This window comes from Parasteatoda tepidariorum, chromosome 3, assembly GCF_982258835.1.
Source record: "Parasteatoda tepidariorum strain Cologne lab strain chromosome 3, Ptep-v5.0, whole genome shotgun sequence".
Classification (NCBI taxonomy): domain Eukaryota; kingdom Metazoa; phylum Arthropoda; class Arachnida; order Araneae; family Theridiidae; genus Parasteatoda; species Parasteatoda tepidariorum.
This window is the reverse complement of record NC_141757.1, coordinates 42,252,841-42,324,929: the sequence shown is the minus strand read 5'-3', so window position 1 is coordinate 42,324,929 and position 72,089 is coordinate 42,252,841. Positions and strand designations below refer to the sequence as shown.

At 26.6% G+C, this 72,089-nt stretch overlaps 2 protein-coding genes and 2 long non-coding RNA genes across 47 annotated transcripts in view; all 4 read right to left on the bottom strand.

Annotated features, from left to right (window-relative positions):
- LOC122273570 (uncharacterized) overlaps positions 1 to 6,828 on the bottom strand; it is a 109,834-nt gene extending 103,006 nt beyond the window's left edge. For 15 of the 42 annotated variants that reach the window (XM_087159155.1, XM_087159156.1, XM_087159163.1 and 12 more), the window contains exons 1-3: positions 6,700 to 6,825; positions 6,542 to 6,559; positions 2,018 to 2,035 (exon numbers count right to left, since the gene is read on the bottom strand). In XM_087159155.1, the coding sequence (XP_087015281.1) occupies positions 2,018 to 2,035; positions 6,542 to 6,559; positions 6,700 to 6,742 (79 nt within the window). In that variant the 5' untranslated portion in view covers positions 6,743 to 6,825. Of the gene's footprint in view, positions 1 to 2,017; positions 2,036 to 6,541; positions 6,560 to 6,699 lie in introns of all 42 variants that reach the window. The other 27 variants (XM_087159189.1, XM_087159165.1, XM_087159190.1 and 24 more) reach the window with 4 other exon arrangements.
- Positions 6,829 to 18,984: 12,156 nt separating this feature from the next.
- On the bottom strand, positions 18,985 to 57,122 carry LOC107448023 (uncharacterized). 3 transcript variants are annotated; one of them, XR_015432511.1, is made up of 15 exons: positions 55,982 to 57,122; positions 53,966 to 54,824; positions 52,138 to 52,354; positions 48,579 to 52,020; positions 40,128 to 44,619; positions 39,084 to 39,122; positions 38,488 to 38,502; positions 34,828 to 37,957; positions 33,588 to 33,602; positions 33,453 to 33,467; positions 32,263 to 32,286; positions 31,633 to 31,650; positions 29,942 to 29,968; positions 27,862 to 27,879; positions 26,303 to 26,831 (listed from the first exon to the last, which is right to left on the bottom strand). XR_015432511.1 is itself a non-coding variant. In XM_071178597.2 (11 exons), the coding sequence occupies exons 1-11, from the start codon at positions 40,237 to 40,239 to the stop codon at positions 19,258 to 19,260; spliced, it is 330 nt and encodes a 109-aa protein (XP_071034698.2). In that variant the 5' UTR covers positions 40,240 to 42,318; the 3' UTR covers positions 18,985 to 19,257. The 3 variants fall into 3 exon arrangements, 1 of the variants encoding a protein (XP_071034698.2); XR_015432510.1 differs by having other exon boundaries at positions 40,037 to 44,619; positions 55,982 to 57,055; XM_071178597.2 differs by lacking the exons at positions 26,303 to 26,831; positions 31,633 to 31,650; positions 32,263 to 32,286; ... (5 more) ...; positions 53,966 to 54,824; positions 55,982 to 57,122 and adding exons at positions 18,985 to 19,277; positions 21,023 to 21,040; positions 22,640 to 22,666; ... (1 more) ...; positions 24,424 to 24,438; positions 24,677 to 24,700 and having other exon boundaries at positions 40,128 to 42,318.
- Positions 57,123 to 57,733: 611 nt separating this feature from the next.
- Positions 57,734 to 65,738, bottom strand: LOC139425151 (uncharacterized). Its single transcript, XR_015432512.1, has 4 exons — positions 62,052 to 65,738; positions 61,298 to 61,309; positions 58,745 to 58,762; positions 57,734 to 58,298 (listed from the first exon to the last, which is right to left on the bottom strand). It is a non-coding gene; the product is annotated as an uncharacterized LOC139425151 (long non-coding RNA).
- Positions 65,739 to 67,055: 1,317 nt separating this feature from the next.
- On the bottom strand, positions 67,056 to 69,489 carry LOC139425149 (uncharacterized). The gene is made up of 3 exons (XR_011636403.2): positions 69,118 to 69,489; positions 68,738 to 68,755; positions 67,056 to 67,067 (listed from the first exon to the last, which is right to left on the bottom strand). It is a non-coding gene; the product is annotated as an uncharacterized LOC139425149 (long non-coding RNA).
- Positions 69,490 to 72,089: the final 2,600 nt, after the last annotated feature.

Genomic DNA, 72,089 nt, shown 5'->3' with positions numbered 1-72,089 from the left:
TGGTTGTTACTTCAATGAGTGGGTCAAGCTACTGCTTAATAAAAATTACTCTGGATCCATATGAATAACTTAATCGAAATATGTTCAAAATAATAATTTTAAATAATTTCTCAGAGCTAGGTTCTACTTTAAATTCTTTTAATTTAATGACATTTGTTTATTTTGCAAAAACATGCGATTTCTTAATTTTTATTATATGAAGGTACTAAAAGACCATATTTTTGTATTGTGTTGAGTTTCTTAGAATATATAAATTTTTGCACAATGATTTGGGACAGAATGGAGATAATTTATTTGATATAAAACCTTTTTAAGTGCCTTACTTTAATTCATTTTTTTTTAAAAATTACTTATTTTATTTTTTTTTTATTTCACAGCCGCTGTTGTAGAGCTGCGACCCGATTCTAAATGAATGACTGTCACTTTACAACTTTGGAGCCTACTAATTTTGAACCAAACCCGGAAGACGAATAAAGCATCCTAAATCAAGCATTGGAAAAACTAACCTTCGTGGAAGAGTATGTGATAGAACCAACCCACATTTGCCTTTATTGCAGAGAAAAATGACTATAACATTACTGTTGCAAAGGAATACCAACCCATATTCCGCCTAACACTGAGGTTGTTTTAAGTTAGCACTGTAGCAGTGCAAGCCGGAAGTAGGATTTACATCAACCATCCACCGCCGGAATTGGAACCTGGGTAACCACATTGGTTAGCGAACTCCATATCTCTTGGACCACCGTAACTCAATAATACTTATGTAAAATCCTTTATCATTTTTCTTAAAAGGAATTAAACTGCTATCTCATTTGAAGAATTATTACATAATTTATAATGGATGAACTGCCTTTCGTTTTTTCGTTTAACATTACCTAACATCATCCTGATTTTAACAGCAATAACAGCTGACAACATCTGAAGAAATAACTGAACTAGAATGAACTTACCATAAATTATTATTATTATTTGGATCACATAAAAATAAAATTAATATAAATGTCTCAATATTTAGTTTTACATCATGTTTCTTCTTATAATCACACTTTTTTTATGAAAGCATTTTACGACTCATTTCAGATCCAATTGTGTCTCTACTCAATACTTTTCATATTAAATAAAGTTTCTGATGCCAATATTTACATTATGTACATCTTATGCATACATTAAACTTAAGATGTTGTGCACCAGTTAATATCTCTTTTTTTGTTTTTATGAAATATTATAATTGATTTAGATTTATATCAAGACATGTATGGTCTCCAAGATAAATAATGTGCATTATGGAACCAATTGAGGCTACCAACTCTTAAGGCTACCAATTGAGTTATTGAATTATTAGCATTAAAAAAGTTTAAATAACGTCTTCTATTATCAAAAATTTATTAAATTATTTAATAAATTTTGTTGTACTGGTGCTAATTTTTGAAAATTTTGCTCAGACATTTCTTTTTTAAATTCAATATTTAACTTTGTTCTGAAAATAAAAAATGTTTGTTTTGTAAATATTTATTGAAAAAGCAATGTTGAATTTGCTAAAGTCTTTTAAATTCTGTTGCCACAAATTTTGAAATTATTTTTTTATCATTTCAAAGCAAATTTGAATTTTGCTATGATTTCCATAATGCACATTATAAGTTTTTATTTAACTAATATAGTTTCTTAGCAACTGAAACGCAAAAAAGTTGTTTTTAACACAATTTTTAATTTCGATTTTTTTTATTTTCCTCGTCAATTATATTGTTTGAAATTTAGGTTTTTACATGAAAAAATAAAAACAGAATTAAAAAAATTAAAAAAATAGAATAAAAAAAGTTTTAAAAAAGCAGAATTCACGTTATAGAAATCTTTTCAAAATTGTCTTAAAATAAATATCATACAATCCATGAATAAAAATATGATAACCATAATAATCAAACATTGACTCAAAAACTTATGAAAATGGTTTTAGTGTCAGTATATATTGTGCCTCACCATCGGATTGGAATGGAAATCAATAAAAAAAGATATCTCTTACCATAAAATTGAGGCATGGCTAAAATCATGTAAAATTAACTGTTATACAATGTTAGTAGGTTCTAGATAACAATAAAATACAGAATCAAATGATAAAATTTATAAAAAAAATTAATTAAGAGGCCAGGGATAGCCTGATTGGTAGGGCATTGGGCCCATATCCAAAAAGTCATGAGTTCCGTTGCCACTGGCCTAAAATTCTCCGTGTAGTAAATGGTGACTAGTGCACGTCAAATCCGTCTGGTCATAAAGTCCTCCCAAGAACAAATTATAGCTCTGGAAGTACTGAATTGAAGATTGAAAGTTCTCTAGTTCAGATCAAAATTTATATCTATACAGGGAGGATAATATATAAGGGTCAACCCTATAAAGTACTGTTACCCCTATATGACTTTGATTAGGCTGTGATCAATAAATTAACTTTGGAAAAAGTTAATTTATTGATTACAGCCTAATCAAAGTTTTATATGGGTAACAGTACAGAATTGGTGCCGTGACAAGGTTAGGCAAATTGGATAGAAATGGCACAAATTGGCGCCGTGACCTTTTACATTTCCAGATGATAGCAATTCACGTTTTATGTGTTTTATTTTATATTATATTGGGAATGCATAAATGCATTTATGCATTTCCAATTTTGAGGCAGAGATAAAAAATTTCATACACGTATATTTATGATATTTGGATTATAATCTAATATGTGTCCCAAATATAAACCTTCGCAACAGGGTGACCGAACGAGTGTGTTTATACAAGGCAATTTTTCCCTTTTTTCGCATGCTGAACAGGAAAATTATGCTAAGGATTTGCTAGACAAATTACATAATACTTATGCAACGGCATGGGATAACTGGGAAAAATCTGCAACAGCTAGAGAAAATAGCAGGGAAAAACAAGCAAAGGACTATAATTTTAATTTCAATGAGATAGTGTAGTGTTTTAATCCTGTTTTAAAGGAGAACAAGTGTAAGATATCCTGACCTCCTGTGGTCCGCTTGGGAATATCTTGTTAAAAATAGAGTTAATCAGTAATGTTCTTAAAATTAATAGTAGTTTGAACTTCTTGGGCTCAAATTTGACTCCTCTTTTCTGTTTCCTCGCAAGCTGCTCTTTGTGAGGAACAGATTTGATTTTAGGGATAAAAATCTAAAAGTAGGTTTAAAGCTGTGTGATGCTTTTAGAGATTTTGAACTTTAAGTGGGAATTTGTTTTGAACAGCTTAAAGAAAGAATTTTTTCCCCCTTTGATACCAGTAATTTAGCGTTCTTTGTTTCTTGATGGCGTTCCAGGTCATCTTAACAAATTGTGCTTTAGTATTTCAAAAAATTAAAAGTATCTTTTAATTTTTTTGGTGAGGCGATGGCATTGTAATAAATAGAAATTTATTGTAATTTTTTTTTAATATTTTTGAAGATGGGTTACTTTTTCAGCGGAAATAGTTCGCTTATTTCATCAATAGATGGCTGCACTGGTTAGCTCTGCTTATTTTCGAATTCTTGTGAGTTTTTATGGTGTAACTTGATTTGCCTCCAGATGGCAGCACCATTATAAAGTTTAAATGTCATCACTATATTGATATTTATTAGAAATTGTAATTATCCTTTTAAATTGGGATTTTTGGGTTAAATTATGTGGATTTAAGTTTATTTATATTTAATTAGTATTGTCTTATCAGTTTTATAATGTATTATTTAATTTGGGACTGTTTTTCTCATGGAACTTTTTTTTTGTTCTGACGTCCACTGGTTGCGTGACTGCTCGTGGGAGGAAAACAGGTTAGTCTGAGGTTCTTTCGCCTTGCTGACAAAAGAATAAAAAGGTTGTGAATAGTAACTGAGGGCGAAAACACAGTAATACAACAAAATCTTACATTCTTTGATAATGATATACCAATAGTCGATAAAGCGACTTATTTAGGACAAACTATCAACAAAAATCTCAACTGGAATGACCACATAAACCATATCATAGCAAAATCATATAGCATTTATAATAAACTCAAATGTCTTTTAAACCCACATTCTAAATTATCTCTTAAGAATAAAAAAATTCATTTATATTACATATATTAGACCCATATTAACATATGCATCACCAGCCTGGTGCAATTTAAATAAAGCACAGGCAAAAAAGCTCAATGTATTCCAAAATAAAATGTTGCGTAGACTCAGCGGAGTCCCATATTACATCAGAAACAATGCTATTCATAGAGACTTTAAATTAAAAACCTTAACCGAAACTATCTTAGATATTAATATTAACTTCTTCAATAAAGCAATAAATTGCGATGTTGCAAACTACAATAAAATTTTTCAAACTGAAATGTATATTGAGGATAGTAAAATTAGACCGATAGCGCACTTCCTCACGAGGGACGCAATTCTTTCAAATAATTTTAAAATTGCACAATTTAAACCCTGAAATCTAATTTTCTCCTTAATTTAATTGAATTAAAAAAGGCCTTTTTTTTAGGGCCTAAATTTATCTTCAAATTTTCCTAGTTCACTAATACACCACTATCAAAACTGGCGCTACAAAATTACTTGTAACCAGGAAATTCTAGCCCCGCCCAGATCCCAACTACTGGACCAATCAGATCTTAGCACCACCCCAATATGATCTTAATAGTTCTTTTGCTTAATCTTTTCCTTTCTAGATTCCACATCAAGACAGAAACATCTAAAGACCAACAAGTTGAAGATGAAGAGGTGAAAGGCCTCAGCCAAATCAAGGACGAAGACGAAGACTGAGGGAGAATGGACGGTACCGCTGAGAGGTTGATGAATTAAAGCTGGAGTCGCTGAGAAAGGGGATCTAAGACGGAAGCCGCTATGTTCGTATCTGTTTTCCTATCCCAAGCGTCTCAATGCTGAAAGTCAGTTGTCCCGCAAGTGCGAACTGCCTTACTAGAAGGAAGCCCAAAGAAGCTTGAAGTGCTGTCTATCAGAGAATGGAATGTTGACCTGATCCACGCGTCTAGCGGCAATACCGGTGGGCGTTACAGGGATTTGGTCCGTATTTTGGTGTGAATTTATAAATTTATTATATATATTTTATATAATAAATATTATAATTTATAAGTTCGATTTTAGTACAGTTTTAAAAGAATAATTTACCCTAACTTTTCATTGTTTCTACTGTATTTTAAGATATATATTTTGAGATAAGTTTTTTCGTGTTTACAGGACTCAAAGAGTATTATGATCTATATTTTTAATTGATTTTAGTAGATTTTATGATAAGTGTGCCTTTGATTCTTAATTGTTTTTTCGAGATTTGGAATAATAGAATGTTGAGCCTTAGATTTTTAATTGCATTTTATTGAAAAGATAATTTTGTGCTGATAAATATTAAACTTGAAGTAACGTATAATTTGGAAGTAGTTGATATCTTCTTGATAGCATTTGGAAATGTTTTGATTGCGTTTTTGTGTGAAAATTTGAGTATTAATAAAATTGATTGTCAATGTTAAATGTTTCAAGTAATTCCTTAAATGATTTTCTTTGTTGAACATGGGTAACTGTTACCAAAGTTAATTTATTGATCACAGCATAATCAAAGTATCAAGGGTGACAGTACAATAAACGGGCTGTGACGCGTGTATGGCCGAGTGTATGACGCATTCTAGCCGAGTGTATGACGCATTCAAAAACATGAAATGCTCTCTCTGTCTTAAATATGCTTGGATTCACCAAGCAGGCGTGATGATGTATGCTATAGTCGTAACAACAGCAATAATATTAAGAGGCTCCGCTCAAAAACCTCAGGAATTTTTCCCTAATTCGACACTTTAAAAAAAGATAATTTTGTATATAAAACATACAATTGATATAATTTTATGTAAGAACATCTTGTTATTATGCTAATTGTAAAAGATAAGCGATTACTTTTATTTGAAGTATGACGCAGGAAAAAGTAATATATGAGAAGTAATTTTACTCGTTACAATTTATAACAATAATATTATACTTCATAACAGTTCAAGATGCAAACGATATTTAACTCAATTGCGATATTTATATTCTTGAAAAAATTCGATAGATATGTTGTCACTTGTGCTTTTAATTTTATGTATCTATTTTTTGTTACTTTTGGCAACAACTCAAGTAGGAGCTTAGAACATAATTAATTCGACAGACATATGTTTCGACCACAATCGATAAATAATCGTTATTAAAAGCAAAAAAAAAAGTTAAAAAAAATTCACGAAAACAACTCTTAATATTAAAATAACTGTTGAACAAATTGGTATTTTTAAAAAGAACTCGCGTTTAGTTTAAAATTGAAAATGACCCTTTCTGCACTTTCATTTTATTAAATACATCAGATCAAAACTGCGATAACTAATTAATTTTTAAAATCCTTATAAAATTTTCATATGAATTCTAGAAATTTAATTATCTGAGTAAGGATTACGAAACACCTTGTATAAAATAAAAAAGAATCCTTAAATACTATTATTATTTTTATTTTATTTTTTTAAATGTCATATGTAAAGATTTTATAACAGTTGTTTTCAACTTACGTATTGGAAATACACCAACTATAAAATATAAAAATTAAGTTAGATTTTATTATTATTTTTAGAATTTTTTTTTTAATTATCACTTTTATTAGATGATGGCAATGATTACAATCCATGATATAAGCAGTCACTGTTTCATAGTTTTTAAAAAATAATACCTCCCAAGATGCTACATGCTAGAATAAGCTGATATAATGACATTGCTCCAAACGGAAAACACAGGAAACGCAGCTATCCAATGCAGCTTCCGCTTAAACACTAAAACAGGGAAATTATTTTCGAGATATCATTAAATACGTACCTAAGTTCAGAGGCTGTAATTGTGTCACTTCTTGTACGACCGCTGCATTTGCTTTAGTGATAGCATCTTTAATTTACTCCTTTTTTATGGCATAAGAATAATGGCAAAGGCAAAATGTGAATGATGTATATTTTCTATTTGTTTTTATTTCGTCTCAAGCTCCAAAATTGAAAATATATAAACATATATGTTAAGCAATATATTTACAGTTGTTTATGAGGTATATGTGATATACATTTTTAGGTAAACATTTCAGGGTTAAAACCTTTCAAAAAGTTTCCGCAGATAAAATTTTCATCAGGGTAATTTCTATTTTATTTAGTAAAAGCTTGTAAACTTCGTTTTTGGTCACTTAATTATTTTTATTTCTATATTAACTATAGTCTAACTTTATCAATCAGTATTTATGTTTCACTAGAGCTGCATTATAGGCTACTGAAGATGGTCTACGCCCTGAGGATGATTCCATGGCATGCTATCACAATTTTGATCCTCTGCAGAGATTATAGGAACTCTACTGTGGTAGCTGAATAGCCTGCACATGAAGTCGACCAATTTACAGTAGAACAGTTTGATGAGGACCGATACCGTGCACCCTCAGTCTTCACAAACTGATAAAAGTGGTTAGCCTTCCCCGCTTACTGACAGCAGCCACAGATGCTTTATTCCGGTGATGTACTGAGTACGGTGCTTTATGACCGTACAATTACATTGCTTCCCTTAAATCAATAAAAAGGCGTGTTTGTAAATATACAAATGCCTGAACAAGGAGAAAAATCAGTAACTTAATTGTTTCGTATTAATAATATTTCAATATTTTAAAATGAAAATGTGTATGTACCAAGTTCGAATATCTCCTCAAAATTGATCCACCTACTTTTATTTATTTATTTATTATTAGACATACATATGCAGGCATGTGCACTCATTACAAAGTTCAGTTTATAAGTACTTGATAACTCGAAGTACTGTCAGCACAATGTGGAAAAAGAAATAGCAAAAATTTAAAAAAAGAAAAAATGGGATTCGAGCCAGCTACTTCCTCCCAATAGTGGATGCATCTAATTTCTGCCATATGTTCTTCCACTAGACTCTTGATATTCAACTTGAAAGCTTATAAACAGTATTTTGTGTGATGTTGCTAGTCCTCAATTGTTAGTAAAGCTAAATCTAGTTCATGCCACCAGCAACTCTGAGTGTCCCGCAGTGATCTGATCGTTAAGACACGGTTCACAGCAGATCACCGAAGCCAAGCATCACTGACTACGGTCAGTGTGTGGGTGGCTGACGACTTGGATCAGCCTGTGTAGGGACCGAGGGTGTGCGGTATTGGTCCTCATTAAACTGTTTTACCGTAAAGTGCTCGACTTCGTGTGCGGGTCGTCGGGCTACTGAAGTGGGGTGCCATCCCCTCTGCAGAGGATCAAAATTGTGATGGCATGTCTTCGGATCATCCTCAGGGATATTTCCCAGATCTTCGCCAATAGCCCATTGTGCAGCTCTATTGCGACGTAAATGAACAAAAATAACAACAGCAACTCTGAGCATATCAAGCACGTAGGACAGATCTTCGCAGAGATTTCCACTGGAAGGACCAAGGCAGTCGAGGATATGTTCGGGTGTAGCCAATCAAGCAGTAGATTTAGAATATGTAGGAAAAACCTCTACTTTGTATAAATGTGTGTTAGTAATAACTATAATTTTTAAAACCAGATTTTCCGATACAGCATTTCCAAATGGAAAAACTACCAAACGAATGGTTTAAATGTCGTAAACTTTGGTTAAATTACCAGCATTATGTTGTTGTTGCTTTTTAAAAGAAATGTCTTTACGTTGCAAGAATGGCAATTGTGACAGAATTATTTTTCCTCGTGCAATACTAGTGATTATATCAATTTTTTAACTATGAACATTTGATATCCTATTCCCAATTATTTAACGATGAGCAGAAAAAAAAGAATTTATTATTACATTGTAAAAAATTTCGGACCAAATTGCGGAATTATGTACCGTCACTTGGGATACATCATCCATCAAATCCTTTTTACCGTACAATCCAATTTTATCGTGAAATATTATTTTGTAGTAATTTATCTCTAATGCTTATTTAATTAGAGTAATTCAATGATTTTATGGTAGTTATTACTGTAAAAACTTCAGTATGTCAGAATTTGTTTTCTTTCACATGTTCCTGTAAAGATTTATTTTACGATAAAAAGTACCATTTTACAGTAATTTAATCCGGAATTTTTTTACTGTGTACTTAAAATGTTTTAATAACATATAACATTTTTCTGTTATATTTTATTCTAGAATTTTGTAAGACCCGAAATATTAAGCATGACTTTATGCAGTGTCGATTCAATATAATTGTACTTGTACTGTTCTTATTTTATAATTATTAAGAAAATTCGTGCAAAGGATAATACAATATCATTATTTCCCATCGATACCTTTATTTTCCAAACAATAACTGTGATAAACCTAAACCAACATTATTCAATACAATATCGACATAGCTAAAAATTTTAACTAAATCTTAAATTGTATAAACACTATCATACAATTCTGTTATAAACTCTCTACTTTTGTATTGAAATTACATATATTGTCTAAACAAATGCACGAAGAAACCACTCTAAACGTATTATTTCTTCTGAAGTGTTGAAGGCAGAAAAAAAATCTAATTATTAAAGTATAACCATTATTGTATAATGAACACCAAAAAAAAAAAATCAACCTGAACAACTTTTGTTCTAATACTCAAATATCTACAAATCTGCGGTGGTTGGTTGTGTCCAGGAGATGAATTGATTGAGTTTACATTTTATTAGTATTTATTTAACATTTAAGTATTAAGTATAAAAAGGGAAAATATGAAAACAGAGCAGAGCGTCATTTTGCAATGGCGGTTAGGATTCTTCTGGTGAATGACAGAGACAGTTACTGATCGTAACTGTCGCGGTTACGATTAAGTTAAGTTCAGTCACCGCACACTCCCCCGGTCCCCACTGTGGTGGTTGGTTGTGTCCAGGAGATGAATAGATTGAGTGTACATTTTATTAGTATTTATTTAACATTTAGGTATTAAGTATAAAAAGGGAAAATATGAAAACAGAGCAACGTGTCATTCTACGATGGCGGTTAGGATTCTTCTGGTGAATGACAGAGACAGTTACTGATCGTAGCTGTCACGGTTACGATTAAGCTAAGTTCAGTCGCCGCAAATCTTTAAATTCTTTTGTACTAAATAACAATTTTAATTTATCGAAAGATGTAAAAAATTTTAATAATTTCTTATTGGTAAATTTTGGAAGGATTGAAATTTTGAATTGTACGGTTTTGCGTCACTTGAAACTGTAATTTTGAGAAAAGAAATACCAAACTTGGTTAAGAATTTAGAAAAATAGAACAACAAAAATACCTCATTATTGAAATTTTATAACTCAGAAACTATTCAACCAATTTTGCTGTATGTATTTTGTATATTGCTGTATATTATCGTTTTAAGAAATTAACGTTACGTAGTTTTAAGTAATGAAAATATTCACTTTTAAGATTTTAATATTTTTTTTAACTCTAATTTTCCTATTTGCTTTTAAATTTTAGAGTAGTAACTAAAAACTCAAAAAATGAAATTTAAGTTACGGGTACAAACATTGGGTAAACATTATTGGATCTCGGGCACTCCCATAATTTGATGGTAAAATATTGAAAACTGTTTATTTATTCAGAGAAGGTATACGTTATTGTTTTGTTTGTAATTTAATAAATAGTTAGAGCTAATCTATTAGCATATATGAGATTACGCTTTCAAATCCAATCATTAGCAGTTTAGTTATTTAAGTCAATATAGTTTTCAGATTAGGATTTATTTTCAATTATTTATTAAATTATACGTCCCTCTTCCAGTTTTATTCTGAAGTTAAATTTAATTACCCTTGTGTAATTTATTTACTTTATCTTATTTCTATTTACTGTAAATCTTAAAACACAGTCTGCTTTTTTTCTAAAAAAAATGCCGTAGTTTTTACAAAATCCTCAATATATTTATTAATTAGATGTAAAAGATTAAGAACTTTTTAATTAATTTTTCACTTTGCAAATCTAAACTAAAGTAAAATACCTTTAACTTATAAATAATTGGTAAAATCAGGGCTATAAATCTTTTTAACACACTATAAGATCAATATATAGATTTCTATTTTTTCCTAACTGCTTAATCTTCGCTCATTAAATAAAAACAATACTTTAAATAATGTTTCCCTACCTCTTAATAAATAATTATATTAAAATTTTCGAAATTAAATTAAAAGAAATTGTACGACATGGGACAAAGTAATTAAAAATGATTAAAAAAGAAAGAACAAGCTCACTGTTCTTTTGAGACGAATTAATTTCAGACTAAAACTTTGCAAAATTTATTTCGTTTTCAATTGTTACAAATGTTTTGCTATTCTGTTAATATTCTCATAAAAAATATAGCAAACACATTCCGTAATTTAATAGAGACAATTTGGATTAATAAAATAATAAACTAGAAAAAAATAAATATCGCACGTAAGTATAAGAAAAAGGCGTTTTTTTTATTAATATTAAGATTTGTGAACAGTAAACTTGTTATTGAAATAAATAAAAAGTGAAGCATCCTAAATCTAATAATTGTTTTTACTGACAAGTAAACTATTATATTTGTTTTTCTCTTAAATGTAGTGAAAGGCAAATTTGGATTAATTTTTTTCCTTTAGCACTTTTATCACTATTTTTTAATAAATTTAATATCCGTTAATTGATACTTTATGAGAAAAAAATATTTATTTTCGTGAATATTTTTTATAAAAATATTTATGAAAACCCTTAAAATTTGTATTATATTAGCGCATAGCACACACGAAGAATTAAATTTTCGTAAAATTGCCGTACTGCATGGAATATAATTTTAATATACGTTAATTGAGACTATATGAGAAAAAAATACTTTTTTGAATATTTTTTGTAAAAATATTAATAAAATCCATTAAATATTGAATAATAATAGCTCCAAACACACGCAGAGAATCAAATTTTTGTAAAATTATGGTACTGTGCGGTCAGGAAATTTCTGATTTAAAAAAAAACAAAATTCCAGTTAATAAAATAAATATATACGGTATTTAAATCATCCATCTAGTAAATTTAATATTTATAAACTACTGTTTTCTAGAAATTCAGATTTTTTTTAAATAATGAAAATCCTTATTATCACACAGTTAGTAAAAAATATTAAACTGAAAATTGAATATAATTGAATAAACAGCTTTTGTGCCGTATTTTAAAATGCCATTGTTACCATATTTCACCACATTTACTAAACTTTCATTAGACATTAATTATCCATATTTTATAGTTAATTTTAACAAAATCAATACCGAACCGCTTTGGGAAAAATTACAGCTCTTTTTAGTGTATTTAGATAAAGATAGAAACATGGAAAAGTAAACCATATTCTAGTAGTTTTGACCATACTTTTTTCTTAATGCAGTTTTACACTTCTCCTAAACACTGTCCCATGTCTCTTGACGTTCGAATTAAGCCACATTAAACATATTAAAATGTTTAGTAGCTGAAAGGAATTTTTAAAGCTTTTCGATAAAGGGAAAAAATAAATCTCACTTTGAGCAAGTTTTACCCGAATCAAATTTTGAAGCAATTTTGAGAACTTTTCAACAAAAATAAAAAATTTTGAAATAAATAAATAAATATTGAATTTCGTGTATTTTTTAAATAATAATCTTTGTAATGTTGATGTTAAATTTTATTTACTAATTTTTTTTTCTCATTTTTTTTATGAAATAAGTTTTATTCTCTGTCTTGTATTACTCAATCTCATTCTTTTTTCATATTAACAGCATACGTAATATTTATAATCGGTATCTTAATTCTCAATTTCATTCTTCTTTTTTTTTCCTTTTGAATTTATCAGTATACGTTATCTTCATGATCAATGTCTTTATTCTCAATCTCATTCGTATTTTTTTTACTGGCAGTACACGTTATTTTCATAATCATTAAAGAGGTTGCTTGTCAGATATGCTTTAAAAGTTAAGAATAACTGTAACGATCCCACAACAATTATAAAAATAGCAAATTCTCAAAAAAGCGTTATTTTATATGACTAGATACTCGTCTTGTGAAATCATAAAGAATAATGAAGATTATCTTAAGTATTAAGATATTGTGCATTTCTTACTGAACAAAACTTTTTCAAAATTACAATTCTCATTTTGTTATAAGATATGTGGTTATCATATATATTACAAAAAAAAGCAAAACTTTTTTCAATTTAAATATTTAAGTTTATTATATCTTCCTGAATTCAAGCAATTTTCTTCATATTTTAGTTAAAATACGAGTGGCACAAAAATGTCACCCTTGGCATATTTAAATGCATACATAAAACTTTAAAATGCGCAATTATAGAAAGATAAAATAAGAAGACATAATTTTAATTTAAGTAAAAACATATTAACCATAGTAAACCATATATCAAAATGAAAAAACATAATCTATAATGTTCAACAATGATTGAAAAATATAAAAATATAATGGGATTGCAATATGCTGTTAAAACAACTCTAAAACTCTAATGTATTGTATTTTTAAAAATGCTCACGAATTAAAAAATCTTTTATTTTGGAATAACATCAATTTCTCAAAGGGGTGAAATTAGTGACATTAGTCCCAAATGACGGTTTTAGATAAGTTCAAAATACGGCAGTTATACTATTGTTAATACATTCAAAAACATTTTTACTAAATAAAACAGTTTGATCAATTTGAATTAACTTATTCTAATATATTTACAGTTAATGAGAATACAAATGTTTGATAATAACGTTAAATTATAAAAAAACGAATGGAATTCAAATTTTTACCCCAGATCTTAAACGGAAATTTAATTTTAAAAACTATTAAAGTAACTGATGTTGTATATCTAGCTGATAACAAAACAGATTTTTTAATGTTTTCGTTTTAAATATGCAACTTATTCATGATATTATTTTTAGTTTTAGTCACTTTTTATTTTAAAATTCTCTATCAGCTTGTTTTCTTCCTGAGAATAGTTACTTTCTAATAGTTTTAATTATACAGAGTTATAAAAAAGAAATGTCTTATTCATTGTTTTTAATTTTATATCTTTTTTATCATCTTAGTCATTTTTTATTTGAATTTATATCTAAACTAGCTGTACCCTGCGTGCGTTGCAAAGCTTTCAGTTTGAATTTAAATTTTGTATTTAAGTGTGTAAATGAAATTTGTGATTATGATTTGAATAGAGAATTTTATTTAATACTGAAAAAACCAGTGATAGTCTCAACAGTTAATTCTCTAGGATATCGTTAGTGCATTTTCAAACAGACATGTATGGTGATGCACACCGACCATGAAACATATTTTGGATGATAATCTGAAATAATTCTGGATCAATGGCGTCATGAATATTTCTGCTGATATGAGCTGACCAATTTGTCCTGGTGTGAGTTTTTCAATAAGTCAAATCATGTGGCAATTCTCTTTTTCTGCCGTTCAATAGAATGCATCAAACACCGTGTCTCTCTAAAAACATGACTTTTCGCAATAAAACCAAGTTTAGAGATTAATATTTGTTTTAACTCACGTGTGATAATGCATAATGAAGATCCGATGATGTTTGCCTAAGTTACTAAAGCTCTTTAATTTTAGCTCAAGCAGGATTGCATGTGAATGTAATAAATAACTAAAGCTGTCCATATGCGCACCGATATTTGTAGCAGCACCGAATGAAGTCATTTGGAAACACGAATGTACTGACCTATATTCGCCAAGAAAAGTTTCTATCGATTTGCTTGACCCGATAACAACGTTGATAATGGCTCGGCTGGCGACGTTAAATCTGGTAGTTACACTTTGCCTCCAGAACAGCAAATTCCAGCTGTTTCATTCTTAAATTTGAGAGCACTACAAAACATACATAATTGATCCATTTTTCCGATGATGACGCTTGGGTGAAAGACTATAGTTGGTTGTCGGATCATAGTGAAATGCACTGAGATTCGAATCAGAGTATTGGCAGCGTCTGAATAGCGAAGTGCGTTCTTGATTGATTTTTATTCTTGCATCCCGTTGCTCTGATGTTTCCGACGAACGGGCTTGAGTAGTGCGTTGTTGATTTGTTAACAGTCTTCTTTCCTGTTTCTCAGACGTTTCTAAGGAACGGGCTAAAGCATTGTGTTCTCGATTAGTTTCAAGTCTTTCTTCCCGTTGCTCCGATTTTTCTGAAACACGGTTAGTTCTCTTCTTGCGTGCTTGAGATGTTGATCGACTAAGAGCGATTCGTTTAGGCGGCATATTTTTGCAAATATTCTCTTTCAAACAAAAAGAAATGTAGAAGTTGACAGTGGTCGCAAATTTGCTAATTCGAAAATTCACGTATTTATTTTAAATAATAAAAAAACAATAAAAATGAAGTAAATTAAATAAGAAATATAATAATGATAAAATTTAAAACAAAAATCTATTTTTGGTAAAAATATACTTGTGGGTGCCCCTTGACGAAATTGGTAACTTATGTTTATCACCATTCCTGTTTGCGCGGAACACCGCGGTAACAGGAATGGCTGCCAAAACATAATGATATTTTAATAATACATTGGAAAATTCCAGCAAGACATCGGCCAAAACTTTATAAAATTGCAATGAACCCAATGTAAGCAAAATTAATAAACCCAATAAAATGCATTTTGAATCGAAATAAAAATTAATGGAGTAAGCACAGAAAGAAAAGGAAAAAAAAAACATCTCACTTATTCATTAAGCTTGAATTTCCTCAGTTTTAGGTGCACAGAATTCTCTAATAGCAGTTAGATACTGTCTAAATTTATCATGAATAGAATCTGTGTTCCTCCATCGCCACATAAATTCGGCGAAATACGAATTGAAAATGGCGTCTGTGGTATCGGAATGGCGGTGACATTTTTTTCTAAAGTCCTTTTTTTATGACTTCCCACATACCTTCGATCCTATTGATCAGAAGCAAAAGTAACCTAACCAGCCGGTATCCAACATAGAACTAACGGACTTCTGAAATTACATATACCGTTGAACATTTAAAAATAACGCTGAAATTTAAACGAATCAGAATCACGATTGGGGTTCAACATCGGCCAGCTTGGAGATCAACCGCTATCACAACTTGGTGAGAATCAAGGGGCACCCTCAAATATAGTCTACTCCTATTTTTTAAATGAAATAATTAAAATGAATGTGAATTCGCAAACTTTGTAATAATAAACAATCTAATAGTTTTCAAATGACAACTGTCAGCAATGAAAAATTGCATACTAAATTGAGCTAAAATTGCATACTAAATATAAATAATTATTAAAAGCGTGCAAGATGAATAAAATTTGCTTTTGCCTTGATTTTTATTAAACAGTTTTCACAATACTAAATCCGTGATACGACCAATAATAACGAAACTTATTCTCGTTGATTTTACGTGCTTGTGCTCACCTGAAATAAAGAACCGAATTATGATTAAATATTAAAGTACATGTAATTTATTTTTCTAAAAGAATAGAGCTATAAGATAGAAATATCACTGTTGTTATCTTCAAGATATTTGAAAACTGATTCGTGTACAGCAAAATTTAAAACAATGCTAACTTTTAACCAATCAGAAAATTCCATTTCGATTTTCGTTGATACCGCTGGAACGGTTTGTGGCAGAATGTTCTATTGTGAATCTAAACCATTCTCGAATCCTTCTGAAGGTACACAGAAAATTTCATTTAAATCAGTCCAGCCGTTTAGGAGGAGTTCAGTGACATACACACGAACAGACGAAATATGTATATAAAGATAATAACTTATGAATATTTGAAATTGCATGATATGTCTGTTCTACGGAATATTTAACTCAACTTTTAAATTTGATATCGAAAATTAGTAAAAAATGTACAATTACGTATAGTACAATGCATTTATAAAATATACACGATGCCTTTTGCAAAGTTTAGTGTTCTCCTAAGCTTGTAAAACAATTGTCAGCACCATTATACGAAAATTGCTGACATATTTTTTAATTTGAAATATAATTAATTTTTCATTTTTAATGCAAATAAGAGAACCAAAAACTAATGCTGATTTGATATCTAATAACTTTTTAAGAAATATTATAGTCAATAAACAGCACTTTTGTCTCTTACTTATCATTCTAATCTGTATTTTCATGAAAAATCTTACACAATACAGCGAAAATAGAAGACCATTTAATATAAGGACAACGTAAGCGAACATTAATTAAACATATAGCTATTAGGGAGTAACAGTTTTGACGTTTTCGACAAATTTTCAAACTTGAGATGCTTCCCTCCTCAAAAGTATCTCTATTGATTCCTGAATAAGAAATAAAATATAATCTTTCATACATTAAATTTTTAACTATCCCAATCACGCTTTGAAATTTTTTTAAGCATGATTAGAAATTTTTTCAAGCGAAAATTCCCAATTTTCGGCATAAAAATTTTATATTAGTATAAGGTAGCATAAGGCATAAGGTAACATTAAGAATATTCCAAAGGTTTATATCAGATCACCATACTACACAAAAAAAATGGTAATTAGTAACGTGGCTTTACTTTAAACTCAAAACATTATGAGAAAGCAATATAGATTACAAAATAAAAAAGAAGAACATCTCATTAATAATGTCCTAGAGCCTCAAGGAACAATTGAGGAAATCAAAATGTGACAGATGGATATGCACGATGCACTGTAAGAAATTTCTCGGAAAAAATGGTTAAATAACAATTTATTTAAAAGTTATTTTACCATAATCAAACAAAACAGTCAAATAACCATAAACAAGATGATATTCAAACTGTTAACAGTGAGAAAAACAGTTTCTTGGTTTTTTTTCATTTAATACAGTTATATAACAAGAATTTTATCACACCTATTAAGCCCACCTAATAAAGCCACGAAGCCACTTAGCTCCGTGCGGATGGGTGCATATTATAGCCGAGAGGGCTAATCTGTTATTCTCATGACCAAAAGAACAAGGGATTCAAGGCACAGCGTTGACCACAATATTTTCTATGAAGAGTTTCTAGTGTCCTGCACTCCCTAATTTTGACCCTGGGATATTAGAATACGTTACTCTCATTCGCTCACAGATGGCAGCTCCATACAGCTGATAAACTATCTCAAATGTTTTGTTAAATATTTTTTTTACGGTTTTGAAACCAAACTAGTTGTAAATGGTTCAGAAACTGTATAGTTTTGCATTCATGGTTTTTTAACCATACTAGCTGTAAGTGGTTTCAAAACCGTACGGGTAAAACATGTTCTTTATTGTAAACTTTACAGTGAGTTGAATGGACGAACTGTTGCAAATAATTTTACCATAATTTTAAAATGAAAACTCAAACATTGTAAGAAATTATAAGTTCAAGGAAAAGTTACGAAAATGATATCATATTTCATATGCTAAAACAGCGAAACAAAAATTATTTAGCTCTCTAGTAGTATATTTCCTTCAAAAAATTTCTTTCAAAAGAACATTCAATCTACTGGTGATCTGCTGCTTTGATAGCAGCTGATGCTCTCATTCGCTGTGATATAAAATAGTAGACGATACAACAAAATTTATTGACCATTATAAAATCAATAGAGAAACTACATTGCTGTGTAAACTGTTTAAACAAACACCAAAAATATAACTCAAATAAAAATCTTTTATTTTGGGGAGAGAGAACATGCAAAACTAACGCTGGAGAAATGTGAGAAAAAGTGAAGTCGGAAAACTGTTATGAAACAGCATTGGTCTAGTAACACCAGTCATAGTAAATATAGTTTCGATTGCATTCAGTGTTACTAATCAATTAACTAACAAAAAGAAGTTACCACGAAGGATTTTATAGCAGTTGGGTGCAATGAAACGACATATAACACTGGATTTCACAGAGGCGTGGTTGGAAATCAAGAAAAATATGTCAATAACCGATTACACTAGTCCTTATCTCAAAATCATTGAAGCAAACTGCTAATCAGACCTCCTTTTCTCCATCTGAATAGCACTATAAGAGATAATAAAGCCTTCCAATTACATATAGAAAAGAAATTGATCGTTAAAAAATAAATTTTATTCACACAATACAAGATTTCAAAACAATCACACACTTTGAATCAAACAATTTACAACATAGTTCATTCACAATTATTTTATTTATACGTCTTCCAAAACAATGCCTAGTTATTATACATAGTTATTATTATTATTTATATAGAGAGTTTAAAAATATTTAGAAATGTCTTATGTCACAGAATTTCGTTCTGCGTTTATCTTCTTCTGTTTAAAACGCACCTATTAGATAACAATATCATTCAAATGAAGCTATAGAATCATCATATCATCTGAAAAAAAATGAATCAAGCATTGAAATTTGACCTAGAAACAATATACAATTAATGATACTTTAATTGAAAGAACGAAATAGAAAAGATATTTCATTTTATACTATTCAAAATCATAGTAAAATGTTAAAAAATATAATAGTTTAAATTATAGAGGGTAAAATAAAAATTATACAAATACTTCGATTTTTATTCTAATGAAATACACATTAATAAGAAAAGGCTGATGTTATTGATTGGACTACTTATTTGTACTACCTCCGTTATTTTGTAATTGTTGACTGCTGACGTTATGTATTAACTGTTAAGTGCACTTAATGAAATTTGAGCATCGCCATCTTTACAATGCAATAATTCATATTCAAATTAAGTTCCCCTGTAAAAGAATAAGATTTTTCTTCTTTTCCTCTGTTTTTTCAATGTAAAAATTCTTGTGACTTTGGAATATTCTTTTCTTTCTGTTGAGCGCGAAAAGCTACACAAAACAGCCTCACTTGTTTCAGTAGCAAAGTTAGATGCTTAAACAGGTGTAATAAGAATAATTGTCTTTGCGAATAATGAATACTGAAATATTTATTTCCAAACTCGCGTTATAATTTTAATTTTCTTTTCTCTTAGAAACTATTTTTACTTTTAAAAGAACATTTTTCTCTTCCTAAAAACCAAAAATAGCTTACTAGTACCAAATGTTAATAAATATTTAAAACAAACGATTTGTGAAAAAATCAATGAAAGCATCTGAATAGTTCTTTCAAATATTAAAATATTAAAAACAAAACTAAATGCCCTAAATTTTAGCGATAGTGTAGTGCAATTTATTTTTGAATTTAAAACTCATATGTAATTGTTAGTCAAATCAAAACTCGAGCAGCAAAATGAATTAGGTGGTACTATTTATACATTAAACAGTTTACTTTCTGAAAAATATCTCTGAAATCATAAAATAGACACGATTTAATTACATAAAGATCTGAACAAAAAAAGAGTCTCCTTGAACATTCGATTTTCTTTTCACTTAGAACTGCTTTGTCCTCTCAATGCGTAGCACATATCTCGAATTCTCAAAAATGCTTCATGCAAAATTCCCATTACCTTTATCATATTGACTGTAAATTTATGAATTGTTTTGATTGTAAGTGCAACTCTATTAATTTGTAAATGAAGTATGAAGAAAAATGAAGAAAGAAAAAATACAGAGTAATAAGTATGTAAGCCACTGGTGGTGTATGTAGAAAAGAATTGTATTACAACTATTTTGAAATGAGTGATTTAAAATCAGATAAAAGTTTTAAAAAATATATTTAGGGGATTACATACTACTCAAATAGTTTCACATATTTTTTTATTTTTTACCAACAAAATTATGTACTTTTCAAACTAAAATTAGAAAAATAATTTTCAATTGATTAAATTTCAAAAGAATATAAAATTCTTTAAATTAATAATAAAACATTAAAGAGTTGGTAAAACTAAAACTCTAGCGAATGGGATGCGAATCTTAACAGAACCCACCTCCAGGTGGGCAAAAACGTCTTGTAAGTCAATGGGAACCATGGTTAGTACAAATTGCCTTAAATTTCCAAATTATCATTCTTAATTAAAGGGAATCCATTGTATTCAAAAAAATATTTAAATGGCAAAATAGAAATACGTTTTATGAATCACATATAAGGATATTTTCAGTTGTGTGAGATTAATTTCAAATAATTAAGCAGGAATGAGAGTAAAAAAAGTGTATATTTCACCTGAATGGAAAAATGGACCTGTGATATAAGCAGAAATAACATCAATTATGTTATAATACCAAAATTAGGAAAAAAATTGAGCAAAATTGCATTCGAACATCTCTGTATGAACTCTGTACATGTAATGTTGCTGTTTAAGTCCCAAAATTTTGCACCTTGAAGATTTTTTGCTATTTTTTACAAATTTATTTCGATAATTAATTGTTGAAATAATTTTTCAAATTAATTAACTGAAAAATTTTGCTAATTGACTAATTTGTGTACCATTTATTATTATTAAGAAAAAATTATAGGCCTCCAAAATTTTAGTTATTTCTCCACCAATTTTTTTTCTACAGAATGACAAAAAAAACAAATTTTCATTCCTCTTTTTTTTAAGTTTTACGATAACCAAAACCAAAAGTTTGATATCATTTAGTGGAGTTAGAAAGACATATATCAAACAATGCCTTCCCAACTCTCCTTAATGATACAGATATATATAGATATATATAAAGCTAAAGTCCTTTCTGATTAACTTTTTCCGAGAAACTACTTATGATATCGCTTTGAAATTTCTGAAGTACATATTAGATAAAATCAGTTGTATGCGGTGATAATGCTTTAGTGTTAACAGGAATACTTTTTGAGTTATTAGATATTTTTGCTTAAAAATGATACAACTTGTTAAAAAATTTAAAGTTCTAAATTAATAATTTTTTAAAACAATTTCTGCCAAAGATATTTATTAATAGTTATCTCAGTTTGAACATGCATAAGTAAATATTCCGCGAAAACAAAACTGAAGCACTATCTTCTTTAGATGCTGAAATAAATTACACCGAAAAAAAGTCAATTTTAGCCTTCTGGTATACGGCCTACCCACTTTCCTTAAAAACTAAAAGCAATTTTTTTTTCTTTCTGACCACTCTAAAGAAGCTATCTTTCTTACTTAACGATTCAAAATGTTCAAAAACTTGATTTAAAATATCCATGTTAGCAATTTTTTGGCATTTGAGTAAAAGCATAATGGTTTAAAAATTACATTGAGATATTTAAAAACTTTCTCTCATTTCTTATAAAATGATAGCACATTTTAGGTGCAACTCATACTTTTCTTATATTCTCGTCCTATCAGTTACTAAATAAGAGCTACAAAAGCGCTACAAAAAGCAAAAGCCTGCAACAGTTCGTTGTGAGCTAGGGGAATCATGAAGGTTAAGGCTCCAGATTTACGTATATGGTTGTGGTAATGAGATCTCAATGGCGCCATTCTTTCACAAACAAGTTGATACTTATCGGTCTCGAGCTATGTGGGCTTCATATAGCCATTAGAGGCTGAACCCTACTTTCTGACAATGATAAGCTCAATGGGAAGACTAAAAGGCTGACTGCTTTTTCTGAAGCTCTTTGGTAACGATTTTAGTAAAATTAAGAATAAACTATGTTTCTTTAAATGCCTATGATTTCTGAGCCATGGTGGATCAAGTAAGCATTAAAAATTTTCTAAATAAATCGATAACACTATATTTAAATTATTTAAAAAAGTTACAATTAAATTACAAAAGTTACAAGTACACGTTCTCTCACATTGTAGCCAAAATCGAAAACATCAGAACTGCAAAATATGTTACTTACCATCATATATTTGAGAAAAGAATGATACTAAAAAAATATTATATTTGAATTATCATTTGTGATATAATTGGAAAAAAAAGAACAATTATAATATTCGGCACTTAAATTCTTTATTAAAGAGTTATTATTTAATTGCTTAAATAAAATTTAATCAATTGCAATGTGTATTAATGTATACATTTTGTGTTAGTTGTAAATATTTAAGGAGGGCATATATATCGTTAATAAACTCATTCAAATTATCTATAAAATGACTATTCTGTTTTATAGAATCTTTTGTACCAAATTAGTAAAACTGTTTGAAAAAATTACTATATGATAATCAATTTGAAACAAAATTAAAAAAAAGTGTTAGATAAAAACAAAAATGCATGAAGACTTAAAAGATCATTTTTAAAATAATTGACAGCAGAAAGTGATGGCAAGTCATAATGCAATTTGAATTTGAATTTTTAAGAAAGAAAATTAAATAATTTTGAACTGTAAAAACTATAAGAAATAATAATTAACATACATAAATACATTTCTCATTGTCAAAATTATCAAAATTATTTTCTTTATTTTCAAGTGGTTTTGCTGCTTTAAATATATAAAATAGATAGATTCTGTGACCTTAAGGTTATTTTATAATTTCTTTTAAGTTCCACTTTTATGTTTGCATCAGAGTATTTGATCAATAAAGTTGATTTGGGGATACATTGTCATATAATACTGTTATGTATACAAAACTATAAACTTTATCTCAATCTGAATTTTGTATTTGACCATAAATAATAATTAAATGATTTCGACTGAATTCTTAATCAAAACACTAAGCGATACACTAGAAATATGTTATATTTTACAATGGAAAATTAAAATAAGTGCAAATTGCTGATATTTATGAAATTCATTAGTCACATGCTGTTATTCCTTTATATGGGTATAGATCTAAGACTTAGCTTAAAATATTTTAAAAAGATACTGTGGTAGTGTTCAATATATGGTATGTATTCAAGATATTTAAATAAATATAAAATTGTTTTTAATGGTGTTATTTTAATTTTCCTTTTATATCAATTTTTGTAATAATTTTGTAAAGGGATATTCAAAACATTGAAATATACACTGAGAAAAAATTACTGTCAAAAGTACAAAAATATTGTAAAATTTACCATACTGCTGACTCAATGAGAGGATTAAAAGACTGAGTACTTTTTCTGAAGCACTTTGGTAAGGATTTTAGTAAATTTAACAATAATTTTTTTTTAAATCTGTGATAAAATGTAGTAATTTTAACAGAAACTCTTCGAGCATGGCATACAACTATGTATTTTCATTTATATTAACTTCTCAGTTTTGAATTTTTTTATTAAATGTATGTTAATAAGAGCCATGCTTTTGAAAATCAGAATTTCTGTAAACTCTTCGACAAGGAACAGAAAAATTACCAAATAAATATTTTAAATACCGTATATTTCAGTTTTAACTCAAGAATTATAGTTTTTTGTACCAGAAAAGTTATTACCATACGGATTGGTAAATTTACCATTTTTATTTCTCGTGTAGAAATGAATAAATCGATCAATTTATTTAGTCTTAGAAGTTCCTGTAATTTATAAGTATAAATATGTACTCACGTAAATTTCCATTCCCTAATAAAAAATACATTCATTCAATGAAAAACTAGATTGAGTAATATATAATTATGGAAATTCCAAACAGTATAGTATATGTTTTACGTTAACTAACTCATTCATTTAGGAAACAAATATAAAAATTAGTGAAAACCACATTTAACTTACCAAATTGGCCTGCATCTAAAACCAATAAGTAACATATTATGACATAGGTTTTGGGGAAATCAATATAAGTTATAAAGAAAAATTTGTTCCTTCGTTTTTATAAATGAATTACAATTTTAGTACTTTAATCAAATAATTATTTTACTGTAACTTTCATTTTTAATAGCATTAAGAATAATTAGTTGTGAAAGTATTATGGACTAAAATTTTAGTTGAACAATCAAAATAGTTTAATAGAAAGAGTGATGCTTACCCCCTCCTTTGTCAAAATTACCACCTACAATAATAAATACTTATATAAACAATTCAGTAAAAATAGTGTATCTACTATTTTTCAGAGGTTTTGTTTTGTAAGATACAATTTTTCAAAAGAACTATTACAGAAGCAGAACTGGGAAGCTTGCATTAGAAAGCAATTATCATAAAAAGTGAAGAAATATTAACTTAAAGTAAAAGAACTGAAGACTAAATATAACTTATTATTACAGTTAAGGAAATTAACTGTTAAAAAAATGTTTTATAAATCATGAATACTATATTGCTAAAAAGATTTTTTTTTCATTACTGCGTTTTATTATAATAAATTATAATTTTTAAAGTGAAATGAGAATTAAACAAATAGGATATTGATTAAAGTGTTAAAAAAGAAAGGAAAAGAAGGTTTTTCTTACCAAAATAATCAACTAACAACAAGTAAAGGAAAATCATATAATGCAATGTTAATATTAATAATACTCATATAAATATTTTTTTAAATCTCGTAGTTAATGGAAATTTTAAAAAAGTCTCTCCACACTTACACAAGTCTCTAGATTCTAAAAGGTAAATTAAGAAAAACTCATTTAATAACATTAACTTTAATAACATTAACTTTTATAATCCTTAATAATTATGCATAAAAGTTTGTTGAAATTTGTAGTAAAAATCCCTTTTTTAAAATAATCTAGAGCAAATAATGCTAATATTTCTGTGTTCTGATGTATGTGATTTCTTAAAAAAAATTTCAGTTTTCTAGAATAATTACATAGTTATGTTATTTTTCTAATAAAACTCTGCATACGTAAGTTTCTTTTATGAACATTGTGGTAATTTATAAATTACTTTACAATGTAAAAAAAAAAAAAAATCAATTGTCTTTATCAGTATTATTTATAAAATTGTTTAATGTAATGAAAATAAACATGATAAATAAACATATAGAGTAATATAATTTCATAAGAAATATTTAAAGCGATCCATCATTTACACTATTGCTTTTGTTTCATTATCATTAGGAGTCAAAATTAGTCAAACGTAATGGTAGGTATGATTTTATAAAACCTAATCTTATTCCTCATTAGATAACATGAATTCAAAAATTATAAGTTTTAAAAACTATGAATTACTCCAATTAAATTATTATTTTTGATAATAATTTTTAAATAGCATGAATGAAATTTTTTAATGCTATATTGTTAAATAAATGAGATAAAGTAATTTAAAAAATAAAGTTATACTACTAGATGAGTATAACTTGTATAATAAGCGTTTTTGAAGACAATGGTCATAATGCGAAATTGATTTGCCAAAATAATTTTAAAAATTTTAATAGAATATTTTTCTTGCATTTTTTATACGAAACTTTAAGCGCTGTTACTTACCATCTCCGAAATAGGAATCTGAAGAAAGAGAAATTATTTATAAAAACGAGAAAACTTTGTAAGAAATTTCTAGTTAGTTAAAAAAAATATAAAGAGTAATAAGATCCTCCCTTACTTGGGTTGGCAATTGCTTTGAGCAATTTTTTTACCAGATTAATGATATACAAGACTAAATTATTTAATGAAATTACGACAAAAATAATGCTGAAGGTATAATTGATATTTATATTTTTTCTGAAATTATTTAAAACCGCAATCGAGTTTTATTACTTGTAAGAATTATTTTTCTAATACAAATTTTTTTCTGAAAAATAACTCCAATTCTTCTCTTTTTTTATTAGGGTTGAACTTTTCAATGAAGTAAGCAAATAATTTAAATCTAACTTTCTTTGTTTCAAATAATACAGGAAACTCTAAATTAAAATATCTAGTAAATAATATTTATTTCATATTTAACCTATTTTTTGTAAACCTATTATGTGCAGGAAATAACGAAAATTTTGGCTGAAGTTAAAAATGTCATTAATTTAGCATTTTAGCATTTACAATACGTTTAACATTTACTATTCTGATCAATTAAAACTTAATAATTTTAATTTTTAGGTACATTCTAGTTTAAGAAATTGAAAAAGACGTTTTTACACATTGTTTAATAACTTCGATTTCATTTATGTATGCATAAAATATTTAACCGGCATTTCATATTCACCAGCATTTTCAAATGATAGACCTATGTAAAAAATTACTAATTACCAATATCTTCAAGACCTATTAGGAATAAATAAGCGTTTATTACTTACAAAATAGTAATTTAAAAGATTTTTGCAAATCACGCATAAACGACCCATCCAAAAATAAAATAGTAATGTGAAAGCTAAATTTATAGGTAAAAACATTTACAACTAAAATAAAGGTACAAATGGTTAAAAAAAATATTATTTACTCTTTTAAAATGAAGGGAAAAAATTATTTTGAGTATTGACCAGCAAACTATAAATGACATTCCCTAGAAAATAAAACTTTAGGCACTACATTACATTGTATTACATGCATAAACTATAATATGCTATAAGGATAGTGCTATATTATCATGTTGAATACATGAAGAAACATAAATTCCATAAAACATTTTAAATCTTTAGTCTCAAATTTTGGAAAATAACAAGGAATAAAGATTAAATATTCAGCAATAAGAGCAAATGGAATCCTTTTTTTTGATAGATACTAATTTTAAAATGTGCACTTTATTCCAAAAACTTATCATTACCTTACCTTTTTTACTTTATGAAGTGGTCGTGTGATTACAAAACTTTCAGTCAATCCTGTTTGTCACAGCTAATACAAATTGTAAAGTAAACTTGAAATTTACTTAACAATTTTTCTTTAACAATTAAATTTTTAAGATATTTAAGTTTTAATCGCTAAAAAAACTATCTCTTTTCAAATGTTTTTTATGTATTAGACATCAATATAAAAACTTGTAGTTTGCATGTAAATATGCAATTCTAATGTTTTTATATATAAATTTCATCTGCTTGCTATTTTAAAGAATAAGTACTACGTTTAGGAGGTTAATAATTAACCAAAATTATTAATTAAAAAAACAAATTAAGTAAAAAAAACAATAATTTATTTTAGAATAAAAGTATTGTGGAAGCTAGAAATTTGTTCATTCATTTAAAGAAAAGGCTTCTTTTTGGAACATTTATTTTTAGTGAGATAATATATAAATTTACTTGCAATGCCTTCTTTTTTAAATTTTAAAGCTTTTCATAGCATATAACTTAAAAAAACTTACTTTCAGCAAAATTCACAACTGAAAGAGGAAAAAATAAATACTTATAACTCTTTTTATTCTTCACAAACATTGGCGAAACTTAAATTAAAATATTTTGAAATAAAATGCAATGTAATCAAAAGAGCCTTAGAATAAAAATACTTTTTGAAAATATAAATATAATATTTGAGTTAATGGAATTCCTTTGAGTTGAATCATATTTTTTATATCATCACTACTACTTTTATAAGTAAGCTATTTAAAATTTATCATTTAAAACAGAATTAGGAAACAGTTTTTCAGCAAAAAATAATGTGCATTTTCCAATTAAATTGAATTTTTATCCCCATTCAAAATAAATTATAATTATAGAAATTTTGTTTTTTTCTATTTCAAATAGAGTTAAATGAAAAAAAGCAACTATTCCTGATAATGTATTCAATTTATGTCTTCTCGAAAAAATATTCAATTTATGTTTCGTTATTTCTTGAATTGCATATTTTACCATAATCTCATTCAAAAGAATTTTTTTTACAAACAAAATGAAGACATTTTAAATAAAAATGTTGAAAATTATTTTTGTTTTTGCTTTTTTAAGCTCTATATTAGTTTGTATACTAATCTTTCACATCTGTAAAATGTAAACCTAAATGCCTAAATGCTAAACCTAAATTTCTATGTTTTCCAAAATAACTGTTTTAAACATTTTTCTATCTGCTTCAAACCCATATGTCAGAATTTAATAATGATTGTGAATCATATTTTCCTTATCCACGAGCAAAAAACTTTAACTATTATTAAATACTTTTACATTAATAACTAAATATGAATAAAAACACAATTAATATAGAGAGGATTTTATAATTCCTAATTTATTGAAACTTACACCGAAGAGTCATTACATTATGACCACCCTGCTAATAACATGTAGGACCATCTTTAGCCCTCAAAACTGCTAGCACCCGCCGTGACATTGATTCCACAAGGTGCTGATAGGTAGTCTGAGGTATCTGGAACCAAACGCTCACCAACTGGTCCTGCAATTCCCTCACATTGCGAGGGGGTAGCGCGGCAGCACGAATTTGGTTTTCCAAGTAGGACCACAAATGCTCTATTGGATTAAGGTCAGGTGAATTTGGGGGCCAAGACATCACTTGAAAGTCTCTGGAATGTTCCTCGACGATTTGACCCTTATGACATGGTGCATTATCCTCTTGGTAAACGCCATCTCCCGCGGGAAAAACTGCTGCTATGAATGGGTGAACCTGGTCTGCAACTATGTTCAAGTAGCTTACAGACGTCAGGGATTATTCTATGAGGATTATGGGTCCTTGTGCGCCCCATGAAAACATTGTTCCTGGGTGGTGAGAAACCATGACAACTTTGGCGAGCCCATTGTTATAGATGGAGGGTGGTCATAATGTAATGGCTCTTCGGTGTACATAATTAATTGTATTAGAGTCAATGTGTAGAGTATCTATTTCAACTTATTTTTTATGTTTCCGTTTTATCATTAATCAACATACGTTAGATCTTAGGGGTTGTTTAAAAATTTCTTAAATCACAAGTCCACTTTGGTTTTGGGTGCTTTTAAATGTCCTGCAAGACACTAAGGGTAATTAAAAATTGTAATTAGAGTTTAGTGAAAATATTACAATTTCCAGCATGACTGTCTTTCATTCATTGCCATATTTTAACTAAACATAAATTAAATGAAATTTCGTTACCAAAGTGAACGCTGTAATTTTGTGTCCTGTCAAAAAAGGTTGTTTATCAAAATAATTTGCTTCATATTATTTATAAATGTTTACATTAGTTCAATAATTTTTATGATTCAACCCACTGTGAATGTTTACGAAGCAAAGTTTTAAATGTAAGCAGTTGCAAATAATAAATCAATGAAATAAGAGCAGTTACTATATAAAATCAGCTATAAATAAAGTCGAAATAAAGTAAATGAACTACTCTTGGATCACACGAGATCCATATATAGGGAGCATAAAATTTAAAGATAAATGTTTAAAGTAATGGAACTATCATTTCAGTATGTCTCAAAAATACATACTAACTAGTACAATAAATAATCTTAATTTTTACTTACCAGGATGAAGCAATTCAAAACTCTCATCTGAAAAAAGGGAATTCTTTTTATGTGTTCTAACCAATACTTTCATTAAAATTAGTTTAAATCTTCATTTTTGAAAAAAATGAATATTTACCTAAAAATATTTTTAAATTTTATAATAACACAGAATGGAGCTAATACAATAATATTTATAAAGAATAAAGAAATTTTAGACCCTATGAAGTATAAGCAAATGAGAATAAATGCCTTATTTAAAAACAGCTTTCTTCTCGAATCAGCTTTAAATCTCGATTCAGCTTTCCTTCTCGGATGCCATTGGTTGGTTGATTTATTTTGCATTTTTAAACAATTCTTAATTCCAAATACTCGAGTTCGAAACACATTAATAAATTCACATTGATAATAATATTCGAAATTCATTGATACAGTGATGCAATATAATGATGGAATTCAGAAATCAACCTGTAAAATTTAGGGTTGAAACATAAACTGATTAGGTTGATTCAAATGCAATTTTTAATTGAGAATAATTTTCTTTCCAATTCAAAAACAATTGTATTTTTAATTTAAATAGAAAAATAGAAATAATACAAAAACAGACACTCTTCAATTTTAAGAATAGTAGAATAGATATTATTACATGCTTAATAGTTGTAGATCATTTAAGCGAGAAATCACTAAAAGGATATTTTTTAGATACAATTGAATTTCAATCTAATTGTAATACAATAAAAATATAATGGCATTTCAAATCTGAAATATATGTAATGTGTAAAATATCATTAAATTACTGATAATAAAATTATCAATTCTAGAATGTGTCTATCCACATTAAAAATCAGTCTAAAAACTAATGAAATTTCTGAATTGTAGATATAAATTTCTTATATTTCACACACGTTGTTCGCAAGCTAAAATAAACCATCATATTGTAATTAAATTGCAAATTGAAACTGTTTTCATGTAACAAGTACTATTAGTAATATATCTTAATATAAGTATTCGACAACAAATTAAGAGTAAATGGTGAATTACTCTCAAAAGTATTGGATAAAATTACGTGTTCATGAAGGATATCGTATTGAAGATTTTTAATCAAAAATTTGGTTTAGAAAATGCATTAAATTTTATAAATAAATAATTGGATCTACAAATTTCATCAAAGAAATTAGATTAACTTAAAACATAATTTTAAAGAATGTTATTGCATTCCAATTAAAAGAAGCTTCATTATTCTAATTTGAATTGAACTGAAGGTGTGTTTCTTTATCTTATTTTGCTTTTATTTGATTATTTATTATAATGAAGGGAAGGTATTTCATATCTTTTACTTCAAACCGCTTTATTAAAAACAAAGTTTCATGCCAAATCCTTCGAAATTTAAGAATGATAAGTACTCTATTTTTATTATGGATTCAAATTTCGTCTTTAATTTTTTATTAAACTCTCCTGATATAATTCGCAAGAGTTTATTTTCAACCCTGAATTTTATTTGTATGTATTATAAAATGAACAGCATTCGTAGTACCAATATAATTTATCTGCGTCAGTTTCATCTAATTTCATATTAGCAGTATATAATTAGGGTAATCAAGTGATTTTTAACAAATGCAAATTCCTTAAAAAATGCAATATTTTTTTACGTTTAAAATAAAATAATTAGCTTTGAGATGATATGTAGCAAAATAAATTCCATAATGCTTTACCTGCAGCAAAGGGAAACACTGTGAACGAAAATTAAATATTTTTATCATGAACTAATCTTACAAAAACATATACGTATGAAAACATCGCTGAATAAAAAAATTAGTAACCCCTATAAGTTACATGAAAAGGTAAATTTAATTCCACGCAAATGCGTCTCAGAGCTCGATAATTTTGCTGGTCTGGATTCGTTAAAAAGGTTATCCTAAGTTTCGCAGGCAGGTCGCATCCAATATAATTCCTTCTCTGTGGATTTAATCATGCAAATCTATTAAATTGCGAGAAAGCTGATTTCAGCGTTTAACAGCTGTTTAAATATGCCCCACAGATTCAAGGTAGGTAATTTAAATACGAACTTATGAGAGTTCTTAACCGGTCTGATATTCTATCAGTTCAATACATGTTGCTATTTTTATCTGGAAAATTGAAGTATCCGTAGTTAACTCCTTTTGATGACGTAAAGTAAATGGCAATGCGTCATCATTTAGAATGTAAAAATAAACATAGTTTTTTTAGTGTTCTTTTTCTAATCCATTTTTCTAATTCATTACTTGACATATTGACTTGAATTTCACAGATCTCTCTAAGGGCGATTAATTTTTTATTCTGAGAGTTAATTTTGCAAAACTTACTTGGACCAAATGGGTTTCTTCTACCTATAAAATATAAATTATTCAGGGAATTAACTTAAAAAGTAACGTTTTATCAAAAGAGGTTAGTAGGTTTAAATTTTTTAAAGTGTTGGATTGTTTAAATGTATACCTGGCTTAAAGTTAACGCACTTATTTAAAAAAATTACAATAAATGTTCCAGCGTTTAAGAGCTGTTTCGATGAAGAAAATAATAATAGGAATTTAAATCACGATTGAAGAAAAGATATCAAATGAGATTTTAAAGAGAATTTTTAATTTTCTTATAAATCATCAAAAATTTAAAGAATTTAGGTAAATTTTTAACTTAAATACATTTAGTTACGTATCATAATGATAAAACTTTGTGGAATATAACAACTGAAAACCTAAACTTGATGTAGGTGAGATAATATAAAAACAATTTTACCTTAATTATATTCTACAACCCAGTTGATGTTAAACAAAATCTGCTTCCTTCTAAGTCATCGTAAGTTTAGTCTGCTTTGAGTTATGTTTCCCGTCATTAACTTTTTAAGAAGAATTTCATATTATTTTTGGAAATAAGAATACTTGGTAAGGAAATTTTTCATTTGTTTCACTCTTAGTGATTGTTATAGTTTATTTATTGTACTTATACTTTTATTTTGTTTATGAAGCATAATTTTGATTTTATTATTTTCCATTATTAATTAAAATTTTTAACTATGGTAAGAACAAGAATTTTAAATGTAAGTACGTATCTCAATCTACGTAATTTTAGTGTAAATGTTTAACAATGAGAATTCGCAAATACTTATATTTTTATTTATATTAGTTTTATCAAATGTTTTATCAAATGTTATTTATATTAATTTTATCGATGTTTTTTAGTTCTTATTTTTCACCTTATATTAGTTCTTATTTTTCACCTTATTTTTCACCATTCTTATATTTCTTTATTCATAGCAAAGCTATATAACGTAGTTTATTACTACGTTGCATAGGTTTAATTCATGGAGTGCATTTTAAAATATTACAATTTTATTGTAATAAAAAATGCTTAAATTTAAAATGTATGCATATTTGCAAAATTACGTTTTAAAGCGTATAAAAGAGGTTATATAACATTCAACTAAATAGTATTAAAGCCATTTGTTCAAAATCAATGTAATCGTTCTACGTAAATACCATGTGACGTTATCAATACTTACCTCGAAAGAATGGGGCTAAAATACAAGCGTTTCAAATTTAAAAATAAAAATATTCATGCTAAACACATATGTATCAATTTATTTTTTCTGAAAAAAGAGAAGTCCTTTTTCTTAAATTTAATAAAAGTATCATACCATTGTAGATAAAATCTGTAACATAGAAACAAGAATTTAGTTTGAAACTTTAGCAAAAACAAAATGAGAGAGAGTATTGAGTAGATAGCTAAAATATCTTCTAAACAACGGACTGGTGCAGAAACGTTTATTTTTCAATTATTTATATTGAAAGCTTAGAAATCCTTGTGCACTTTATAAAATAGTTAAAAACGCAGATTTCCACAAACAGAAACATAGCTTTGGGTTACTTTTGTGAAACTGGGGTGACTTAAACCATGCTGATCATGAAATTTCAGACTCTGATATTAGTAATTCTACCTTTAATTGCTAATATTCATGCATTAGAATTCTTCTGTAAACATTGAATTTTTCAACTTGAAAACCGAAATTTGTATTAATGTTTTGCGTATAAAAATTCAAAATTTGACTCATTTCGAAAGATCTAAAATGTTTCCATTTTACAAAAAAAATATTAAATAATAGGTTATAATAACAAATTTTTTCATCATTATCAAATTTTTATCAGTAATCTTAATGATAGCTTTTTTTTCGTGATACACCTAAATTATTTAGCGCTTCGAAAGTGACGCTTTCATCTTATAATGAAAATTGTTCAAAAGGACTCTGTGCTACTGAACAGCGTATAAGAAGGATCCAACTTTTGTGACATTCCTAACATTGCAATTAGTAAAAAAAGGCATGAAAAAAAAACTTAGTGCTTGGTCATGATAAGGCTTCGTTTTGGATTACAAGGACCTCATGTCTGATAAAAAATTAAACATAGAACCATAGTTTAATTCCAAATTTTTTTAAGTTTCCTAGTCTGTCTAAATATTTGACTAGGCAGCCTGGTCTCTTGGGTTAGACAAATAAATAATTAAAATAATTTAAAAAAATAGAATTTATTTCAGAAGTACTACTTTCAGTGCTTTAAACAACAAGGAAATAATAGTGTCAGAGACAGAATTAATCCAGAAGAACTCAAATTATATCATTAACAAAATGAATAATAAAATATTTTATTCAATAATTTTATATACTTTGCATTATTATAACTATTTGTCAATATTAAAATATACAGATAATAATTATCTATAAATTTTCACAGTATCTATGCATATTTTTATTAAGTAATAACGAAAACAATTCGATAATATTAATTATTTTTTTATTGTGAACTAATTGGGAATTAACAGTGGATTAATTTTATGTAAATTCAACAATAAACTGAGAGGAACATAAAATAATGATTTCTTACCTGGTCCGTAGACTAAATCTGTTTTAGAGAGAATGAAATTTCAACAAATTATTTTTCACAGTTAAAAAACCATTTATTCAGTTTTGCATTTAGGGCAAAAAAATAAATAAAAGAGTTAAATTAAATCCAATCTCATAACTATATTCTTAAAAGAAAAATTTTAATTTTAGATACGTAGCTATACAGAAGCTATATAGCGTAGAAGCGTATATAGCGTATCAATATGACGTAGAAAATATCAGTTCCGTAATATTTTGTACTTTCATTCACTATCCAGAATATCTCTGATCTTGCAATATTCTTCATACCCTCTCAAAACAAATTGTATGTAGTAACCAAGAAGTAAAAGACATTCTATTATTCGGAAAAATGTGGAAAATGTATTCTATTGACTGATTTAAAAAATATACTATGAATATTAAAATGCATTTTCTATAAATAAATATGATACATTATATTAAAGCGAGTAAAGAACATTAATTAAATGAATGCACGAAATATTCAAAAATAACGAAAAAGTACGAATATAGAAATTCTCAGTAAAGTATAGAAATCACAATGACTCCGTAAACTTTATTTTGACTAACCATTTTCTTGCAAATACAATTTTAAATTTTAATTTTAAAAATTTAAAATTGTATTTGCAAGAAAATACAATTTTAAATTTTAAAAAATTTTAATATGTGTGCACACTTACCATTATAAATATCTATAAGGGAATATGTAAATATTTTGTTATTAATCTTCTAAAATAATTCAAACATTTTAACTAAAAATATAAATGAGATAAGTTGATTTTAACAAAATTGTTTTTTATTTTAGATTGTAGAGTAGCTACCACTACAATTTTTCAATTCCAATTCACTAGTATATAAGATATGTTAACTCGATTCTATGTTGAGGTGCATCTTGATAGATGACGGTTGAAATGTCGGTAGCCTAGCCCTACATTGGTGACCCGAACAGGATCTAAACAAGCCAACCTCAACAGAAACGCCCACTTCGATATGAACATGCCGACTTTAATGGATGGGACACAGTGAACAATTTACTTGTTAGTTGTGACTGCGACATCGTTCTTCTTGGGGCATTGCCACTCAGTCTTGATCACACACAACAGGGCTCGTACACACTGGACTGTTAATTGCAATGCAGGAGAGACCACGTACATAACCATTATTTAAATACAGCTCTCAAGACTAGAGCTCCAAGTTCGGGGATCTTAATACAGCTCTCACGGCCTCTCACTAGACAACATCCATCGAAATTTATCAACGATTCGGGATTAATGTATCATAGCTACCTCTGAAACTATCAGAATCCAAGTACAATTATTTCTCATAGAAAAATCCACATATTTATTATTAGCTTGTCACATTATTTATAAGTTATAGTTTCAAGTATAACACTCAAATATTTCAACATTTACTATACAAAATAGTCAACATTTACTATTGTTCTCTGAAGATAATGAGAAGGTATAATAAGCTTTTTTTTTTAATTTTTTTTCTCTGATTTCATCCTAAAATAATTATTTTCTTTTTTAAGCACGAAACTAAGTTTTTTTTATATGGATTAGATGACTGAAAGAAGAAACCTGTTCTTTAAGACAATATATTTTACTAAATGTGTCACTTTAATTAAAAGAAAATTTCCTTTTTTTTTTTATTTACACAAAACTTAATCGAAACAATATAAAATTACAAGAAAAAAGTTGATTATGAAGCAAATAAAAAACGTTGTAATATTACTAACCAAAAGAAGAACCTATAATAAAAAAAGGAAATCAAAATCATGTGTCTTAACTCTTTTCTTGTACAATGCATAGTTTTAGTTAATAAAATGTCGTTCAAAGTTATTAAAACTTAAGCTAAAAAACAGTAAAAAAAGTGTGATTTATTCCATTTTAATCTTTAAGAAAACTTTTCCATTCCTTGATGCAGCATTCATTTTCAAGTAAGGTGCAATTCAAACAAAATTAATGAGATATATATTTTTTTCTTAAAATACTGAATATATCTAGTAAATATTCTAATAGAATATACTTATCATGCGAATCTAACGATCCTTGAAAGAAATCTTTTAAAAACTTAATACCTAAATTGCTTTTAAAATAATTGTGATATAAATAATGTATATTGGTCTGATGGGCATGATTATGAACTATTTTTTCATTATTTAAAAAAAATTCACCCATATTAAAGAATGCTCCCGAATGCTTCCAAAAATCAAATACCCAACTTTTGTTTAGTATTTTCTCTGGAATTATCTAATTTAGTAAGAGGTGAACTTATTAATACATTAATGACCATATTTTTAATGGTAATTTTTTAATTTTCATTAGATTTTTTTAATGTATTTAACACTATTTTTAATTAGAAAATAAGCGTACAAATCCGTTACACTAAACCTTTATCAAGCAAAGAAGAAAACATAATAGTTTTGAATTTCTCACAGCTTACTACTATAAATCTGCTGCATTTTTTGATTTACTTTAACATATTCTCGCATACTAATTTCAAAAATGTATTACCCAGGTTAAAAATTTATTACACAGATTTAATTACCTAACTTTACCGTACTAAAATTTAGTAAGGTGATTTAGAATTTAGAAATTTAGAAAGTAAAGAAAATGAGTACAAAAATGAATAAAATAGTATGAAAAAAATTTGAATGTTTATTCTTGCTATAATATCCATAATTAATGTTAATTATATTTTTCATTAAAATTTTTATTAGGCTTTAATTGAAAATAATACCTCTAACAAAACCAAAAAAGTTATTTTGCACTATAAGTCCTTAAGCGATAGATGTAACTGTGCTCATTGATAAAATTAATTGATATTAATAACCCCTACGATTACATGGTATTAATGTAAAGTTTTTTATGCATCTGCATGAAATTACAACTTACACTATCTCTCCTAGATTTACCTTTCTCCATTTAAATTTATTTGTGATATTAGCTTTTATTCTGCATTCTTGAATTATAAGCATCAAAACAGTGTGTGTGTTTTTGCAATATTCATTTTAAAATAATAAACAATTTTTTTTTACTTATAATCATATTTCAGCTTACTCACACATTACTTTATAATTAAGAATGATATCTTACTTGAATCAAAGTACTCTAAAATTTAAAAAAAATTCAAAGAATGAGAACACATAATGAATTAAACAAATTCTTGATTTACTTACAATTATTTTCTTGTAAATATGCGTGTCAAGTTAATTAATTTCAAACTTATAGTACAGTACTCATACATTCGGTTTTCAATTTTCATTATCAATAATATTCCTAATAATAATACTTTAATAATATCAATAATATTCTTCCTTTGGATGAAGCTATCGAAATCATAAAATGCACTTTTTACCGTATTACATAGGATTTATCATTAGATGAGAGTAACTGATGAATTTTTGGTCCGTTGGAGGAATTTGCACTGCTTTTGTTATTAAAATTGAATGCTATCGAGCACATTTTTTTTAAAACTCCTTTGATAGCTTATTTAAAAAATTAAATTTGAAGAAGCTTTTACATTTATACTTCGAATATTTAAATTATCCAATGAAAGTCCGGTCTCAAATATTTCGGATAATCAAGGCTCTACTCAAATTTTATGCATTGAATTATTGTAAATAAATTCTAAAAGTTACCTCCGCCAGAACGAGCTGAAACAGAAAAAAAAACAGTTACAAATATGCATTCTAAGAAAGTGTAAAAATATTATTTAGAGACATGGAAAACGAATATTTCTAATATGTTTTTAAGTTCTGTATTTTAATAATAGATTTCCTATGAACAGGATGACATAAACTTCTCAAAAACCTTTAAATCAGTTCTAATAAATAAAAATCATTTTGGTTTTCGAAAAACAATTGCATGCGTTACATCTTTAATTTCATATTGTCTATCTTCTTATGTTGTATTTTGTGTCTCATACATTGTTAAATTTATAAAACTATTCTCATATATTAAAAATTTATAAGAAATCATTGACTAAGAATAAAATTAATATTATCTAATACTTTTATTAATTAGTTTGATTAAGAATTTAATGTTAATTTCGTTTAGTAGTATTATGTAAGAAAAATTTTAGTCAATTATTTTGCAAATATCAGTAATTTTTTTTTCCTTATTTTAAGTAAAACTTGAAATAGGCACTTAATATGATAAAATTCAAAAGAGTCCATTTATGCTGTTAAATTATATATAAAGAAAAAGAACTTTTGGTAAACACATAGATACTTACACACTATCAGGTCTGTAAAGATTTTCGGAAGTATTACGTCTGTGGCAAGAAAAAAAATATAATATTAGTATTAAGAAATAAAACATACTAAATTATGAATAATTTGAAAAGCGAATTTCTTATTCATATCGTTGTGACATAAAATAACTATAAAATATGTATATACATTATTTTTTAATGTATAATATTTTTTAATATATGATGTTTATAATATTTAATGTATATAGTTTTTTCACATAAAATCAACTAACATTAGTTAAGTTTTCTGGAATTACTTACTGTCTTTAGCATCTAAAAGGAGAATAATGACGCTTTTTATTCATTATTAAATTTTCGAAATGTAGTTTTAATAATTCTAAATTTAAATTAATTTACATTTCCCCATAAATTAAACTGTAAACCTATTTTTTTTTTAAAAATCAAAATCATCGATAGAATTTAAAATGTTCTGAGCCTTTAATCAAAACTTTAAATTTCATAGTTCAAGGCATTTATATTTCTGGTACAATTTTTATTAAATTAAAATGCTAGCATTTTTTCTTTATCATCAAAAAAGCCGTAAAAATGATTGAAATATTTAACAACAAGAAATTAAACATTTCAAGAGTAAATATGAAAATATGCATCAGTTAGAGAAGAAATTAATTGAGGAAAGTAACGATTATTTCAATTCAGACTACATTGTATTATTTAACTTATTTATCTCTTTAATAAAAAATAGCTTGGACGAATACTTTTATTGTAACATATCACAAATTTATTTGGAAGATATTTTTTGTTGGTACTTCTTTGGTAAACAAAAAATTAGATCTTTCAGTAGGATTCTGCTCTAGCACATAGAGTTCATAGTAGCGCATAGAAATAAAGGTTAAAGATACCTCTTTGACCTTTACTTCTTTAGAACCAAAAGTACTAAAGGGATAAAGTTAAAAGTACTTAATGGAATAATTTACATTTTTCTTATTTTTTTAAAGTAAAAATATGGCCATTTCATTAAAAAAAATTGAACTCGATCAATTCTACTGCTTTGTCCTTCTACTAAACCTTCAAATTGCCGGAATCCATTCAAATCTTTATTCAAAGGAATGGAGCAAAATATAATTAGGTGAGATGTGACATATAACGGAAAACTCCAGTCTTGCATGCAGCTGTGCATTGCATCTAAGTTGAACAATTTATAAATTATGTTTTCATGTGTATTTAAAAGCTAAGTTGTGATATTTTATAGACATTGAAGTCTGGTACAACACGTGTCTAAGTTACATTAAACGCCATACTATTTCAAAATCATTGTTTTTATTTTCTAATGGACTCAAAATAACTAAATGTAGTTATTGTAAAAGTTTTGTTTAAACAGCTACTATTCTTTAAACAGCTACATATTATTTCAAAATCATTGTTTTTATTTTCTAATGGACTCAAAATAACTAAATGTAGTTGTTGTAAAAGTTTTGTTTAAACAGCTACTATTCTTTAAAAGGAAATGATTACATGAAAATGCATCTTAAACAGACCTAATTAAAAATCAAAGTTGCCAATTGGATATATATTTTTTTGAATATTTTTGGATAATAATGCTACTTCATGCGTTTTCGAATCATTTAGTTCTTGAAAATTTACTCAATATTATTGTTTTGATTATTATAAAAATTATTATTTTGCTTTCGATAAAAATCAAGAAAATAGGAGAGATGGGTGTCAAAAGATTATGAAACCCAAACATTAATAAAATAAATATTTAATTATGTATGCACTGTAAGCATTTCCGGATCCAATTATGATATAAATTAACGTTACTTTGGGAAGTAAATAATAAATTTCACAATAATAATTTAATTAGATTGATTCATCAATTTTGTGGAAATTATTAGTGTAAAAATTATAGTATATCAGATTTTTTTGTTCCGTAACAGGTTCCGGTAAAAATGAACTTTGCGATAAAAAGTTCGCGATTGCCAAAATCAAATTTTGAACCAAAATCAAAATTTGAACCGAACTCAAATTTGGAAAAGTGCTAAGATAACCAAGTTCAAAATTTTTCGTCATATGAGCTTATGAAATATGAATTATAACTGAATGTATGAGTGATATGTATAAATGAATTTATGAATTATGATTGAATATGAATCATAATTGAATGTATGAGTGATATGTATTAATGAATTTAAGGTATGGTAGGTGGGTAATGAATGGTAGGTGGGGAAGTAATTCAAAGCGTAATGTTTTCAATTTAAAGATCGCTCGCATCGACTTGTGACAAAAGGCATTTTCTTGGTAAAATAGAACTTTTTTTCTATTTACATGTGAGGCTCTTGTTTTCTTGATTTGCTCACTCAGTCGATCCCTTAATTCATGCAATATTCGCTATCAATAGTTTTATCTTTTTCAAAATTGTCAATAACAAAATAAAGTGCGCGTCCAAAAAAATGGAAACCGTAATCTTTCTGGCTGGCTGACTTTCGATTTTTCAGTCGATCTTTTCAACTTTACCGACTGCTGTCCACTCAGCTGAAAATCTTTTTAATTCAGGAGTGTAGTTGTGGATCCATGTTTTGTCTATTATCACATAACGACACGAGAAAATTTTTTTATCCCACATTAACAGTTCCAAAACGTGTTCTGAAATTTCAACACGTTCCTTTTTTGGTCCGATGTGAGTGAACACGGAGTCAATTTCAAAAGCAACTCGCTATTTTATGAACTTTCTTGATGTTTTCTGGAACAACTGTTGATTTCAGATGACCAGAGCGTTTAGTATCTTCAGTTTCATCACGAACACTTTTAAATTCAGCATACCAGTCAATCATAGTTGACTTCCTTGGTGCAGAGTTTCCATAATGCTTATCAAACCACTGTTTCACTTCAATAGATCGTTTCCTCATCAAAAAACATTGATACTTAATCAATACACGAAATTCTTTTCAACCAATGTTTCAAAAATTACGAAACTGTGGTCACTAAAACCGCTTGAAATCTCTACACTAATAATCAGAATGTCATGAAATTTTGACAATTATCATTTGAAAGTTTCTACTATCCAAAAATCATATGACTCTGTTAACAATGGCTCCATTACGAGTCAGACCGGATACTTCTTGTTTAACTAATGAACTTCCTTGTTTATCTAATTTGCTTTCGATATTTTTAATATAAATGATATAATTTGCATATTTCTAAGTTGATTGTAAAGAAAATGCACATCTTAATTATAAATAATAATAAATATAAATATAGTATTCGAGAAATTAAAATTCAGTTCAAATGTTCTCAGCGGACTACTTTAAAAAACAAATTTTAAATTAATATGGAAATGATCGAATGATTTCAAATAGCCGCAGAGAATATTTAATACAGTAGTCTTTATAGAATTCAGTTTACAATAGTTTTATACTCACATGGATCAATTGCTTCATCTGAATGAAGAGAAAAGAATTATTTAGTTGACAAAATAGTTTAAGGTAAAAACTATAAATCGTTGCTAATGTTTTTTAATCACAGCTAAAATACGAGTTATAGAAACTGGATAAAATATAAAAGGTTTATTTATGGTGTTAAATGATGCATTCAAATTTTTATGGCATGCATTACTCTTTAAAAAGATGTGTATCAAATCATTACAAAACATGAAATTTAAGAAAAACTTGCTCACGGTCGACGATCAAAAAATAAATCTGAAATTCTTGCCTTTAATTGAAGCAATAAAGAAAAAAGAAAACAATGGGGAAAAAATATGGCCACCGAAGCCAACGTCTTCAGGGGGTACCAGCTCCAGAAGCCATAGAACAAAATCTTTTCTATTGATAGAGCCAGACAAATGTCAAACTTTACTCCCTCAGTATCCCTCAGGTTTTGCCAAAGTCCAGGAAAAATACAAGAAATACATGAAATCAATTTAGATGAGAAATTTCATACAAAATCTTGAGAATATAATACAAAAATGAAAATACAAAAACTCACAGTAAACTGGTCAAACAGCAATTTCATGAAATTAACTCATTGTAAAAGAAACATTTGGAATAAAAGAAAGCAACGCCCTCTATTAAATTGCTAAGTAGGAAGAAAAAAAGGATAGGTAAAGTAAAGATTGCGTAAGATAAAGATTGCGTATGGTAAAGATTGCTTAAAAATTACTAAACTTAAGAAACTTAATTTAAGAAAACTTGCTCATGGTAGGTGATCAAAAAATAAATCTAACATTCTTGCCTTTAAAACTAACCTTAAGGGTATGCCTAAAGGCGTTTCCATATTGAAAACTTATTTTGATTCACTAAATATTTTTTTTAAAAATACTATAGCCATAACAGTAACTTAAATAACTGAATAAACGCTTGATCTGTAATCTGTATTTTCCTTAAACCCACATTTTTAGATGTCCCATTTTTTAAGATGCCATATTAAATAAAATCCATTCTAAAAAAACGTAAATCAATTTTTGTCTAGTTTTTTAAACACACATGCAATCCTAATTAAACTCAAATTTTTAGCTATTATGATATACTTTGTGACAAAACGCAAATTATGATATATTATATCATAATATCTTTTTGAAAAGCTCATCACAAGATATGTCCTTTTTGACAAACGTCCATTTTGAGCTAAAGACTAATATAAGAGTTTCACCGAGAAACTACTTTATTAATATCGAAAAAACTTATAAATTTAAGAAGTGCATAGACCAATTGGCATGATGGGAAACTTTGTAAAAACACACAACTATATATATTGTAAAAATAGTTCATTGTTCTTTTAAAAGCAGAAGTACACTTCTTCTTCGAGAAAAAAAATTTTTTGATAGTGACAAGTTTAAAATGTTTGGTATAAAATACCAACTTTATACCAAAATCTATAGCTGACATAATATATTTTTTTATTCCTATTAATTATTTTATAATTTTCTGAATATCTTCATTTATAGGTGCAAGATAAAAATTATACTTAATAATACTTTTTTACGATACTTTATAACCAATTTTAAGGTAGCTAAATTGAATTAAAAAATATATGCATGTGCATGTTATTAAATCTATTACAATATTGTTTATTCCAACAGTGCATAATAATGTTGCTTATGATGTTATCTCAAATTTATTAAAAATTATCAAAATAATTATTTTATACTATATATAAAAAATGGTTAAAGAGTGCGAAATTCCTTTTAAATTGGTCATCATTGACTAAACAATTGCAAAAATTCGATTCTATGATCTATTTCTTCCTAATTAAATCCACTATTTGTACTAGAAGCACGTTTTTTAATACAATTTAGTTGTCGAAGTTGAATTTTTTTTTAAATTTTAAACTTCTTTAAAGAAATAGAAAGGCTGATTATGAGTCTAAAAATGAAATTCTAAAAATCTATTTGACCTCTCTGTTCTAAAATATTTAATTTTAAAGTTAACGGGATTTTTTATAGTAATATGTCATTTCAAAGTTAACTAGTGCTTCAAGTTAACGGGATTTACATATCTGTACGAAAGAAACTAGATCTTTAAATTGCTCTTTTGTAAAGAATTTAAAATCTTACCAACTGGTCCAACTGTGAAACAATAAATATTTGAGTTTAAAAAAAGAGGTATATTTTGCAAAATATAACATAAATGAAGAATAATATTCATAGATGTGAAGAATTATAGAATTTTCTGATTTATAATGGTATCCAATTGAATTGATATGTTGCTTCTTTTCCTTAAACCATTTATTTTTCTTATTTACTAGTTTCTCAAGTACTATTTGGATTATGTTGCTTAAAACTTGGTAAAACCTTTTATGACTTATAATGCAATATTTTTTTAATTTTAGACAATTAAACACCAAATAACTAATATAAAAAAATTAAAATAACGAAAAATGCAATTAACGTTGAAGGGTGTTCAGTTTTGACCCCTCGCTTGGCTTAACAATTAGGACCATATTTTCCCGAATCCGTCACCTTTCATATTCAAAGTTTAAAGAATCTAATTTTATTACGAAGGATTCATGCTAATTCATAAAAAATACGAATTTGCGACGGATCTTTTAATTTAAATATCACCTGAACAAATTGGTTTTCACAATTAAAATTAAAATCAGAAGCAATTTAAAGATAAGTAAGTGAAAATCCGATTATTACATTAAAAGTTATTATGCTGTTCATTCTTTTTCTGCCCACAATTATCATGAATATCGGATCTATTGAGATCTAAGCTAAACTACCTCAATAGTTTTCAAAAAAAAAGTAAAATTACTGTTGCTGCAAATTTAGGGATTAGTGGTAATTGAATGTTCAAATCTTGTGACAGCACTTTGTACAGTGCTAAAAAAACTGATTAACTTTTGATCTAATGATTGGATCTTTACGTTCTAGGACTTTTTCTTAATGACTCGAGGGGATGTCTACAAATATGATAATTAAAAAGTACAGCCGATATTTTAATTTAAGATATCAGGCAAAAAGAACCTACTTTCAATACATAAATATGCCTGTTTTCGATGAATTCTAATCCCAAAAATAAAGGGGGTAGCTGGCTGGAATCTGGGAAATATGGCCCCAGTAGTTCCGTCAGGAGAGTTCTCAAAAGTTTGACCCCTTAATGTTAATTTTACTTTTTGCGTATTTCGCTATATCTCGAGAACTTTTCAAGCGTATAAAAAAGTTTTCAGCGCAATTATAAAATCCGTTTATCCAAAGATAATTCTAGAAAAGAAAATAACTTTTAGTAAATATTGATTATTTTTTATTATTGTATTTAGGAATGATCAAAAAAATTCTGAATTGTAAAAAATACATTTTTTTTGTATAATTTTAAAAAATATAATTTTACCTGACAAATACAAAATTTAGCAAAATCGGTTAAATACTTCCTGAGAAATTGAACTTCAAAAAAGTCAGACATTTAAAATTGAATTTCTCAGAAACTATTCAACTGACTTCGCTCAAATTTTGTATTTTGCCGCATAAAATTGCATACTTTAAAATGATGTAAAAATTGTATAACTTACAATTCAAATTTTTTTCGACTATTATAAATAAAATAATAATAAATATCTACTGGAATTCATTTTTTGCAAGGAATTATCCTTAAACAAACAAATTGTATAGTTGAATACGCAAATACGCAAAATGTAAAATTATCATTAAGGGGTCCAAAATGGTGATCGCTCTCCTGACAACACTATGGGACCATATTTCCCAGATTGCAGCAACCCCTATATTTTGGGGGTCAAAGAACCAAATCCATTGAAGAAAGGTAAGGTCATTCCAAGAATGTATAATTTTGTGTCTGATTTTCGTAACTTAAAATATCGTCTGGACTTATCAGTCAGCATATTTGAGGTAAGCCCCTCCAGCCATTAAAATTGAGACCTAGAACGTGCAGATCCGATCATTTGATCTTCAGTTATTCAGAATGATTCGTTTTCTTTTTTTTAAGCACCGTACATTATTTTTTCTGATGAAAGAAGCAATGTAATCACTCCCATGCAATTTATATCAGCATAGCTTAGTACTATTCTATTTTGAGCATATTTCTTAACACAACTTTACTTTCAATATAAATATTTTTTGACAACTGGTATCAGTAATCGTTATGCTCCACTTTGCTGCCGTATAATCTTAAGTGATGCCGCTGGTATCGTTTCAGTATTTCTAACGCTATCTTACTCTTTGGCCACTCTTCGAACAACAATTATAAAGAAAATATGTAACATAAAATTTTTTTTATAATATTTTTTCCTTTATTTTACTCTTGAGAGCATTATTCGTAAAACCTTGTTTGAGCTTCGAAAATGAACTAATTCGAATTTTGAATAAAATTAAAAGATTAACATAAAGTTTATTTATAAAGCTTATTATAAGAAATTCAATTGATCTATATTCATATTATTATCATTATTTACAAGTTATTTATTTTTTATTAGTACATCATTTTTTGTCAGATGTGAAGAAATAAAATTATGATTTGTTTATGTTTTTGGTTGAGTTTTGGTTTTCATGTGTTTGGTGGGATATGTGATTCAACAATCTGAAAATTTTGAAATCTGAACAAAATAAAAAATATTCTAATTGCTTGATATTTAGAGAACTGGTATTTCATCTACAATTTCAATTAATTACATTAAAATGAGAAAAGAAATTTTGAACAAAACGCTTCTCTTCACTCTGAAGAATAAAGTTTTACGCTTAAAATAGAGTCGTATTTCAAAACAATGTTTTGATTGTAAAATAAACTCATTAAGAATAAGAATCCAATAATGTATAAAAAAAATTTAACACGAGGAAATAATTTAAAAAATGTATTTAATGAAATTCTAATTTTTCCTACATAAAATAAAAATATTTACAAATAACTTCACAATAATGATAATAGTTTAAAACATATAAACTAAATAATGTACATGTTACCGGCAAAGTATGAAATCCGGAATTATATAGAATGCCTTGCCTAAAACTAGGCAAATGTTTACCGGGCAACGGCACTTGACCTTAAAAAACATCAGTGTAGGGTTTACCGGGCAAATGTATACCGGGCAATGGCAAACTAGACCTAGTATAGATTTCGGACATTTACCAAAGGTCTAGTCATACTAGGTCTAGTTAAGTGCCACCGCCAGGTATACATTTGCCCGGTATATCCTACAATGATGTTTTTTTAAGGTTTAGTGCTACTGCCCGGTATATCCTACACTGATGTTTTTTAAGGTTCAGTGCCACTACCCGGTATACATTTGCCCGATATACCTACACTAATATTTTTTAAGGTAAAGTGCCATTGCCCAGTATACATTTGCTCGGTATACCCGACACTGATGTTTTTTAAGGTCAAGTGCCATTGCCAGGTATATATTTGCCTGGTATATCCTTCACTGATGTTTTTTAAGGTTCAGTGCCACTGCCCGGTATACATTTGTCCGGTATATCCTACACTGATGTTTTTTTAAGGTCAAGTGCCTTTGCCCGGTATATATTTGCTCGATACTCCAAACACTAATGTTTCTTCTAATCTATCGTCAGTAAGTGTTAAAGTATCGAATAAATGTAATTATACCCACGAATAAATTTATATCAAAACGGATGTAATAAATATTTCTGACATTCACCAAAGCGACTTTGTGATTGTTAACATTCACCAGTGAAAGTCAACAACCACCGATTTCGGTCATTCACAGTAACATTTACATCATTTGCATAATAACCTCATCAGGACGTTTATTTCATACTTTGCCTAAATAGCATTTGTCATTCTATAGAATGCCTAGGCATTATATACAATGCCTAGGGAAAGTGTGTAATACTTCTCATATTTCATACTTTCCCTAAAAACGTCCAGCATTATATAGAATGCCTAGACATTCTATATAATGGCGTCGTTTCATACTTTGCCAGTAACATATAGAAACGAATTAAACAAATGGTATTGTGATAATACATATCGGTTTTTAAAAAGATTCAATACGATTCAAAAATATATTTTTGATAGCAGCTTATAACAACTACTAATAATGTTTCTTTTTACTTACATGCATCGAATCTGGTGTTTCTAAAATCTAGATAAATAATGACTTTTAGCTAATATTCATATAGTATTTTAGCTAGTGATTTAAGTAAAACACTGGTTTCTATACAAGTACATGCACAAATAACAAAATTTACCCAGATGTGTTTACATTACAATAAATACTACGTCATATTGGAATATTCCTGTAAAATTTTTGGGGGGAAATTCAGCTGGAAAAGAATATTTGGTCTAAAAGAAACTGGAATATAACTATATTAAAAAAAGGTAGGGGAAGATGATACTAAATGACATTTTAATACGTTATAGGAAATCAGTCTTAGGAAATATAAAAACATTGTACAATTATTTTCTGGAAAGTAAATTAGTCTTCTATTAAATTAGTCTATGAAAAATATGTTTCGTAAATAGCCTCACTCTATATATGTATATATATTTATATATATTATGTCGCACAAAGCTATTCACAAAACATGTTTTCAAATACTTACCATCCTTTTTATATACTGGTCTTTTCAAAAGAAAATTTAGTTTTATGCATACGGCTGACTATATAATACTTTTACAGAATTTTTATTTCCCTAAACTTTCCACATTTTACACTTTACACAAGACTTCCTTAATCTGAGAATAAATTCAAAAATTACAGATTAATGTTTTTTTTAAATTAAACATTTTCATCAGAAATGTTTATTTTTTAAATTTTGTTCACGTTTTTAAAAGTATATTAAAAAATAAAAAAAGAACTGATTTTTTTAAAATTTAAACTGGATGCAAGGATCAGTAATCAAGAAAATCATTTTAATGACTTTCGGATTTTGTAACTAAAGTCCCTGAAAATTAAATGCTAACAAACCTTATAGTCTAATTTTCTCATATTATATTTTATTTTTTGACTCATAAAAATAAAAACTAAATGAAAAATCATTACATTATCTCTTAATTAATCAAAATGTTACCAAAACAATTTTATGAATGTGTAATAAAATAACTGAAGTCTTTTATAGTATGAAACATTAAGTAGTTTATAGTCATAAGAATATATTTACAAACATATTCTATGTAAATATATTTCGTAAGCTTACGTGTACTATTGAGATCTAATATTACAGGAATATTTATCACCTGCGTCTAAATCGTATGGATCAGTTTTTAATTTTAAGCACTTACTACTTTAATTTCAGTTACATATTACGTAGCTAAATATCAATTATATCAGATTTAGGACAAGTGAAATGAATCACTTGTTTCTCCATTTGTTCAACAGTATTCAATGAAACTTTGTATCAATATAAACTGGTTGTTTCTGAGCTAGACATAATGAAACAGCATTTAAATATAATGTTACAATTAAAATATGTTTGTTTCTTTACGAAAAAATAATTTTATGTTGTCTATTAAAGGAGTGTTAAAGTAATATTTAAAACTTAAAGTATGTTAGCATTACTTTTTTTATATAAAACCCAACATAATTTAATAATTTAGAATATCACTTAGGAATTAAATAAGATGTTAAATAAAGAAACATTAGATAAAAAAAACTTCCTTTTTCCGAAGGAAATTTAATGGAACAATTATAATCTTATGTAACAAAACAGACAACATGTGACACTTTATACTCACAAGGGTCAATGAGTTTATTATCTAAGTAGGAAAATAAATTTAAGTGTGAAAAAAACTGTTAAAAACAAAAGTTAGCTCAGAAAAACAATGATTTATGTACCTAACATATCAATAAGAATAACATAACATTAAGAACATAACATTACCTTAATGCATATACTTAACACAACATTAAGAATAGATATACCAGCATGTATTTTTTGACATGTGTGCGGAAAAAACACCGAACGCAACTTCAATAATGCGGAAAAGTTCTTTTAAAAACTAGAGAAAAATATGACAGAAAACTCAGATATGAATTATTCTGTCATTTAGGGTTAAAGGCATAGAGATTACTTAGAACGATTATTGCTTAATCAGTTAGGGCTATTGCTTATAGTAGGAATATATTGAGTCTGATTTTGAATTTTCATGTCAGAGTTTCTTGTTTTTGTAAAATTTCGGAGCATATTTTATTACATTAAAGGATTTTTTTCTTTTAATTGACCTAATCTATATTCTATTTTAGATTTGAAGGGTTTTCATGGCATTCTATAATATTTGAAATACGTGTTTACTTTTGTTTGTACGCAATATTGTTATCTGTAAAAATGCATTTTAGGAGATAAATTAATTTATTTCAAACAAATAATACATATTTCAATATTAAACATAACATTAACGTTAACAACGTTAACATAGTTAACAACGTTAAACAACATAAACAACGTTATTCATAGATTAAACTATTGTAATCACATAAGTTTTAAGGATTATTATAACGTATTTCATTTTTAATTTTGCTTAAAATATAAACTCTCTGAAACAAAAATGTAAAGAAAATACTACTTACACTATTTTTAATACTAAATGTTTTGATCAGTTTATATACATTTATTTTAGACATTTGTTACAATTTCATCAATGATCATAAGCCGAGTATTGAGGGGCAACTTAAATCCCCCTAGCTTATTTTTTACTCATTTAAGAAAATATTCAGCAAGTAGAAAAAGAGTGAATGTAGATACCTAAGTTTTATAAAAATTTAAACTCTAAAATAATAGTTCTTAAATTGGTAGATGCCTTACATTTTAAAGTGGAATAGTTAACCATGAATGATGGGGCATAGTAAAATATATATGATTTGTCTTTCTGAAAGTCATTAATTCTTCTTGAAAGTTTATTTTTTCTACTTTTTATTTGATTAATTTGATTAACTTATTCAATCTTATTTCATTGTAATGTATTTCTTCTACTGTAGATTTCTGCGCAAGTTATGGTTTTTAATTCTTTTAAAACATACTTTCGCATTATTAAGTTAACTTTCTAATTGAAATAAAAATATTACGTTCATACAAATTAAGCTTATAAACCAACAATGTAATAATCTTTAGCAAATTTATAATATCTGTTTTAGAATTATTATGTGCGTCTTACTATTTACAGATTTTTCCATTTTATATCTTGGAATTTTCTGATTATTGATAAAATAGTTATTATAATTAAGAGAATAGCTATCAACAATGGTTATTATAATATTTATTAATAATCGTTATTATAATAGTTATTAAATTATTAATAAAATAGTTAGTCTGATTATTAATAGTTATAGTTATTCAGCTTATAAATAAAATAGTTATTACATATTTTCCACTATTACTCATCCAAAAGAAAATCTATGTCTACACAATAATTTTGATTCTATGATTACATATTTTAAATTCATATTTTATGCATGTTATTGAATCATAAATGGTTTTTTTTTTTTTTAAATAAATTAAAGAATATATTTCAGTTGAAAACTTTTTTTGATCAAAATAAGCATCACTTACCTATGGGTCCATCTGTGAAACAATGAATATTAAAATAAAGCAAACAAACAAAATGTAAAGATATAAAACATGAAAAAATATCATTTTTGAATTATTTAATTCGCCAATAATTTGTTATTTAATACTTACAGGGGTCAAATCCATCATCTAAATAATGAAATGAAAAACTATAACTTCTTCATTTAAATCAACAGAATTAGGAAATATGAACTTAACACCTTTAGTTCAGAATTTTCATCTAAAGATTTTGTGTTTCAAGTTAATTATAACTATATATATTTTCTAAATAATCAAATACTTATTGTGCTAATTTGTAAGGAATTAAAATACTTACCCATTGCTCCAACTGTGAAACAAGAAATATTTTAATTTTAAAGAAAACATAAAATGAACTACATAAAATTTAATTGCGTAGAATAAATGTTTCAAATATTACAAAATATATGTTTTTATAAAATTTAGTTTAAAAGGTAAATACTTTTTTTTGTATTTTTCTGAAAACTATTTCTCTTTTTTTTACGAGTACTGGCGTGAACATATTAAAAAATTTAATTATGATATAATTAAATATTATATGTAATGGGTTACATTTAATACTGTATTGAAAAATTCAAGGAGTAAATTTAACACACTAATTATCTTTGAGATATTTATTTAACTGTGTTTTGAGAGATATATTTGTGAATAGATATGGATATAGAAGCACATTTCAAAGAGAAAAAGCAATAAATTTTACAATAAAAAAAGCTTATTCTTTGCATTTCAGGCAAAAATATTATCATTCAGATATTAACAAAGTTTTAAACAAAGTTTTAAACAAACTTTGAAAAGAAATGCTTATTATTCAAATTAATTTATACTGATTCCGAAAGAATTTATAAAAATAAAATTATTTTTATTTACAGAGAAATTTATTTTATTGTGTATCTGTCTCTGTCATCTATATTATCTAAGTCGATTAAAATATTGTTAAAAACACTCAAAACAACATTCCTTTACTTTAGAGCGTTTTAGAAGTTTTGAAAGATTCTAGAATTAGAATACGTGATAGAAGAGAAATATTACATAGAAAATCATTTTATTCTTACAAAAAAAGTATTTTATTTGATTAAATTAATGATAAGACTTTTCCCCTTTGTATGAGATTTTATATAATATTAAAGTGGTTTCAACATTTTTGCACTTAATCCTCAAAGCGTTACGCTTACACTAAACTCCAATGACAATCGATATTATATATCCAACTGTTTACGCGTACAAAAAATACACACTAAAATAAGAAACATGCCCGGAAGTTACCGCTGTTGCTGTTAGTTATTCGTTAGTAGAGATAATTCCAACGTTTGAATAAAACATTTGCTTTTTTATAATTTGTTCAATATATTTAAAGATTTTTTTTAAAGTTAATTGATTGATCTAGCATAAAGGTGCATTATAAATATCTTTTGTTTGAAGTTTTCCTTTGCAAAAATCCGTGCAAAAATCAAAAAATAGAAAACTTCACTTTTAACATTGAATTTTTGACTTCTTTTATCTGCAAGATCCATAATTTTTTAATGTGAATTCAGTTTCAAGCTAAATTATGTTCTTAAATTTATCTAACTTTGAAATATAAAATAAATAAATTGTATCTCCCTCAATAAAATAGTATGATTACTATCATTAATTAGATACGAATGAATACGAAGTAAATGAAGAGCTTAAATGTTAAAATAATATTAAAAATAGCGTAGTTTAGAGAATTAATTAGAATCAGATTTTTTATATCAAAAGTATAAATAAAAATAATTTCCCTTAACTGGTCATTGATAAAAGTTTTATTTTACGTTAAATATTTCTATAAAAATGAAGTAAACAGAATTTAGTGAACTTGAAAGCCTTCAATTTAATTTTTGATTCAACATGATTCAAACATTTATTTTTATTCACAGCTTAAAATAAAAGTTTTTCTACTTACAAGCATCAAATCTGCTATGTCTTAAATCTGTATTTTAAAAAAATTAATTCATTTGGGTTAATTAATATAATTTTTAAAAATCATATTTAAGAAAAATACGGCTTCGACACACACATACATACTCCAATACATAAAAACAAATAGGTGATATTTTAGGAAAACCTGGAAAAGCAACCATAAGAAATATTAAAAGAAAAGTTTCACAAAACAAGTTTTTTTTGAAACACCGATATCTTCTTAATATCTCTTGACTCTTGATAAAAAAAAAAGCTTTAAGCATGCAGCTGATAATTAAATGTTTTTAAACCTTTCATTCTTTCTCTAACTCCAAATTTTTACAAAAAATACTTCCTTTATTTGAGAACAATTTTAAATAGTTGTATTAAGTTTACGCATATTTTCAAAAAATTTTCGCGTTTTGATTAATAAAAGTAGATAAATGTATATACTTTAATTTTACTCAATTATTGAAATCATATTTAATATAATCATGCATCCAAGTTACAGAAATTGTGATTTTTACAATGATTTATTTAAGCATGCTTTGCATTTACGAAATAACAATGCCATACAAAATTTTCGTTTATCACTAACATAACAGAGTATTTAAAACTATAAAAATTAAAGAATTTTTGAAAAATAATTATAAAAATTATTAATTCATAGAAGTTAAAAAAAAGCTTCCTTTTTTGAAATATTTCTTAAGACTTTAGAAAAGAATTTTATAAAACTATAATTATGAAAAGTAAAATTTGGCAAGATTTTGAAACCGTACATAACACTATACAAAAATAAAAAATTTGCATTAAAAAAGCAATATTTTATATTTCATACTCACAAGGATTAATGGTCTTATATTCTAAATAAGAAAACAAAAGTTATGATGCACACAATACAAATTAAAATAAAAAGTATAACTACCCTATTTATTCAGAGAATTTATTAACCTAATATAATCTTAACCTATATAGAATTTATTAACCTAATAATTTATATAACCTACCCTATTTATTAACCTTACATCTTTTAAATACGTAAACAAGTTTGTATGTTTTGAAACTGCGTATGAAATTGAAATACAAATGGTAATATTTGTTCTGTCAGAATCAGGTCAACCAGGCTACGAGGCCAACAAATCAGGCCAACGAGATTGATTCATAAAGTTTTGATACGAACTGTGCGGTCTGTCACGGGCTACGCAAAAGTGGTATACTTTGGCCACAGGATAACTTACACTACTTTTTCTGAGTACATTTTGGGCGCTGATTTTAACAATATGGTTTTCAGTTTGAATACTAATTTTCATTGCATAAATTTCTTATTTTATTGAAGATTTTGAATCACATATTTTAGTTTTGTGTGTCTTTTAAAAGTAAGTGTATAATAAAAGTTTTAACATATGTTTTCAGATAATTCTACATCAAATTAAGTCCCTAAACTCGTGATTTTACGTCTTACGCCCTATGACAACTTTTAAATATGGTCCCAATCGATCATTTTATCATCGATTTACTTCAGTGATTAAATTTCCATAACGATTTTTTTATATTTCTTTAATTCATTGTTGTTTCCTGTTCAGGGTAACAGTTTTTACAAAACTAGATTTTCCTGCCCTCAGGGCTAAATTAAGAGTTCAGAAGTCCAAAAGGACACCTTAATAAGAGACTCCTGATAGAAAAAAAGTATTTTCGATTTCAAGTAAATAAAAAAAATATTGATTTCGTAATTCTGTAACATAATTTGCGCAGTATATTGCAAATTTTAACCCTCCTAATATTGTAATTAATATAATATATATTAATTATTATATATTAATTAATATATATTACATATTTGCTGACATTTTAAATTTCAAACTCTCCCTTTTTCCAATCACCTAGCAAATATCCTTGCTCACATACTAGTTATATATCGTAGTAACACATGCTTCAGATGCACTAGTATCGAATTATAAATTAATTTTCATTTTAAATAAAATGAAACCTATTAACTCTACCGCGAATTAGAATAACTTACCTATTGGTCCAACTGTAAAACAAAAATATTAAAATAAAGAAAGCACATATGAAATATAAAGTATTCAAAATGTATAACACATGTTTTGCACAATTTATTTTTTATAGTTTGTTGTTTTTTACTCACAAGGGTCAAGTCCATTATCTAAAAATGAAACTATATTAGTTTAGCAGTTAAAGAAATTCTGTAAACAGTTATAAGTATTTCATTTCTATTACGAATCATAAACATAAAATTTCAGAAGCCTGAAAACATTTATTATGCCTGAAGACGAACTTTTTTCATTTACTTCCAAATGAGACTTCTTATACTCTGTACGTGCCTTCTGTTTGATTCTTAAAATATTTCATTAAGGTGCTCAAGGTCTGTATTTAGGAAATAAGCAGCACACGGTAAAGATATAGCTATAACTTTATTCTTTACACTCAAATAAAAAAATTATTTATTTTGGGGTTTTTTTGTAAATGCATTTCACTATTAGCCGTCATTTATTTAAAATGGTTACAATCAAAAAATGCCTATCCGACAAAGGAAAGGGTAATATTTTGGACAATGGAGACTAAAACAAAAAACAACGGGAATAAAGATAAATGCATGATTATGTACATTCATTTGTGCTTCATTCGCCTTTTTGTTTGCTTTAATAAAAGGTCTATTACTTTTCCCTATTCACAAGGAGGAAAAGGAAAGAAATTTCAAATAAATATTAATGTGTTACCAATTTATGTTGTTTTTTTTTTTTCATTTTAAAAAAGTCTTTTTTTAACGAGTTATAATATCACCCTCCTCTACTATTTGAAACAAATTCAAATTTTTTAGTGTGTACTACATAAATAAATATCAGAAAACTCAGAGCTAAATCTTTCAAGCAATCGTGGTCGTAAGTGTTCAATTACAGTTAGAATGAGAACCACTTGACGGTTGAAAACTGTGCTTAAAAATCATAAAATATACTTCAAAAATACTTCAGTTTTTTAAAAAAAAATGCATCCATTTTATTTCATCGGGGGAAAAAATTTGTCCCAAAACATAAATTTATAATATTTTGGAATGCACACCAAAATGATATATCATTAATGCCAACTTTTTTTTGCAATAAATATTATTTTTTTACACTTCTTGAAATGCTAAATTTTCAATTTCAGTTTATTGTTAAATTCAGTAAAATTCATTTTAAGTACTAACAAAATTAACACAACACATATTCCAATCCATTTTTATTGAATTGACTTTAAAGTATTTTTATTTTATTTTGCCTGGAAATTGGGAATGAAGCTAAACTTGATCTGAATCCAATTAGCTTATTCGTAAAAAAAACTTACCAATTGCTCCAACTGTATAACAATATATTAGAAATATATTAATTTCAATTACGAAGCAATAATAAAAATAGCATTAGATATACTAAATTTAATTTCTATAAATTTCATTTTGAATAATAAATATAAATTTTAAAAAATGTTATTGCTTTTCATTTGTCACTTTATGCATGCATATATAATAGCTCATATAAAAATGAAATAAGTTATTTAAAAAAGTATAAACTAAATATACTACCAGTATTAAAATATATCATTCTGAGCAACTAAATCAATACATCTATTTTTTATAATTAAACATGAATCAAACAAGTTTTACTAAGCTAAATGTATTTTACAGAAAAGAAGTAACAATATACACAAGCAACTCATTTAATATATATTTAATCAACATATTTTTAAAGTATATGCTTTTTCACACATTAAAACAAACACTATGTTATTCTACTTACAAGCATCAAATTTATTCCTTTTTAAATCTGTATAAGAAGAACAGTCACTTAAATGTTGAAACTTTTATATAATATATATTTTCTGAGCTCAAAAAGATATGATAGGTTGTCTAAAAAATGATGATAGCCTAAATTCTTAAAATATTTAAAATAGGACGGTTTCACAGAAATGGTCAAGCATTTTAATTTTTCATAATTTCTCGTTTAATATTTGAAATATTCAAAATTCTTTCAAAAATTTAATGATAGCTGTGAATAGCTATTTCCATTTTTTTTATTTAAAAGAATATTATAAAAATTTCCACGTATTTATAAGAACATCTAAAAAGAATATTATAAATTAAGCAAAAATATGAAAGGTATTTTTGATATTTACAGAGTTATTATTTTATTTAGAAAATAATTTCCAATAAGTTAAACAATTTCAATCAAAAATAATAAAACAAAAATAACTGAAACTTATTTCTATCTTATTAAAATGTCTTAAAAAATTCATAATAAAGGCTTATTATAAAAAAATAAGTAATTATATACCAGGTAATTGAGCTGAAACGAAACAAAAAAGAATTATTTAATTTAAAGTCAAAATTAAAACTATTAAAACAACACAAAATCTTCATACAACATTAAGAAATTTTATCTACGAAGAATCTTTAATCTAAAAAATTTATCTAAAAACATTTTCTCAGTATGAAACTTTTATCGATTAAATTTTGGTTTAGTATTAATCTGTAAGTTATTAAGAAGAAAATTTAATTTAATTTTCATTTCGTAATTTAAATTAGTCAGCTTATTCCATATTTAAAAACATTTCCTATAGAATACGTTGTGTTAATGTATTTAGTGTTCAAACTAGCTCAAAGACATTTTTAATAAGCGTATTACACAATTAGAAAATTATCTAGAGTGTGCTACTCAACAATATGTTTCATAAAAAATTTTATCAATTTAAACAATGTGCAATACATTGGAGTTTGATGTTTTATACTCACGAGGGACAAGCTTATCACCTAAAAAGGAAAATAAAAACTATGATCCATAAAAAAGTGGAGAAATGAAACTATAACTACTCCATTATTTTGACTTAAGAAAACTATGAAATGTAAACTTAACATCTTTAATGTATACAATATTGCGTATTGCTTTTATATACAAATTAGAAATACCGAAATTGATTGCACTCATAAAAATTATTTTAAAGCTGGTGTATATTTTGTAAGCTCCTTTCTCTGCTATTTTTCAAACTTCTTTTTAAACGCATCTCTATTTAAGGAAACTTCTTTATTAAATTTCATTTTTAACATTATTAATTTATATTTCATTGAATTCTATCTCTTCATTCGTAAATATTTAAGCAAAATTATGGTACTTAAATCTTTCTATCACATGACTTCAAGTCATTTAAAGAATGTTCTCATAAAATAAAAATGAAACAAAACATTTGATTGAAATATTTATTTTTAAAAAATTCAAATTTATTAACCCTTACTGTAAAGAAATTATGTAACTTTAAAAATACTATAAAATGTAGTTTCCACAATGTTATCTAAGTTGATAAATTAATTATACTAACAAAGCAATTAATATTACTCTAAATTAATTTCTTGATTTATGTGATTTTTATAAAACGTACTCACAGTGAGTGTTTGACGGGATGATAAGGAAATAAATGTTTTAGCTGATTCAGCAGGTTCTCTGGTTTCAATCCTGACGCTGACAGAATGGCCAAAAATTTATACTATTTATATTTTTTCGAACGTTTCACGGTTAGGTAAGGAAATAAATGCTTTAGCTGATTAAGCAGGTTCTCTGGTTTCAATCCTGAAGATAACAGAATTGACAAACATTCATACTATTTATATTTTTTCGAACGTTTCACGGTTAGGAAAGGAAATAAATGCTTTAGCTGATTCATCAGGTTCTCTGGTTTCAAGAATGAAGATTACTGAATTTCCAAACATTTACACTATTTATATTTTCTTCGAACGTTTGATGGTTAGGTAGGGAAATAAATGCTTTAGCTGATTCAGAAGGTTCTCTGGTTTCAATAATGAAGATTACTGAATTGCCAAACATTTACGCTATTAATTTTTTTTAACGTTAAACAAGTGAGTAGGGAAATAAATAATTTAGCTTATTCAGCAGCTTCCATGGCTTCAATCCTGAAGATAAATGAATTGCTAATCACTTATACTATTTATATTTTTCCTAACACACAGTGCAGAAAACACGGAGCACCATGAAAGATTTTCAATCCATGGATGAGGTTCTAAGGTACTAAAATTCAATCTTAATGGTTTAAAGAGATGACCTAAAAGTCATTAATTATTTAGGGACGGCGATATTTTAAGTTACGAAATCAGACACAGAAACGTATTTTCTCTACTTAAACATGCATTTCGCTCGACTGCTTTGGATTTCTCAGCCTCAACATATGAAGAATAGCTGCAATTTGGGAAATCTGATCCCAAGCGTTTGGTTAGAAAAGCATTTGAAAATTTGAAAGTATCCTCCTGCCCTTTAAAAGTAATTTTACTTTTTGCGTAGTTAGTCATATCTTGAATTTTAAATATTCGAGTTTTTAAAAATCGGATTTCTCAAGAACCATTTATCCGCTCCATTCCAGAACCATTTCGTTCAAACTTTGTCAAATAAAATGACATTCCTTAAATAATGTAATATAAAATATGTTTCATTATTACTAAATATAAAAATTGAAAGAAGAAGAAATTTTTAAGAAATATTTCTTTTGGAGTTATGGTTAAACAAACAAATTTTATAATTGTGAGCAAAAAATCCTCTCTTTGCTTAAGAAGTTTCCAAAATGTGGCAAAATACTCAAAAAATTTAAATTACGGAATCAAAACTTTAAACGTCTCTCCTGATTTAATTATTGGGACCATATTTCACAGAGTGTGGTTACCTCCCTTATTTTGACAGTAAAAAAATTCAAGTCCGTCGAAAAAAAAGTATGTTTATTGAGAGAAAAAATGTTTTGTGTCTAATTTTTTAAATGAAAATCCATCTGCAAAACAATAAATGTTGTAATAAAAAAACCGCACTACAAAACGGTATAAAAATTCTAAATATATAAATAGTAACGTTCCAAGTTACATGATATCTAATTTATACATACCCTGGTAGAATTGTGGTAAACATAATGGCACATTTGTCAAGAAATAATGATTTATTTATTATATTCATATTATTTTCGAAAGATAGTAATATTTTCTAGAACTGCTATGTTTAGTTTAGTCAGTAATGATTTTGCACTTCAAAACTTGATTTTAATTTTCTATTTCAATTTTAAACTAATTTCTTTCTAAACACTGTTATGATAATTTTTTAATACAACTCATAGTCAAAGTTTTTCTAAATGCTTTTATGAGCTAATTCTGTGTTTAACACTGATCTGCTTTTAAAAATATTTGAAATCGACAATATTTCGAGTTACTAAATCCCAAATTATTTTGTGTTTTATTTTAAATGATATCGAATATTTTTGTGAAAAAAATAAACATTTACCGAGTATTAACAAAACTTACCCTTTGGTTCAGCTGGAAAATAGTAAGCATTAAAATAAAAAGCAACATAACAAAATTATATAAAAATTATGCAAATAATGACTGAAAGTTTTACAAATTACATTATATTTAACGTATGAATCTGATTTGTATTCTAAAATTCGTTATACCTAGGTCGAACAGTAACAAACGTAACAGCATATTATTCAGGAATCAATGATTTTGAATGATGAGAACATTGAATTCATTGTTATTTTTTGAGATAGTAATACTTCTTTTAGAATTACTATGCTTGCATTTACATATTTTCATTCATATCATAGTTGTAATATATTACTTCTTTCCTGAAACCACTTTCTTCCAAACATTGCTATGGCATATTTATTTATTTAAATCATTGTCAAAGCAGGTAAAACTTTTCTGAAATTTCTTAAGGGCAAGTTTTTTAATTAACACTGATCTGCTTTTAAGATTATTTGAAATCGATATTCTTTGCATGTTACGAAATTGCAATTTATTTCGTGTTTTATTTAAAGTGATATAGAATATTTTCTATGGCATATTTATTTATATAAATCATTGTCAAAGCAGGTAAAACTTTTCTGAAATTTCTTAAGGGCAAGTTTTTTAATTAACACTGATCTGCTTTTAAGATTATTTGAAATCGATATTCTTTGCATGTTACGAAATTGCAATTTATTTCGTGTTTTATTTAAAGTGATATAGAATATTTTTGTTAAAAAATATTTATTTGCAGAGAATTAACAAAACTTACCATTTAGTCCAGCTGAAGAATATTAAGTATTAGAATAAAAAGAAAACACAACAAGACGGAATAAAAATTACGCATATAATGAATAGAAACTTCACAAATTACATAGTATCTAACGAATAAATCCGATTTGTATTGTAAGATTCATGATACCCAGGTTGAATAGTAATAAAAGTAACAGCACATTATTCAGGAATGAATGATTTTCATATATTCATTATTAGTTTTGAGAGAAGGTTATATTTAGTTTTTGTTTAGTTTAACAGCTACAGATCTTTAGATTACTTCATTTTTGAAATTACTTCATTTTTGAACTATTTTCTTTTTAAACTTTTCATCACATATTTACTTATGTAACTCAGCTTTAAAAGATGAAAGAATTTTAAAGACTAATTTTGCCTCAAAGTTTAATTCACAGAAAAAGTATTTGAAATTCGTCATCTACGTCTAACTATAAATGATTTTGTTTTTCGTATAAACTTCAACAGAATACTTCTATTATAAAACGTTATTTTTTAAACAAAATGAGCAAAACATACCATTTCCAGCTGAAAAGTGATCGATATTAAAATAAATATAACATCTCTTTATAACTGTAGAAGAAATAATTTATATAATAATAATATTTTTTGCGAGCAAATTCTGTTAAGGCCGTCCAGTTTGAATGTTAAAAGTTCATTCTCCATTTTTATTTTTATTAACTTTCAGAAAGTAAAAAAATAATTCAAAAAGAAACATGATGGCTAGTTGATAATATGATTTAAAAAGAGGAATATCTTTAAAGAAGATTGTATTATTAATGTTTTAAACTACTGTTTAGTTTAATTCCTGCAAATTTTGTAATTTGCTAATTTCATTCCTACTTGTACAACTATTTTTTTCGTGTATTATTATTACATATGTATTTATATATACTTTAGCGTTAGAGGAAATGAATTTTTCTGAGTAAATAAAATTCTGATTTTGAATCAAGGAGTGAATCACTTAAGTATTAGAAATTTATTTTCAGTGTATTACTTTCATTATATATTATTATCATGTACATTTATTATAGTATATATGCATCATTTCTGTGTAATGTTATCACATACTTTCTAAGTTTTAAATGAATTTGAAATTAAATGAAGTCTAGTATTTCACTAAAAAAATTCCTTTTTATTCAGAATTGGTTCACTCCAGCAATAGAAATATAGTGATCCTATACGACCACCTTGGTATTCATTGGTGGTCCAAAAAATTAATATCTTTGACAAATTTGAGAAATATTGAACTTTACAATATCGAACAAGAGAGATCGAACTTTTCTATTGCATGATTGCATGATTCATGTTATGGTACACTTCAATGGTCATGAATTACCATCTTATTGCACCCTAAAACTAATCAGGTTCCTTATCCCATAATGATTGGACATTAGAATTTATTAAAATTTATTTTAAAAAAAGCTAAAATAATATTGGCAAATAGATTTAATACATAGATTAAAGTACTGAGACCAAATAAGTAAGGGAAGAAAACAGAAAAAGTAAGAACTAACAAAACATTACAATTATGCTACATTTACTAAAAATTAAGTTAACTTCAAAAGTGCAAAAATTATGTCTTATAGATGACAATTACACCTTCAGTACATGAAAAAATACCAGAGTTCATGGGCCCACATAAAAATTTGTATATGCATTATAATTGTTATTCTCACAAATATCGATAAGCGAAATAATAAGAGTTTAAAAATAACCGTTATTCCATTTGAAACATCTTAAAACTAAAACTTAACCTACGCACAGAATAAAATTTGAACAGCAATTTTTTAAATGCATGGATTTCTCGAAAAAAACTTCTTTAATACTTTTTTATAACTTCCAAACATATTTTGAGGAGACAATATTGTTGCCATGCGGAAAACATTTTACGATAATTGTCGCGATGTCGCCATACTGGAGTGAGGAGAATAAGCAATAATTACCACTTAGTCCACCTGCCAAATAATAAATATAGAAATAGAAACATCACTGTATAACTATGTAAAAGACCATTGATGTTATGAATAGAGTAATAAAATTAATACATGCTCTTAGTTAATACATGCATAACTTAAAACAAGAAAAAGATATAATAAATAATAAATAACAATAAATAATGTGTTTTGATAAGAAAAATATATTTAGAGAAGAGGTATTAGTATTTTTTACTATTACCATGTTTAGTTTACCACTTACAAAAAAGTTTCCTAATTAATTTTATTTCATTCTCTTTATTCTTTTAAAAAAGTATAAAAGAAACTATAATACCATTTTTTTACTTCATTCTTGAATAATTTTCTTCCTAATATTATTAAGGTGCGTGTATTTATATAATTTAGCTCTAAAAGAGTGAAATAATTTAAAATGTTTTCTAATAATGGTCCGTAGGAAACGTATTTTAAATTTATGCTCCGTGTATTCTTGTTCTATGTTCTAACAATTACTAACTCTACTTGTTCTACTCTTGTTTCTAAAATTATGTGAAACAAAATATTTTTTTTAAAACAACTTTCATTCAGAATGAAAAAAACTTACCCTTTACTACATCTGTTGAACAATAAATATTGAAATGAGAAAAAACATCACCACTGACTGTTCACAAATCTCATATATAATGAAAGGAAGTTTTAGCAACTACATAATATTAAATCCATGAACCTTGTGTAATTTATAACAATTTATGTCTCTCTACTTTTAATTTTCGTTATCATTCAGTATATATGTACTTAACTCAAAATGAAAAACGGTAGCTTGAAATAGAGTTCTTTTAATCAGAAAAGTAACTTTATAGATATTAATATTTCTTAAAATTATTATGCCTAGTTTGATAATGTTTCTTTTTTTGAAATTTCCCACTTCAAAACATGATTGTAATTCTTTATTTTATTATTTTTCCACTTTTTCTCTATTATATCGGTCAGCTTTAGGGAGTATAAGCTTATTCTAAAGAGTTTTAAAGACGAAGAAATTTGAAAACAACCCCTGATCAACTTAAAAACATTTGAAGTTTATCTTTTTTGAACTAAATTGCAAATTATTTAAAGTTTAAAATTCTACGTAATGAAATTGTTTTCTGGAGAACATTATTTTTGTTCAGAATGAATGAAACTTACCGTTCAGTCCATCTGCAAAGCAATGCGTTGTTAAAATAAATGAAACTTCAATCTATAACTGTGTGAATAACCTTTGCAATAAATAGCATTTTTAGAAATTACGTAATATTTAATGTATAAACCTAGTTTGGACCCCGAAACTTTATTTTTTTACTTTTTTTTCCTTATATTCAGTAATTGAATACATAAATTTACAGTAAAAAGAATAATGTGTAAAAAATGCAATATGATAGAAAATTTACCTGTCAATTTTCACTAACGCTTGTGAATTAAACACGTAAAAGCAGTTAAAAAGCTAAGAGGTTACTAAAGAAATCAAACACAATATAAAAGACGGATACAGAAAAAACAATGTAGAAAATCATCACGGTAGCAATTGGGATTACTTACATATTACCAAGAGTATATATAGCAGTTAATCCTAAGCTATTATTATAATAATAATTCCAAAATACATGAAATTTTTGAATTAATATGATAATTTGAAATGAAGGGAAAAACATAGATCCATTTATTTATATATTTCTAATGCCTTTTAGAGAAATGTTAACATACCAGGAACTAATGCTGAAATGAAACAAAAAATATTATTAACAGCTAGTGACTTCCTATTACTAACAAAAATATCAACACAGACGAATGAATTTTGTATCTTTTTAAAATTTTAGTTTGATTAATGCCATAAATATCATTAGATAAAGAAATTTTAAGAGCGTAATACTATTCTCTGTGTTATTAACATAAAATAAAAGTTTCATTTCCTATTTTTGTTCAAAAAAACTGACTCCATCGTTATTTTTTTACAAAAAGGCAAGTTTTTATTAGTATAATATGTTATTTGTATGTAAACCTTTTTCAAGTCACAAATCAAAAATTCTATCTATGTCTTTTTAGATTGTATTAATTTGTTAGAAACTCTATTATTTAGAAAGCAAAATCCATTTCCTATTTTAAAGTAATATTACAGTTCCTAATGAAATTTATACTTAACATAAAAAATCTCTGATGCATGCCTTAGTAATTAAATCAATTTATAGGTAAATCATAAAATTTAGGTATTGAAAAATCTTAGATTGTTAAAGTTAATTAAATAGCTAATAAAATTATAACTCTGAAAACAAAAACAAAAAATCCATCTTATCTGTAGGTCATTAATGTATTTACAGTTTTCCTATTTATATCTTATTATTTTCATTTTATTATATATTTTCTATATTATTATCTAGTTTTATCTTATTATTCAAGGTTTACATTACTATTTCTTTTTATCATATTACCAATTTATATCTTATTATAAGCAATGATTTAAAATTACACTTAGTGTATTAATTTTAATCGATAGGTTTTGAAATGTATTTTCACCTGAGACTGAACACGATGAATTTTCTTTTGTATATATTATTTTCTAGCTTAAATTTAAAATATATTTTATTTTATTTTGTATATCTATTTTCCTTTTGTATATATTATAATATCTACAAAAGGAAACTGACATAACTACATAACTGACGAACGTAACTGGCATGCATAACTGGCGAATGAATTTGAAAATGCAATCCTTAATAGATCATTATTCTACAATTTTTAGCTAATGTTTTAATGAACTTTTTATTTTATTTTCGAAATTTAAAAAAAATTAAAATGCTATTTCAAATTTTGAAAAGTTATCATAAACTCTTCAAAAGTAAAAACATGGGTTTGCATTAATCTTAAAGATTTTTAAATAACGTAAACAAAAAACACAAAATATATGATTAAAAAATATAATTTTTTTGGTTTTTCGAATAATATGTACCAATTATGAGAGACTTATCCGGAGAGACAATTATTTTTAAAGGTAATAATAATCTCGATTAATAATTAATGCTTACCTTCAGGTGCAGCTGTACGAATCAGAGATAAAATAAGTCGAATGTTTACAAATTATTAATAGCAAAAATATATCTGATTGTCATAAATATTTATTTATTAAACAACCCGTTATTCAAAAAATTAGAAAATATGCATTGAGACTCCTATTTAACAAATTTCTATTGACCACAATTTCTAAATTAACGATTTTTTTTTCTTTTTTCCCAATTAAAAGGAAGATAAATATCTCATCAAACAAAAACCCCGTATTAGCAAGATTGGAGAGCCATCACCCAGTTATTTTATCCTTATAATTTTTTTTTATCATTATAATATTTATTTTATTTTGTTTTTATGTTATTTTTATTTGTAATTTCCAAAAAATCGTCAAAAAATTTTGACCTTCGCCAACATTTATATTTTTATTTCTTTAAATGCATAAAGATTAAATAAAATTAAAAATAAAAAATAAATATCTTTTCGCCTGGCTAACCAAAATATACTATTTTTTTAAACAAAAAAAAATTATTAACATTTTTAAAATCTCAGATAAGCTTATAAAAATAGAAAAGGGGAAAATATTTTTAGTTTATTTAAGAATGACCAGTCCGTCACCCACTTTGCAGTTTAAAATCATAATATTTTCACACTGCACAAATGTACTTAAGAAAATATATACCTCTGTAAATATTAATAACAGAAATCTGAGATAACATACGGCGAAAAACTGCACAGCTAACTTTTTTGATGCTCTATATATTCTATAAAACAATTTTGGCACCAACTTTCTAAGAATACAATCGAAATTTCAATCAAATTTTTCAGATACACAAGTGAAATTAATTATTTCGTTATTTTTATGCAGCAGCTAAATTCATTGATTTTTTGCTGCTGCATAAAAATTGCACAATTCGGTCATGGATATTTCTGTCTGCTACAAATTAAAACCCCTCCACAAATAAATTACGAAATTTATTATTATTATCATCCCCGGTATAACGTATAACTTCGATTTAACTTATAAAATTTTCAAGCATGATGAATTCCTCGGACAATCAGTGAATAGAAGTTTGGCGGTAATTATATAAGGAAATATATAAGCAAGTAATCAAGGAAATAATTGAAAACGTTATCCTGAAGACTTTTTTCTACCATTATTAGACTAAAAAAATAATTGAAATCATTTTTCATATTTGATCTTAATTTCATGTACATGTATTGTTTATCGTATTTTACGAGTAAAAAGCCTTTAAATTCAGCTTTTCTTGATCTTAAAATTAAAATATTATTATAATTTTTGTAATTTAAGCATGAAAAAAGAAAAGTTATTACAAGTGCGAGAAAGTAAAGGCATATAATCAAGAAGTTAATAAATTATACAAACAAAAGAAATCTGCTCAAATTCGAAAAGTGTGAACATTATTTTTAATTTTATAAAATATCCTTATTTAAAAAATGTCAATCAATATATTTAAAACAGGTTATAATTAAATATTTTTTTAAATATATATAATAATTTAATTTTAATTGATTTTTATTAAATACAAATTAACTTTCCAAAGGAAAAAATCTTAAAGAAAAATGAATATTAAATATAGCTTTTATAAAAGCAGTGCAAAAATGTTAGTTTGACGCATAAATAAGAACAAACATTTACAAAAATACATCTTAATAAATAATGTCTTGAAAAAACATATCTTACGTCTAGCTTTTATGAAAACTGCAAAAGAAAATATTTATTTAAAAAATACAATATTACTGTTTATTAATTCTAACACTTGATGCTAAAAGAATTTAAAGGCGCAGAATTTTAGGCAAAATTGCATCATTTTTAAATCAATCTGATAATTTTATTAATGTTATTCAATAAAAATAAGTCAAGGACACAAAAATTTCTAATAACACTAATACATTTATAATGCAAAAAATGGAACTTTGCCTGGTTATAACATTTTATATTTTTGCAATAATTTTTTTAAACAAACTGTTTTATTTGAATTCTACACGTAGATTTGTAAACAAATCATTTATAAATTCTAATATGAAAACATGAATAATTTATAAGTTCTGAAATCTACTCACCGAATAATTGACCAATGATAAACAAAACGATTAATTTCGTCATATTTTAGTTGTATTTTAATCTTTTCAATTTTTAAGTTCCATATACAGCAGCAATAAGATTCTATCTCCGCACCGTTTTATGGGAAATCCAGGTGTATTAATAGACATAAATGCTTCCAACGCACTGGTGCAACTTTTATTTTTTAGAATGATTTCATTTTTAATATCAATCCTCAATTTTATTGGCTTTCGGATGATACGAGAACATACTTAGGTCATTTACGACGATTTATCATATACGGTGGCTTTGATCATTCGCATTTCAGATTGATACGAAATATAAAGCGAGCATATTCAGCTCTGAGGAAAAAATAACAAGAAAGTTCCTCAAATTATCTCCAATTTGCAATATCCGTGCAATGATTACAGCAAAGCACATTATGGCTCTCTTTTCTTTATTTAATTTTTTTTTGTATATTTAATGGTTAAAAATCCAATTTGTATAGAAAAGAGTTGTGCAGAAAAAAATTCTGGTTAAATTACCGTATTGTGTGGTGATTGCATTTCTGGTAAGGAAAGCAAACTTAATTCTGGTTAATTAAGCCAAAGTATACTGTATTTAAACCATTCATTTTGTAATGTTTCCATTCATATTGTAACGGTTTTCCGGAAATTATGGTTTTATAAATTGTAATTCGTATTACCACACATTTAGTAAAAATTACAAAACTGAAAAGCAAATTTACCGAAATAAATGGTGATTTTTTTTACCATGCTTTAAGGTTTCGTGATAAAAGTACCAAATTTTACCAAATTTAATCACATAATTTTAAACCATATTTTATTCTTAAATCATTACCAAAGAGTTTAGCTTAAAATGACGGAGTTTTTGAAAGTTCCCAACGAACCAAAAACACAATAAATTGTTTTCTTGCTTTTACCATACTTCATTTTCTTAGTGCATTACATAAGAAAATAATCAATATGCCTTTTACGAGTTCCTAATTTTGAAAGAAAATGTAGCATAATTGTTGATAGGCTTAGAAACACAAGTTAGTTTTATAAATAATTAGAAAATTAGAAAAAACTTATTATTGTTTATAAGTTTAGAAGCATATGTTAGTCTAACATAATTAAAAACGTAGTTAGGAGCGATATCGGCTCTTCTGTGCGTTAATAATCTTTATTTAATATCAATTAGCTTTTAATTTGTAGTAGCCTGTCATTATTAAAGTAGCATTCATTTAATAAAAGATTGTGAATAAGTAAAATAATTAATTTAAAAACTACTATTTGGTGAATCATTAAATTTTCAAAACCTTGAATGGCCGAGTCATTTTGCAATTTACAAGAAAGTTTATAAACCTATAATTTGACAGATTGGTATAAATAAACATTCTCTTCTTGTTTTCTGTTCTTATTTAATAGATTTTTATCATTACAATGCACTGAAATACATTTAAACAAGAAAAAGTCAGAACGACAACATTATTGTATTGAGAGGGTAGGAAAATACTTTCTTAGATAAAAAAAGAACTTTTAAAATAAACCAAAATTTGAAATGTAAGGTTTTTATGTTTCATAATAAAAAAAAATTGTAAAATTTATAATAATACAATATTTTATTAAATAAAAAAAATTTTGTGTTTATGCATGTGTAGAAAAATTTTCTAAAAGTTATATTATCAAAAAGCTTTATTATTTTTCACTTAGAAGAAAATTTTATTCTTTGGTATAATCATTAATCTTCTTGAGAAATTTACTTTGAAAGTATATGGGCTCTTTTGTGCAGCTTAATCGCTCTCTGAGGCAAGATACGTAAATACTAACAGAAAAATTTAGTGAAAATATGTACGCTTTCTTATTTATGTTCTAATACCAAAACTCATACCAATTTTTATAATTTTATTAAAAAAAATTGCACAAATACAAGTTATTAAAAAATATTCATTATTTTTTTCTCTTAATTGATGCGACATTTTTGGATTTAGATATTACATAATGTTTCATTACTTACTAATCTTAAAAATTTATTGACTAGAAGTTAATTATAACTGGTACTGTTTAAAATATGATTGAACTAGCATTATAATTTAATATTTTGGTCTGAACATCTCAGAATTATATGTTCAAGAAAAAGATATGCAAGTACAAATAAGTAAAATAATTAAGTAAACTTGCATAAGTTTGATTGTTTTTACTCTCTTTTAATTAATTCAACCTAATTACTTGATTTAAAACTTCATTAACTTCAAAACATGCAAAATAGAAATAATAGTTGACATGCTTCAATCGCTCAAACACAGGCACCCATTCTCCAGACTTTCCAGATGCAAGTGATAAGAAAAAAAGTGGCGCGAATGAAGTTTTTAATCAAATAACATCTTACCACTTAAGTTTCTTGGGCTTATTCGTTTAATACTGCCTTGTTAGATTAAAATAAAATGAAGTAAAATAAATGTTTTAATTGTTTTATTATAACTTAAATTATTATGAGCATCTGTTAAAATATTTAAAAAATTGGAAAGGCCAAAATTTAATTTATCGAGATAAGTATGTCGAAATCCTAGCTAATTATAGAATAAAATCAATATTGTATTAAAAAAAATAGAAGAAAGACTTCCCATAATACACAATTAACTATTATTAAATATTTTCCTATCAAAACACCAAATAAATTCCATAATTGTTTCTCCAACAAATGTCGTGATTCCAACGCCATCCTGATTGGCTAAATTTAATGATCGTAGCTAATATGATTATGTTACTCGTAAATAACAACTTCAAGCTGTTTGCTTTATTAATTATTACCCTCCGAAGCATCCTTAATCCCCTTATCTGCAAAATAGAAGTTTTGCCAAAGTGTCGGTTTATCAGAACGCCCTCTTTTGCAGCTTTAAGAGAAAAATAGTTTGCCAACTTTTCAAGGAAATAGGTTAAGTTTTAAAACTTCTGAAATTTTATCTATGCAATGTATTTTGATTTGCTGC

Coding starts and splice junctions, on each gene's coding strand:
- LOC107448023 (XM_071178597.2), bottom strand. CDS start 40,239: ATGCACAGCTGCATGCAAGACTGGAGTTTTCCGTTATATGTCACATCT. Junction 39,123..40,127: donor TGGATTCCGGCAATTTGAAG/GTTTAGTAGAAG, acceptor TTCTTGCCACAG/ACGTAATACTTCCGAAAATC.